Raw genomic sequence first — 67,917 nt, 5'->3', positions numbered from 1 at the left:
CCATTTAGCCAAGGAAGCCCAAAAATTTAATGGTCGTCAGGTATTGTGGAAAAACTTTGGCTTTCTACGTTACATTTAAGATCCCACAACACCGCTCCCGGGTGGGCTCGAACCACCAACCTATTGGCTAACAGCCGAACGCGCTAAGCATTGAGCCACGGAAGCTCAGAAATTAAATGGTTGTTACGTATTGTGGAAAGGTTTTGACATTTTACGCTACATCTGAGACCCCACAAAACCTCTCCCGGGTGGGCTCGAACCACCAACCTTTCGATTAACAGCTGAACGCGCTAAATATTGCGCCACGGAAGCCCAAAAAATTAAATGTTCGTCAGGTATTGTGGAAAAACTCTGACATTTTACGTTACATTCGAGACGTCACAACACCGCTCCCGGGAGGGCTCAAACCACCAGTCTTTTGAATAGCAGCTGAACGCGCTAACCATTTCGCCACGGAAGCCTAAATATTAAATGGTCGTCATGTATTGTCATGCTCCCGGATGGGCTCGAAAAACCAAAATTTCGGTTAAAAGCCGAAAGCGCTAGCCATTGAGCCACGGAAGCTCTGAAATTAAATGGTCGTCCGGTATTGTGGAAAAACTTTGACTTTTTACGTAACATACTTTTTGCTTTAATTCAAGCAATGTAACGATATTCATTCAAAAAACTGTTAAAATTCAATTTTCAGTAAGAAATCGTATTCACGGATTTTGTGTCTTGAAGAAGAAAAACCTGCGATTTTTTCGGTACTTTTTTGAAGGAATTTTTTTCTGGAGAAATTTTTGACCGAATTCAGCTTAATTCCCTATAAAACACTCATTGAAAGTGATTTCATCTCCATTGAACAATAAATAAAAATGTACCTCGATTTTTAATAACATTTTCAAAATCGACTTTTCACGGCCAAAGAAGCATATTTTGAGTATTTCTTCTCTATTTTCAAAAATAACCACTGAAACCATTATTTTTATACTTTTTGCTTTAATGCAAGCAAATGTAACGATATTCATTCAACAAACTGTTAAAATTCTATTTTAAATAAGAAATCGTTGTCACGGATTTTGTATCTTGAAGAAAAAAAACATGCGATTTTTTCGGTACACTTTTGAATGCATTTTTTTCTGGAGAAATGTTTGACCGAATTCAGCTTAATTCCCTATAAAACACTCATTGAAAGTGATTTCATCTCGATTGAACAATAATTAAAAATTTACCTCGATTTTTAATAACATTTTCAAAATCGACGTTTCACGGCCAAAGAAGCTTACTTTGAGTATTTCTTCACTATTTTCAAATATGTTCACTGAAACCATTATTTTTATACTTTTTGCTTTAATTCAAGCAAATGTAACGATATTCAATCAAAAAACTGTTAAAATTAAATTTTTCAATAAGAAATCGTTGTCACGGATTTTGTATCTTGAAGAAGAAAAACATGCGATTTTTTCGGTACTTTTTTGAATGCATTTTTTTCTGGAGAAATTTTTGACCGAATTCAGCTTAATTCCCTATAAAACACTCAATAAAAGTGATTTCATCTCGATTGAACAATAAATAAAAATGTACCTCGATTTTTAATAACATTTTCAAAATCGACTTTTCACGGCCAAAGAAGCATATTTTGAGTATTTCTTCTCTATTTTCAAAAATAACCACTGAAACCATTATTTTTATACTTTTTGCTTTAATGCAAGCAAATGTAACGATATTCATTCAACAAACTGTTAAAATTCTATTTTAAATAAGAAATCGTTGTCACGGATTTTGTATCTTGAAGAAAAAAAACATGCGATTTTTTCGGTACACTTTTGAATGCATTTTTTTCTGGAGAAATGTTTGACTGAATTCAGCTTAATTGCCTATAAAACACTCATTGAAAGTGATTTCATCTCGATTGAACAATAATTAAAAATTTACCTCGATTTTTAATAACATTTTCAAAATCGACGTTTCACGGCCAAAGAAGCATACTTTGAGTATTTCTTCACTATTTTCAAAAATAACCACTGAAACCATTATTTTTATACTTTTTGCTTTAATGCAAGCAAATGTAACGATATTCATTCAACAAACTGTTAAAATTCAATTTTAAATAAGAAATCGTTGTCACGGATTTTGTATCTTGAAGATAAAAAACATGCGATTTTTTCGGTACTTTTTTGAATGCATTTTTTCTGGAGAAATTTTTGACCGAATTCAGCTTAATTCCCTATAAAACACTTATTGAAAGTGATTTCATCTCGATTGAACAATAAATAAAAATGTACCTCGATTTTTAATAACATTTTCAAAATCGACGTAACTCGGCCTAAGAAAAACATTTTGAGTATTTGTTCACTGTTTTCAAATATAACCACTGAAACCATTATTTTTGTAATTTTTGCGTTAATTCAAGCAAATGTAACGATATTCATTCAACAAACTCTTAAAATTCAATTTTAAATAAGAAATCGTTGTCACGGATTTTGTATCTTGAAGAAAAAAAACATGCGATTTTTTCGGTACACTTTTGAATGCATTTTTTTCTGGAGAAATGTTTGACTGAATTCAGCTTAATTGCCTATAAAACACTCATTGAAAGTGATTTCATCTCGATTGAACAATAATTAAAAATTTACCTCGATTTTTAATAACATTTTCAAAATCGACGTTTCACGGCCAAAGAAGCATACTTTGAGTATTTCTTCACTATTTTCAAATATATTCATTGAAACCATTATTTTTATACTTTTTGCTTTAATTCAAGCAATGTAACGATATTCATTCAAAAAACTGTTAAAATTCAATTTTCAATAAGAAATCGTATTCACGGATTTTGTGTCTAGAAGAAGAAAAACCTGCGATTTTTTCGGTACTTTTTTGAATGAATTTTTTTCTGGAGAAATTTTTGACCGAATTCAGCTTAATTCCCTATAAAACACTCATTGAAAGTGATTTCATCTCGATTGAACAATAAAGAAAAATGTACCTCGATTTTTAATAACATTTTCAAAATCGACGTAACTCGGCCTAAGAAAAACATTTTGAGTATTTGTTCACTGTTTTCAAATATAACCACTGAAACCATAATTTTTGTAATTTTTGCGTTAATTCAAGCAAATGTAACGATATTCATTCAACAAACTCTTAAAATTCAATTTTAAATAAGAAATCGTTGTCACGGATTTTGTATCTTGAAGAAAAAAAACATGCGATTTTTTCGGTACACTTTTGAATGCATTTTTTTCTGGAGAAATGTTTGACCGAATTCAGCTTAATTCCCTATAAAACACTCATTGAAAGTGATTTCATCTCGATTGAACAATAATTAAAAATTTACCTCGATTTTTAATAACATTTTCAAAATCGACGTTTCACGGCCAAAGAAGCATACTTTGAGTATTTCTTCACTATTTTCAAATATATTCATTGAAACCATTATTTTTATACTTTTTGCTTTAATTCAAGCAATGTAACGATATTCATTCAAAAAACTGTTAAAATTCAATTTTCAATAAGAAATCGTATTCACGGATTTTGTGTCTAGAAGAAGAAAAACCTTCGATTTTTTCGGTACTTTTTTGAATGAATTTTTTTCTGGAGAAATTTTTGACCGAATTCAGCTTAATTCCCTATAAAACACTCAATAAAAGTGATTTCATCTCGATTGAACAATAAATAAAAATGTACCTCGATTTTTAATAACATTTTCAAAATCGACTTTTCACGGCCAAAGAAGCATATTTTGAGTATTTCTTCACTATTTTCAAAAATAACCACTGAAACCATTATTTTTATACTTTTTGCTTTAATGCAAGCAAATGTAACGATATTCATTCAACAAACTGTTAAAATTCAATTTTAAATAAGAAATCGTTGTCACGGATTTTGTATCTTGAAGAAAAAAAACATGCGATTTTTTCGGTACACTTTTGAATGCATTTTTTTCTGGAGAAATGTTTGACCGAATTCAGCTTAATTCCCTATAAAACACTCATTGAAAGTGATTTCATCTCGATTGAACAATAATTAAAAATTTACCTTGATTTTTAATAACATTTTCAAAATCGACGTTTCACGGCCAAAGAAGCTTACTTTGAGTATTTCTTCACTATTTTCAAATATGTTCACTGAAACAATTATTTTTATACTTTTTGCTTTATTTCAAGCAAATGTAACGATATTCAATCAAAAAACTGTTAAAATTAAATTTTTCAATAAGAAATCGTTGTCACGGATTTTGTATCTTGAAGAAGAAAAACATGCGATTTTTTCGGTACTTTTTTGAATGCATTTTTTTCTGGAGAAATTTTTGACCGAATTCAGCTTAATTCCCTATAAAACACTCATTAAAGGTGATTTCATCTCGATTGAACAATAAATAAAAATGTACCTCGATTTTTAATAACATTTTCAAAATCGACGTTTCACGGCCAAAGAAGCATATTTTGGGTATTTCTTCACTATTTTCAAAAATAACCACTGAAACCATTATTTTTACACTTTTTGCTTTAATTCAAGCAAATGTAACGATATTCATTCAAAAAACTGTTAAAATTCAATTTTTCAATAAGAAATCGTTGTCACGGATTTTGTATCTTGAAGAAGAAAAACATGCGATTTTTTTCGGTACTTTTTTGAATGCATTTTTTTCTGGAGAAATTTTTGACCGAATTCAGCTTAATTCCCTATAAAACACTCATTGAAAGTGATTTCATCTCGATTGACCAATAATTAAAAATTTACCTCGATTTTTAATAACATTTTCAAAATCGACGTTTCACGGCCAAAGAAGCATACTTTGAGTATTTCTTCACTATTTTCAAATATATTCATTGAAACCATTATTTTTATACTTTTTGCTTTAATTCAAGCAATGTAACGATATTCATTCAAAAAACTGTTAAAATTCAATTTTCAATAAGAAATCGTATTCACGGATTTTGTGTCTTGAAGAAGAAAAACCTGCGATTTTTTCGGTACTTTTTTGAATGCATTTTTTTCAGGAGAAATTTTTGACCGAATTCAGCTTAATTCCCTATAAAACACTCATTAAAAGTGATTTCATCTCGATTGAACAATAAATAAAAATGTAATTCGATTTTTAATAACATTTTCAAAATCGACGTTTCACGGCCAAAGAAGCATATTTTGAGTATTTCTTCACTATTTTCAAAAATAACCACTGAAACCATTATTTTTATACTTTTTGCTTTAATTCAAGCAAATGTAACGATATTCATTCAAAAAACTGTTAAAATTCAATTTTCAATAAGAAATCGTATTCACGGATTTTGTGTCTTGAAGAAGAAAAACCTGCGATTTTTTCGGTACTTTTTTGAATGAATTTTTTTCTGGAGAAATTTTTGACCGAATTCAGCTTAATTCCCTATAAAACACTCATTAAAAGTGATTTCATCTCGATTGAACAATAAATAAAAATGTACCTCGATTTTTAATAACATTTTCAAAATCGACGTAACTCGGCCTAAGAAAAACATTTTGAGTATTTGTTCACTGTTTTCAAATATAACCACTGAAACCATTATTTTTGTAATTTTTGCGTTAATTCAAGCAAATGTAACGATATTCATTCAACAAACTGTTAAAATTCAAATTTCAATAAGAAATCGTTGTCACGGATTTTGTATCTTGAAGAAAAAAAACATGCGATTTTTTCGGTACACTTTTGAATGCATTTTTTTCTGGAGAAATGTTTGACCGAATTCAGCTTAATTCCCTATAAAACACTCATTGAAAGTGATTTCATCTCGATTGAACAATAATTAAAAATTTACCTTGATTTTTAATAACATTTTCAAAATCGACGTTTCACGGCCAAAGAAGCTTACTTTGAGTATTTCTTCACTATTTTCAAATATGTTCACTGAAACAATTATTTTTATACTTTTTGCTTTATTTCAAGCAAATGTAACGATATTCAATCAAAAAACTGTTAAAATTAAATTTTTCAATAAGAAATCGTTGTCACGGATTTTGTATCTTGAAGAAGAAAAACATGCGATTTTTTCGGTACTTTTTTGAATGCATTTTTTTCTGGAGAAATTTTTGACCGAATTCAGCTTAATTCCCTATAAAACACTCATTAAAAGTGATTTCATCTCGATTGAACAATAAATAAAAATGTACTTCGATTTTTAATAACATTTTCAAAATCGACGTAACTCGGCCTAAGAAAAACATTTTGAGTATTTGTTCACTGTTTTCAAATATAACCACTGAAACCATTATTTTTGTAATTTTTGCGTTAATTCAAGCAAATGTAACGATATTCATTCAACAAACTGTTAAAATTCAAATTTCAATAAGAAATCGTTGTCACGGATTTTGTATCTTGAAGAAAAAAAACATGCGATTTTTTCGGTACACTTTTGAATGCATTTTTTTCTGGAGAAATGATTGACCGAATTCAGCTTAATTCCCTATAAAACACTCATTGAAAGTGATTTCATCTCGATTGAACAATAATTAAAAATTTACCTTGATTTTTAATAACATTTTCAAAATCGACGTTTCACGGCCAAAGAAGCATATTTTGAGTATTTCTTCACTATTTTCAAATATATTCATTGAAACCATTATTTTTATACTTTTTGCTTTAATTCAAGCAATGTAACGATATTCATTCAAAAAACTGTTAAAATTCAATTTTCAATAAGAAATCGTATTCACGGATTTTGTGTCTTGAAGAAGAAAAACCTGCGATTTTTTCGGTACTTTTTTGAATGCATTTTTTTCAGGAGAAATTTTTGACCGAATTCAGCTTAATTCCCTATAAAACACTCATTAAAAGTGATTTCATCTCGATTGAACAATAAATAAAAATGTAATTCGATTTTTAATAACATTTTCAAAATCGACGTTTCACGGCCAAAGAAGCATATTTTGAGTATTTCTTCACTATTTTCAAAAATAACCACTGAAACCATTATTTTTATACTTTTTGCTTTAATTCAAGCAAATGTAACGATATTCATTCAAAAAACTGTTAAAATTCAATTTTCAATAAGAAATCGTATTCACGGATTTTGTGTCTTGAAGAAGAAAAACCTGCGATTTTTTCGGTACTTTTTTGAATGAATTTTTTTCTGGAGAAATTTTTGACCGAATTCAGCTTAATTCCCTATAAAACACTCATTAAAAGTGATTTCATCTCGATTGAACAATAAATAAAAATGTACCTCGATTTTTAATAACATTTTCAAAATCGACGTAACTCGGCCTAAGAAAAACATTTTGAGTATTTGTTCACTGTTTTCAAATATAACCACTGAAACCATTATTTTTGTAATTTTTGCGTTAATTCAAGCAAATGTAACGATATTCATTCAACAAACTGTTAAAATTCAAATTTCAATAAGAAATCGTTGTCACGGATTTTGCATCTTGAAGAAAAAAAACATGCGATTTTTTCGGTACACTTTTGAATGCATTTTTTTCTGGAGAAATGTTTGACCGAATTCAGCTTAATTCCCTATAAAACACTCATTGAAAGTGATTTCATCTCGATTGAACAATAATTAAAAATTTACCTTGATTTTTAATAACATTTTCAAAATCGACGTTTCACGGCCAAAGAAGCTTACTTTGAGTATTTCTTCACTATTTTCAAATATGTTCACTGAAACAATTATTTTTATACTTTTTGCTTTATTTCAAGCAAATGTAACGATATTCAATCAAAAAACTGTTAAAATTAAATTTTTCAATAAGAAATCGTTGTCACGGATTTTGTATCTTGAAGATAAAAAACATGCGATTTTTTCGGTACTTTTTTGAATGCATTTTTTCTGGAGAAATTTTTGACCGAATTCAGCTTAATTCCCTATAAAACACTCAATAAAAGTGATTTCATCTCGATTGAACAATAAATAAAAATGTACCTCGATTTTTAATAACATTTTCAAAATCGACTTTTCACGGCCAAAGAAGCATATTTTGAGTATTTCTTCACTATTTTCAAAAATAACCACTGAAACCATTATTTTTATACTTTTTGCTTTAATGCAAGCAAATGTAACGATATTCATTCAACAAACTGTTAAAATTCAATTTTAAATAAGAAATCGTTGTCACGGATTTTGTATCTTGAAGAAAAAAAACATGCGATTTTTTCGGTACACTTTTGAATGCATTTTTTTCTGGAGAAATGTTTGACCGAATTCAGCTTAATTCCCTATAAAACACTCATTGAAAGTGATTTCATCTCGATTGAACAATAATTAAAAATTTACCTTGATTTTTAATAACATTTTCAAAATCGACGTTTCACGGCCAAAGAAGCTTACTTTGAGTATTTCTTCACTATTTTCAAATATGTTCACTGAAACAATTATTTTTATACTTTTTGCTTTATTTCAAGCAAATGTAACGATATTCAATCAAAAAACTGTTAAAATTAAATTTTTCAATAAGAAATCGTTGTCACGGATTTTGTATCTTGAAGAAGAAAAACATGCGACTTTTTCGGTACTTTTTTGAATGCATTTTTTTCTGGAGAAATTTTTGACCGAATTCAGCTTAATTCCCTATAAAACACTCATTAAAAGTGATTTCATCTCGATTGAACAATAAATAAAAATGTACTTCGATTTTTAATAACATTTTCAAAATCGACGTAACTCGGCCTAAGAAAAACATTTTGAGTATTTGTTCACTGTTTTCAAATATAACCACTGAAACCATTATTTTTGTAATTTTTGCGTTAATTCAAGCAAATGTAACGATATTCATTCAACAAACTGTTAAAATTCAAATTTCAATAAGAAATCGTTGTCACGGATTTTGTATCTTGAAGAAAAAAAACATGCGATTTTTTCGGTACACTTTTGAATGCATTTTTTTCTGGAGAAATGATTGACCGAATTCAGCTTAATTCCCTATAAAACACTCATTGAAAGTGATTTCATCTCGATTGAACAATAATTAAAAATTTACCTTGATTTTTAATAACATTTTCAAAATCGACGTTTCACGGCCAAAGAAGCATACTTTGAGTATTTCTTCACTATTTTCAAATATGTTCACTGAAACCATTATTTTTATACTTTTTGCTTTAATTCAAGCAAATGTAACGATATTCAATCAAAAAACTGTTAAAATTAAATTTTTCAATAAGAAATCGTTGTCACGGATTTTGTATCTTGAAGAAGAAAAACATGCGATTTTTTCGGTACTTTTTTGAATGCATTTTTTTCTGGAGAAATTTTTGACCGAATTCAGCTTAATTCCCTATAAAACACTCAATAAAAGTGATTGTGTAAAAACCTTGACCTTTTACGTCACATCTGAGACCTCACAACACCGCTCCCGGATGGGCTAGAACCACCAACCTATTGGTTAACAGCTGAACGCGCTAACCATTGCGCCACGGAAGCCCAAAAGTTAAATGTTCGTCTGGTGTTGTGGAAAAACTCTGATATTTTACGTTACATCTGAGACGTCACAACACCGCTCCCGGGAGGGCTCGAACCACCAACCTTTCGGTTAACAGCTGAACGCTCTGACCATTGCGCCACTGAAGCCCAAAAATTAAATTTTCGTCAGGTATTGAGGTAAAACCTTGACTTTTTACTTCTCATCTGAGACCTCACAACACCGCTCCCGGGTGGGCTCAAACCACCAACCTATTGGTTAACAGCCGAACGCGCTAACCATTGAGCCACGGAAGATCAGAAATTAAATGGTTGTCACGTATTGTGGAAAAGTTTTGACTTTTAACGCTACATCTGAGACCCCACAACACCTCTTCCGGGTGGGCTCAAACCACCAACCTTTCGATTAAGAGCTGGACGCGCTAATTACTGCGCCACGGAAGCCCAAAAATTAAATGTTCGTCAGGTATTGTGGAAAAACTCTGACATTTTACGTAACATCTGAGACGTCACAAAACCGCTCCCGGATGGGCTCGAACCACCAACCTTTCGGTTAACAGCCGAACGCGCTAGCCATTGCGCCACGGACGCCCAAAAATTAAATGGTTGTCAGGTATTGTTGAAAAGTTACGACTTTTCACGCTACATCTGAGACCCCACAAATCCTCTCTCGTTTGGGCTCGAACCACCAACCTTTCGGTTAACAGCTGAACGCACTAACCATTGCGCCACGGAAGCCCAAAAATTAAATGGTCGTCGGGTATTGTAGAAAAACTTTGGCTATTTACGTTACATTTGAGATCCAAAAACACCGCTCCCGGGTGGGCTCGAACCACCAAGCTATTGGTTAACAGCCGAACGCGCTAACCATTGAGCCACGAAAGATCAGAAAATAAATGGTTATCACGTATTATGGAAAAAGTTTGACTTTTCACGCTACATCTGAGACCTCACAACACCTCTCCCGGGTGGGCTCGAACCACCAACCTTTCGATTAACAGCTGAACGCGCTAACCATTGCGCCACGGAAGCCCAAAAATTAAATGCTCGTCAGGTATTGTGGAAAAACTCTGACATTTTACGTTACATCTGAGACGTCACAACACCGCTCCCGGGAGGGCTCGAACCACCAACCTTTCGGTTAACAGCTGAACGCGCTGACCATTGCGCCACTGAAGCCCAAAAATTAAATTTTCGTCAGGTATTGAGGTAAAACTTTGACTTTTTACTTCACATCCTAGACCTCACAACACCGCTCCCGGATGGGCTCCAACCACCAACCTTTCGATTGACAGCCGAACGGGCTAACCATTGAGCCACGGAAGCTCAGAAATTAAATGGTTGTCAGGTATTGTTGAAAAGTTACGACTTTTCAAGCTACATCTGAGACCCCACAAAACCTCTCTCGTTTGGGCTCGAACCACCAACCTTTCGGTTAACAGCTGAAAGCGCTGACCATTGCGCCACTGAAGCCCAAAAATTAAATGTTCGTCAGGTATTGTGGAAAAACTCCGACATTTTACGTTACATCTGAGACGTCACAACACTTCTCCCGGATGGGCTCGAACCACCAACCTATTGGTTAATAGCCGAACGCGCTAACCATTGCGCCACTGAAGCCCAAAAATTAAATTTTCGTCAGGTATTGAGGTAAAACTTTGACTTTTTACTTCACATCTGAGGCCTCACAACACCGCTCCCGGATGGGCTCGAACCACCAACCTTTCGGTTAACAGCCGAACGCGCTAACCATTGCGCCACGGACGCCCAAAAAAAATGGTCGTCAGGTATTGCGGAAAAACTTTGGCTATTTACGTTACATTTGAGATCCAAAAACACCGCTCCCGGGTGGGCTCGAACCACCAATCTATTGGTTAACAGCCGAACGCGCTAACCATTGAGCCACGAAAGATCAGAAAATAAATGGTTATCACGTATTATGGAAAAAGTTTGACTTTTCACGCTTCATCTGAGACCTCACAACACCTCTCCCGGGTGGGCTCGAATACCAACCTTTCGATTAACAGCTGAACGCGCTAACCATTGCGCCACGGAAGCCCAAAAATTAAATGCTCGTCAGGTATTGTGGAAAAACTCTGACATTTTACGTTACATCTGAGACGTCACAAAACCGCTCCCGGATGGGCTCGAACCACCAACCTTTCGGTTAACAGCCGAACGCGCTAGCCATTGCGCCACGGACGCCCAAAAATTAAATGGTTGTCAGGTATTGTTGAAAAGTTACGACTTTTCACGCTACATCTGAGACCCCACAAATCCTCTCTCGTTTGGGCTCGAACCACCAACCTTTCGGTTAACAGCTGAACGCACTAACCATTGCGCCACGGAAGCCCAAAAATTAAATGGTCGTCAGGTATTGTAGAAAAACTTTGGCTATTTACGTTACATTTGAGATCCAAAAACACCGCTCCCGGGTGGGCTCGAACCACCAAGCTATTGGTTAACAGCCGAACGCGCTAACCATTGAGCCACGAAAGATCAGAAAATAAATGGTTATCACGTATTATGGAAAAAGTTTGACTTTTCACGCTACATCTGAGACCTCACAACACCTCTCCCGGGTGGGCTCGAACCACCAACCTTTCGATTAACAGCTGAACGCGCTAACCATTGCGCCACGGAAGCCCAAAAATTAAATGCTCGTCAGGTATTGTGGAAAAACTCTGACATTTTACGTTACATCTGAGACGTCACAACACCGCTCCCGGGAGGGCTCGAACCACCAACCTTTCGGTTAACAGCTGAACGCGCTGACCATTGCGCCACTGAAGCCCAAAAATTAAATTTTCGTCAGGTATTGAGGTAAAACTTTGACTTTTTACTTCACATCCTAGACCTCACAACACCGCTCCCGGATGGGCTCCAACCACCAACCTTTCGATTGACAGCCGAACGGGCTAACCATTGAGCCACGGAAGCTCAGAAATTAAATGGTTGTCAGGTATTGTTGAAAAGTTACGACTTTTCAAGCTACATCTGAGACCCCACAAAACCTCTCTCGTTTGGGCTCGAACCACCAACCTTTCGGTTAACAGCTGAAAGCGCTGACCATTGCGCCACTGAAGCCCAAAAATTAAATGTTCGTCAGGTATTGTGGAAAAACTCCGACATTTTACGTTACATCTGAGACGTCACAACACTTCTCCCGGATGGGCTCGAACCACCAACCTATTGGTTAATAGCCGAACGCGCTAACCATTGCGCCACTGAAGCCCAAAAATTAAATTTTCGTCAGGTATTGAGGTAAAACTTTGACTTTTTACTTCACATCTGAGGCCTCACAACACCGCTCCCGGATGGGCTCGAACCACCAACCTTTCGGTTAACAGCCGAACGCGCTAACCATTGCGCCACGGACGCCCAAAAAAAATGGTCGTCAGGTATTGCGGAAAAACTTTTGCTATTTACGTTACATTTGAGATCCAAAAACACCGCTCCCGGGTGGGCTCGAACCACCAATCTATTGGTTAACAGCCGAACGCGCTAACCATTGAGCCACGAAAGATCAGAAAATAAATGGTTATCACGTATTATGGAAAAAGTTTGACTTTTCACGCTTCATCTGAGACCTCACAACACCTCTCCCGGGTGGGCTCGAATACCAACCTTTCGATTAACAGCTGAACGCGCTAACCATTGCGCCACGGAAGCCCAAAAATTAAATGCTCGTCAGGTATTGTGGAAAAACTCTGACATTTTACGTTACATCTGAGACGTCACAACACCGCTCCCGGGAGGGCTCGAACCACCAACCTTTCGGTTAACAGCCGAACGCGCTAACCATTGAGCCACGGAAGCTCAGAAATTAAATGGTTGTCAGGTATTGTTGAAAAGTTACGACTTTTCAAGCTACATCTGAGACCCCACAAAACCTCTCTCGTTTGGGCTCGTACCACCAACCTTTCGGTTAACAGCTGAACGCGCTGACCATTGCGCCACTGAAGCCCAAAAATTAAATGTTCGTCAGGTATTGTGGAAAAACTCCGACATTTTACGTTACATCTGAGACGTCACAACACTTCTCCCGGATGGGCTCGAACCACCAACCTATTGGTTAATAGCCGAACGCGCTAACCATTGCGCCACTGAAGCCCAAAAATTAAATTTTCGTCAGGTATTGAGGTAAAACTTTGACTTTTTACTTCACATCTGAGGCCTCACAACACCGCTCCCGGATGGGCTCGAGCCACCAACCTATTGGTTAACAGCCGAACGCGCTAACCATTGAGCCACGGAAGATCAGAAATTAAATGGTTGTCACGTATTGTGGAAAAGTTTTGACTTTTAACGCTACATCTGAGACCCCACAACACCTCTTCCGGTGGGCTCGAACCACCAACCTTTCGATTAAGTGCTCGACGCGCTAATTATTGCGCCACGGAAGGCCAAAAATTAAATGTTCGTCAGGTATTGTGGAAAAACTCCGACATTTTACGTTACATCTGAGACGTCACAACACTTCTCCCGGATGGGCTCGAACCACCAACCTATTGGTTAATAGCCGAACGCGCTAACCATTGCGCCACTGAAGCCCAAAGATTAAATTTTCGTCAGGTATTGAGGTAAAACTTTGACTTTTTACTTCACATCCTAGACCTCACAACACCGCTCCCGGATGGGCTCCAACCACCAACCTTTCGATTGACAGCCGAACGGGCTAACCATTGAGCCACGGAAGCTCAGAAATTAAATGGTTGTCAGGTATTGTTGAAAAGTTACGACTTTTCAAGCTACATCTGAGACCCCACAAAACCTCTCTCGTTTGGGCTCGAACCACCAACCTTTCGGTTAACAGCCGAAAGCGCTGACCATTGCGCCACTGAAGCCCAAAAATTAAATGTTCGTCAGGTATTGTGGAAAAACTCCGACATTTTACGTTACATCTGAGACGTCACAACACTTCTCACGGATGGGCTCGAACCACCAACCTATTGGTTAATAGCCGAACGCGCTAACCATTGCGCCACTGAAGCCCAAAAATTAAATTTTCGTCAGGTATTGAGGTAAAACTTTGACTTTTTACTTCACATCTGAGGCCTCACAACACCGCTCCCGGATGGGCTCGAACCACCAACCTTTCGGTTAACAGCCGAACGCGCTAACCATTGCGCCACGGACGCCCAAAAAAAATGGTCGTCAGGTATTGCGGAAAAACTTTGGCTATTTACGTTACATTTGAGATCCAAAAACACCGCTCCCGGGTGGGCTCGAACCACCAATCTATTGGTTAACAGCCGAACGCGCTAACCATTGAGCCACGAAAGATCAGAAAATAAATGGTTATCACGTATTATAGAAAAAGTTTGACTTTTCACGCTTCATCTGAGACCTCACAACACCTCTCCCGGGTGGGCTCGAACCACCAACCTTTCGGTTAACAGCTGAAAGCGCTGACCATTGCGCCACTGAAGCCCAAAAATTAAATGTTCGTCAGGTATTGTGGAAAAACTCCGACATTTTACGTTACATCTGAGACGTCACAACACTTCTCCCGGATGGGCTCGAACCACCAACCTATTGGTTAATAGCCGAACGCGCTAACCATTGCGCCACTGAAGCCCAAAAATTAAATTTTCGTCAGGTATTGAGGTAAAACTTTGACTTTTTACTTCACATCTGAGGCCTCACAACACCGCTCCCGGATGGGCTCGAACCACCAACCTATTGGTTAACAGCCGAACGCGCTAACCATTGAGCCACGGAAGATCAGAAATTAAATGGTTGTCACGTATTGTGGAAAAGTTTTGACTTTTAACGCTACATCTGAGACCCCACAACACCTCTTCCGGTGGGCTCGAACCACCAACCTTTCGATTAAGTGCTCGACGCGCTAATTATTGCGCCACGGAAGGCCAAAAATTAAATGTTCGTCAGGTATTGTGGAAAAACTCCGACATTTTACGTTACATCTGAGACGTCACAACACTTCTCCCGGATGGGCTCGAACCACCAACCTATTGGTTAATAGCCGAACGCGCTAACCATTGCGCCACTGAAGCCCAAAAATTAAATTTTCGTCAGGTATTGAGGTAAAACTTTGACTTTTTACTTCACATCTGAGGCCTCACTACACCGCTCCCGGATGGGCTCGAACCACCAACCTATTGGTTAACAGCCGAACGCGCTAGCCATTGCGCCACGGACGCCCAAAAATTAAATGGTTGTCAGGTATTGTTGAAAAGTTACGACTTTTCACGCTACATCTGAGACCCCACAAATCCTCTCTCGTTTGGGCTCGAACCACCAACCTTTCGGTTAACAGCTGAACGCACTAACCATTGCGCCACGGAAGCCCAAAAATTAAATGGTCGTCAGGTATTGTAGAAAAACTTTGGCTATTTACGTTACATTTGAGATCCAAAAACACCGCTCCCGGGTGGGCTCGAACCACCAAGCTATTGGTTAACAGCCGAACGCGCTAACCATTGAGCCACGAAAGATCAGAAAATAAATGGTTATCACGTATTATGGAAAAAGTTTGACTTTTCACGCTACATCTGAGACCTCACAACACCTCTCCCGGGTGGGCTCGAACCACCAACCTTTCGATTAACAGCTGAACGCGCTAACCATTGCGCCACGGAAGCCCAAAAATTAAATGCTCGTCAGGTATTGTGGAAAAACTCTGACATTTTACGTTACATCTGAGACGTCACAACACCGCTCCCGGGAGGGCTCGAACCACCAACCTTTCGGTTAACAGCTGAACGCGCTGACCATTGCGCCACTGAAGCCCAAAAATTAAATTTTCGTCAGGTATTGAGGTAAACCTTTGACTTTTTACTTCACATCCTAGACCTCACAACACCGCTCCCGGATGGGCTCCAACCACCAACCTTTCGATTGACAGCCGAACGGGCTAACCATTGAGCCACGGAAGCTCAGAAATTAAATGGTTGTCAGGTATTGTTGAAAAGTTACGACTTTTCAAGCTACATCTGAGACCCCACAAAACCTCTCTCGTTTGGGCTCGAACCACCAACCTTTCGGTTAACAGCTGAAAGCGCTGACCATTGCGCCACTGAAGCCCAAAAATTAAATGTTCGTCAGGTATTGTGGAAAAACTCCGACATTTTACGTTACATCTGAGACGTCACAACACTTCTCCCGGATGGGCTCGAACCACCAACCTATTGGTTAATAGCCGAACGCGCTAACAATTGCGCCACTGAAGCCCAAAAATTAAGATTCGTCAGGTATTGAGGTAAAACTTTGACTTTTTACTTCACATCTGAGGCCTCACAACACCGCTCCCGGATGGGCTCGAACCACCAACCTTTCGGTTAACAGCCGAACGCGCTAACCATTGCGCCACGGACGCCCAAAAAAAATGGTCGTCAGGTATTGCGGAAAAACTTTGGCTATTTACGTTACATTTGAGATCCAAAAACACCGCTCCCGGGTGGGCTCGAACCACCAATCTATTGGTTAACAGCATAACGCGCTAACCATTGAGCCAAGAAAGATCAGAAAATAAATGGTTATCACGTATTATGGAAAAAGTTTGACTTTTCACGCTTCATCTGAGACCTCACAACACCTCTCCCGGGTGGGCTCGAATACCAACCTTTCGATTAACAGCTGAACGCGCTAACCATTGCGCCAAGGAAGCCCAAAAATTAAATGCTCGTCAGGTATTGTGGAAAAACTCTGACATTTTACGTTACATCTGAGACGTCACAACACCGCTCCCGGGAGGGCTCGAACCACCAACCTTTCGGTTAACAGCCGAACGCGCTAACCATTGAGCCACGGAAGCTCAGAAATTAAATGGTTGTCAGGTATTGTTGAAAAGTTACGACTTTTCAAGCTACATCTGAGACCCCACAAAACCTCTCTCGTTTGGGCTCGTACCACCAACCTTTCGGTTAACAGCTGAACGCGCTGACCATTGCGCCACTGAAGCCCAAAAATTAAATGTTCGTCAGGTATTGTGGAAAAACTCCGACATTTTACGTTACATCTGAGACGTCACAACACTTCTCCCGGATGGGCTCGAACCACCAACCTATTGGTTAATAGCCGAACGCGCTAACCATTGCGCCACTGAAGCCCAAAAATTAAATTTTCGTCAGGTATTGAGGTAAAACTTTGACTTTTTACTTCACATCTGAGGCCTCACAACACCGCTCCTGGATGGGCTCGAACCACCAACCTATTGGTTAACAGCCGAACGCGCTAACCATTGAGCCACGGAAGATCAGAAATTAAATGGTTGTCACGTATTGTGGAAAAGTGTTGACTTTTAACGCTACATCTGAGACCCCACAACACCTCTTCCGGTGGGCTCGAACCACCAACCTTTCGATTAAGTGCTCGACGCGCTAATTATTGCGCCACGGAAGGCCAAAAATTAAATGTTCGTCAGGTATTGTGGAAAAACTCCGACATTTTACGTTACATCTGAGACGTCACAACACTTCTCCCGGATGGGCTCGAACCACCAACCTATTGGTTAATAGCCGAACGCGCTAACCATTGCGCCACTGAAGCCCAAAAATTAAATTTTCGTCAGGTATTGAGGTAAAACTTTGACTTTTTACTTCACATCTGAGGCCTCACAACACCGCTCCCGGATGGGCTCGAACCACCAACCTTTCGGTTAACAGCCGAACGCGCTAACCATTGCGCCACGGACGCCCAAAAAAAATGGTCGTCAGGTATTGCGGAAAAACTTTGGCTATTTACGTTACATTTGAGATCCAAAAACACCGCTCCCGGGTGGGCTCGAACCACCAATCTATTGGTTAACAGCCGAACGCGCTAACCATTGAGCCACGAAAGATCAGAAAATAAATGGTTATCACGTATTATGGAAAAAGTTTGACTTTTCACGCTTCATCTGAGACCTCACAACACCTCTCCCGGGTGGGCTCGAATACCAACCTTTCGATTAACAGCTGAACGCGCTAACCATTGCGCCACGGAAGCCCAAAAATTAAATGCTCGTCAGGTATTGTGGAAAAACTCTGACATTTTACGTTACATCTGAGACGTCACAACACCGCTCCCGGGAGGGCTCGAACCACCAACCTTTCGGTTAACAGCCGAACGCGCTAACCATTGAGCCACGGAAGCTCAGAAATTAAATGGTTGTCAGGTATTGTTGAAAAGTTACGACTTTTCAAGCTACATCTGAGACCCCACAAAACCTCTCTCGTTTGGGCTCGTACCACCAACCTTTCGGTTAACAGCTGAACGCGCTGACCATTGCGCCACTGAAGCCCAAAAATTAAATGTTCGTCAGGTATTGTGGAAAAACTCCGACATTTTACGTTACATCTGAGACGTCACAACACTTCTCCCGGATGGGCTCGAACCACCAACCTATTGGTTAATAGCCGAACGCGCTAACCATTGCGCCACTGAAGCCCAAAAATTAAATTTTCGTCAGGTATTGAGGTAAAACTTTGACTTTTTACTTCACATCTGAGGCCTCACAACACCGCTCCCGGATGGGCTCGAACCACCAACCTATTGGTTAACAGCCGAACGCGCTAACCATTGAGCCACGGAAGATCAGAAATTAAATGGTTGTCACGTATTGTGGAAAAGTTTTGACTTTTAACGCTACATCTGAGACCCCACAACACCTCTTCCGGTGGGCTCGAACCACCAACCTTTCGATTAAGTGCTCGACGCGCTAATTATTGCGCCACGGAAGGCCAAAAATTAAATGTTCGTCAGGTATTGTGGAAAAACTCCGACATTTTACGTTACATCTGAGACGTCACAACACTTCTCCCGGATGGGCTCGAACCACCAACCTATTGGTTAATAGCCGAACGCGCTAACCATTGCGCCACTGAAGCCCAAAAATTAAATTTTCGTCAGGTATTGAGGTAAAACTTTGACTTTTTACTTCACATCTGAGGCCTCACTACACCGCTCCCGGATGGGCTCGAACCACCAACCTATTGGTTAACAGCCGAACGCGCTAGCCATTGCGCCACGGACGCCCAAAAATTAAATGGTTGTCAGGTATTGTTGAAAAGTTACGACTTTTCACGCTATATCTGAGACCCCACAAATCCTCTCTCGTTTGGGCTCGAACCACCAACCTTTCGGTTAACAGCTGAACGCACTAACCATTGCGCCACGGAAGCCCAAAAATTAAATGGTCGTCAGGTATTGTAGAAAAACTTTGGCTATTTACGTTACATTTGAGATCCAAAAACACCGCTCCCGGGTGGGCTCGAACCACCAAGCTATTGGTTAACAGCCGAACGCGCTAACCATTGAGCCACGAAAGATCAGAAAATAAATGGTTATCACGTATTATGGAAAAAGTTTGACTTTTCACGCTACATCTGAGACCTCACAACACCTCTCCCGGGTGGGCTCGAACCACCAACCTTTCGATTAACAGCTGAACGCGCTAACCATTGCGCCACGGAAGCCCAAAAATTAAATGCTCGTCAGGTATTGTGGAAAAACTCTGACATTTTACGTTACATCTGAGACGTCACAACACCGCTCCCGGGAGGGCTCGAACCACCAACCTTTCGGTTAACAGCTGAACGCGCTGACCATTGCGCCACTGAAGCCCAAAAATTAAATTTTCGTCAGGTATTGAGGTAAACCTTTGACTTTTTACTTCACATCCTAGACCTCACAACACCGCTCCCGGATGGGCTCCAACCACCAACCTTTCGATTGACAGCCGAACGGGCTAACCATTGAGCCACGGAAGCTCAGAAATTAAATGGTTGTCAGGTATTGTTGAAAAGTTACGACTTTTCAAGCTACATCTGAGACCCCACAAAACCTCTCTCGTTTGGGCTCGAACCACCAACCTTTCGGTTAACAGCTGAAAGCGCTGACCATTGCGCCACTGAAGCCCAAAAATTAAATGTTCGTCAGGTATTGTGGAAAAACTCCGACATTTTACGTTACATCTGAGACGTCACAACACTTCTCCCGGATGGGCTCGAACCACCAACCTATTGGTTAATAGCCGAACGCGCTAACCATTGCGCCACTGAAGCCCAAAAATTAAGATTCGTCAGGTATTGAGGTAAAACTTTGACTTTTTACTTCACATCTGAGGCCTCACAACACCGCTCCCGGATGGGCTCGAACCACCAACCTTTCGGTTAACAGCCGAACGCGCTAACCATTGCGCCACGGACGCCCAAAAAAAATGGTCGTCAGGTATTGCGGAAAAACTTTGGCTATTTACGTTACATTTGAGATCCAAAAACACCGCTCCCGGGTGGGCTCGAACCACCAATCTATTGGTTAACAGCATAACGCGCTAACCATTGAGCCAAGAAAGATCAGAAAATAAATGGTTATCACGTATTATGGAAAAAGTTTGACTTTTCACGCTTCATCTGAGACCTCACAACACCTCTCCCGGGTGGGCTCGAATACCAACCTTTCGATTAACAGCTGAACGCGCTAACCATTGCGCCAAGGAAGCCCAAAAATTAAATGCTCGTCAGGTATTGTGGAAAAACTCTGACATTTTACGTTACATCTGAGACGTCACAACACCGCTCCCGGGAGGGCTCGAACCACCAACCTTTCGGTTAACAGCCGAACGCGCTAACCATTGAGCCACGGAAGCTCAGAAATTAAATGGTTGTCAGGTATTGTTGAAAAGTTACGACTTTTCAAGCTACATCTGAGACCCCACAAAACCTCTCTCGTTTGGGCTCGTACCACCAACCTTTCGGTTAACAGCTGAACGCGCTGACCATTGCGCCACTGAAGCCCAAAAATTAAATGTTCGTCAGGTATTGTGGAAAAACTCCGACATTTTACGTTACATCTGAGACGTCACAACACTTCTCCCGGATGGGCTCGAACCACCAACCTATTGGTTAATAGCCGAACGCGCTAACCATTGCGCCACTGAAGCCCAAAAGTTAAATTTTCGTCAGGTATTGAGGTAAAACTTTGACTTTTTACTTCACATCTGAGGCCTCACAACACCGCTCCTGGATGGGCTCGAACCACCAACCTATTGGTTAACAGCCGAACGCGCTAACCATTGAGCCACGGAAGATCAGAAATTAAATGGTTGTCACGTATTGTGGAAAAGTGTTGACTTTTAACGCTACATCTGAGACCCCACAACACCTCTTCCGGTGGGCTCGAACCACCAACCTTTCGATTAAGTGCTCGACGCGCTAATTATTGCGCCACGGAAGGCCAAAAATTAAATGTTCGTCAGGTATTGTGGAAAAACTCCGACATTTTACGTTACATCTGAGACGTCACAACACTTCTCCCGGATGGGCTCGAACCACCAACCTATTGGTTAATAGCCGAACGCGCTAACCATTGCGCCACTGAAGCCCAAAAATTAAATTTTCGTCAGGTATTGAGGTAAAACTTTGACTTTTTACTTCACATCTGAGGCCTCACAACACCGCTCCCGGATGGGCTCGAACCACCAACCTTTCGGTTAACAGCCGAACGCGCTAACCATTGCGCCACGGACGCCCAAAAAAATGGTCGTCAGGTATTGCGGAAAAACTTTGGCTATTTACGTTACATTTGAGATCCAAAAACACCGCTCCCGGGTGGGCTCGAACCACCAATCTATTGGTTAACAGCCGAACGCGCTAACCATTGAGCCACGAAAGATCAGAAAATAAATGGTTATCACGTATTATGGAAAAAGTTTGACTTTTCACGCTTCATCTGAGACCTCACAACACCTCTCCCGGGTGGGCTCGAATACCAACCTTTCGATTAACAGCTGAACGCGCTAACCATTGCGCCACGGAAGCCCAAAAATTAAATGCTCGTCAGGTATTGTGGAAAAACTCTGACATTTTACGTTACATCTGAGACGTCACAACACCGCTCCCGGGAGGGCTCGAACCACCAACCGTTCGGTTAACAGCCGAACGCGCTGACCATTGAGCCACGGAAGCTCAGAAATTAAATTTTCGTCAGGTATTGAGGTAAAACCTTGTCTTTTTACTTCACATCTGAGACCTCACAACACCGCTCCCGGATGGGCTCGAACCACCAACCTTTCGGTTAACAGCCGAACGCGCTAACCATTCGCCACGGACGCCCAAAAATTAAATGGTCGTCAGGTATTGTGGAAAAACTTTGGCTATTTACGTTACATTTGAGATCCAAAAACACCGCTCCCGGGTGGGCTCGAACCACCAACCTATTGGTTAACAGCCGAACGCGCTAACCATTGAGCCACGGAAGATCAGAAATTAAATGGTTGTCACGTATTGTGGAAAAGTTTTGACTTTTAACGCTACATCTGAGACCCCACAACACCTCTTCCGGTGGTCTCGAACCACCAACCTTTCGATTAAGTGCTCGACGCGCTAATTATTGCGCCACGGAAGGCCAAAAATTAAATGTTCGTCAGGTATTGTGGAAAAACTTTGGCTATTTACGTTACATTTGAGATCCAAAAACACCGTTCCCGGGTGGGCTCGAACCACCAAGCTAATGGTTAACAGCCGAACGCGCTAACCATTGAGCCACGAAAGATCAGAAAATAAATGGTTATCACGTATTATGGAAAAAGTTTGACTTTTCACGCTACATCTGAGACCTCACAACACCTCTCCCGGGTGGGCTCGAACCACCAACCTTTCGATTAACAGCTGAACGCGCTAACCATTGCGCCACGGAAGCCCAAAAAATAAATGCTCGTCAGGTATTGAGGTAAAACTTTGACTTTTTACTTCACATCCGAGACCTCACAACACCGCTCCCGGATGGGCTCGAACCACCAACCTTTCGATTAACAGCCGAACGCGCTAACCATTGAGCCACGGAAGCTCAGAAATTAAATGGTTGTCACGTATTGTGGAAAAGTTTTGACTTTTTACGCTACATCTGAGACCCCACATCACCTCTTCCGGGTGGGCTCGAACCACCAACCTTTCGATTAACAGCTGAACGCGCTAACCATTGCGCCACGGAAGCCCAAAAATTAAATGTTCGTCAGGTATTGTGGGAAAACTCTGACATTTTACGTTACATCTGAGACCCCACAACACCTCTTCCGGTGGGCTCGAACCACCAACCTTTCGATTAAGTGCTCGACGCGCTAATTATTGCGCCACGGAAGGCCAAAAATTAAATGTTCGTCAGGTATTGTGGAAAAACTCTGACATTTTACGTAACATCTGAGACGTCACAACACCGCTCCCGGATGGGCTCGAACCACCAACCTTTTGGTTAACAGCCGAACGCGCTAGCCATTGCGCCACGGAAGCCCAAAAATTAAATGCTCGTCAGGTATTGTGGAAAAACTCTGACATTTTACGTTACATCTGAGACGTCACAACACCGCTCCCGGGAGGGCTCGAACCACCAACCTTTCGGTTAACAGCTGAACGCGCTGACCATTGCGCCACTGAAGCCCAAAAATTAAATTTTCCATAATACGTGATAACCATTTATTTTCTGATCTTTCGTGGCTCAATGGTTAGCGCGTTCGGCTGTTAACCAATAGCTTGGTGGTTCGAGCCCACCCGGGAGCGGTGTTTTTGGATCTCAAATGTAACGTAAATAGCCAAAGTTTTTCTACAATACCTGACGACCATTTAATTTTTGGGCTTCCGTGGCGCAATGGTTAGTGCGTTCAGCTGTTAACCGAAAGGTTGGTGGTTCGAGCCCTCCCGGGAGCGGTGTTGTGACGTCTCAGATGTAACGTAAAATGTCAGAGTTTTTCCACAATACCTGACGAGCATTTAATTATTGGGCTTCCGTGGCGCAATGGCTAGCGCGTTCGGCTGTTAACCGAAAGGTTGGTGGTTCGAGCCCATCCGGGAGCGGTGTTGTGACGTCTCAGATGTTACGTAAAATGTCAGAGTTTTTCCACAATACCTGACGAACATTTAATTTTTGGCCTTCCGTGGCGCAATAATTAGCGCGTCGAGCACTTAATCGAAAGGTTGGTGGTTCGAGCCCACCGGAAGAGGTGTTGTGGGGTCTCAGATGTAACGTAAAATGTCAGAGTTTTTCCACAATACCTGACGAACATTTAACTTTTGGACTTCCGTGGCGCAATGGTTAGCGCGTTCAGCTGTTAATCGAAGGGTTGGTGGTTCGAGCCCGCCCGGAAGAGGTGTTGTGGGGTCTCAGATGTAACGTAAAAAGTCAAAACTTTTCCACAATAAGTGACAACCATTTAATTTCTGAGCTTCCGTGGCTCAATGGTTAGCGCGTTCGGCTGTCAATCGAAAGGTTGGTGGTTCGAGCCCATTCGGGAGCGGTGTTGTGAGGTCTCGGATGTGAAGTAAAAAGTCAAAGTTTTACCTCAATACCTGACGAAAATTTAATTTTTGGGCTTCCGTGGCGCAATGGTTAGCGCGTTCAGCTGTTAATCGAAAGGTTGGTATTCGAGCCCACCCGGGAGAGGTGTTGTGAGGTCTCAGATGAAGCGTGAAAAGTCAAACTTTTTCCATAATACGTGATAACCATTTATTTTCTGATCTTTCGTGGCTCAATGGTTAGCGCGTTCGGCTGTTAACCAATAGCTTGGTGGTTCGAGATCACCCGGGAGCGGTGTTTTTGGATCTCAAATGTAACGTAAATAGCCAAAGTTTTTCCGCAATACCTGACGACCATTTTTTTTGGGCGTCCGTGGCGCAATGGTTAGCGCGTTCGGCTGTTAACCGAAAGGTTGGTGGTTCGAGCCCATCCGGGAGCGGTGTTGTGAGGCCTCAGATGTGAAGTAAAAAGTCAAAGTTTTACCTCAATACCTGACGAAAATTTAATTTTTGGGCTTCAGTGGCGCAATGGTTAGCGCGTTCGGCTATTAACCAATAGGTTAGTGGTTCGAGCCCATCAGGGAGAAGTGTTGTGACGTCTCAGATGTAACGTAAAATGTCGGAGTTTTTCCACAATACCTGACGAACATTTAATTTTTGGGCTTCAGTGGCGCAATGGTCAGCGCGTTCAGCTGTTAACCGAAAGGTTGGTGGTTCGAGCCCAAACGAGAGAGGTTTTGTGGGGTCTCAGATGTAGCTTGAAAAGTCGTAACTTTTCATCAATACCTGACAACCATTTAATTTCTGAGCTTCCGTGGCTCAATGGTTAGCGCGTTCGGCTGTTAACCTATAGGTTGGAGGTTCTAGCCCATCCGGGAGCGGTGTTGTGATGTCTCAGATGTAACGTAAAATGTCAGAGTTTTTCCACAATACCTGACGAACATTTAATTTTTGGGCTTCCGTGGCGCAATGGTTAGCGCGTTCAGCTGTTAATCGAAAGGTTGGTGGTTCGAGCCCACCCGGAAGAGGTGTTGTGGGGTCTCAGATGTAGCGTAAAAAGTCAAAACTTTTCCCCAATACGTGACAACCATTTAATTTCTGAGCTTCCGTGGCTCAATGGTTAGCGCTTTCGGCTGTCAATCGAAAGGTTGGTGGTTCGATCCCATCCGGGAGCGGTGTTGTGAGGTCTCGGATGTGAAGTAAAAAGTCATAGTTTTACCTCAATACCTGACGAAAATTTAATTTTTGGGCTTCCGTGGCGCAATGGTTAGCGCGTTCAGCTGTTAATCGAAAGGTTGCTGGTTCGAGCCCACCCGGGAGAGGTGTTGTGAGGTCTCAGATGTAGCGTGAAAAGTCAAACTTTTTCCATAATACGTGATAACCATTTATTTTCTGATCTTTCGTGGCTCAATGGTTAGCGCGTTCGGCTGTTAACCAATAGCTTGGTGGTTCGAGCCCACCCGGGAGCGGTGTTTTTGGATCTCAAATGTAACGTAAATAGCCAAAGTTTTACTACAATACCTGACGACCATTTAATTTTTGGGCTTCCGTGGCGCAATGGTTAGTGCGTTCAGCTGTTAACCGAAAGGTTGGTGGTTCGAGCCCAAACGAGAGAGGATTTGTGGGGTCTCAGATGTAGCGTGAAAAGTCGTAACTTTTCAACAATACCTGACAACCATTTAATTTTTGGGCGTCCGTGGCGCAATGGCTAGCGCGTTCGGCTGTAAACCGACAGGTTGGTGGTTCGAGCCCATCCGGGAGCGGTGTTGTGACGTCTCAGATGTTACGTAAAATGTCAGAGTTTTTCCACAATACCTGACGAACATTTAATTTTTGGGCTTCCGTGGCGCAGTAATTAGCGCGTCCAGCTCTTAATCGAAAGGTTGGTGGTTTGAGCCCACCCGGAAGAGGTGTTGTGGGGTCTCAGATGTAGCGTTAAAAGTCAAAACTTTTCCACGATACGTGACAACCATTTAATTTCTGATCTTCCGTGGCTCAATGGTTAGCGCGTTCGGCTGTTAACCAATAGGTTGGTGGTTCGAGCCCACCCGGGAGCGGTGTTTTTGGATCTCAAATGTAACGTAAATAGCCAAAGTTTTTCCACAATACCTGACGACCATTTAATTTTTGGGCGTCCGTGGCGAATGGTTAGCGCGTTCGGCTGTTAACCGAAAGGTTGGTGGTTCGAGCCCATCCGGGAGCGGTGTTGTGAGGTCTCAGATGAGAAGTAAAAAGTCAAGGTTTTACCTCAATACCTGACGAAAATTTAATTTTTGGGCTTCAGTGGCGCAATGGTCAGCGCGTTCAGCTGTTAACCGAAAGGTTGGTGGTTCGAGCCCTCCCGGGAGCGGTGTTGTGACGTCTCAGATGTAACGTAAAATGTCGGAGTTTTACCTCAATACCTGACGAAAATTTAATTTTTGGGCTTCAGTGGCGCAATGGTTAGCGCTTTCGGCTGTTAACCGAAAGGTTGGTGGTTCGAGCCCATCCGGGAGCGGTGTTGTGAGGCCTCAGATGTGAAGTAAAAAGTCAAAGTTTTACCTCAATACCTGACGAAAATTTAATTTTTGGGCTTCAGTGGCGCAATGGTTAGCGCGTTCGGCTATTAACCAATAGGTTGGTGGTTCGAGCCCATCAGGGAGAAGTGTTGTGACGTCTCAGATGTAACGTAAAATGTCGGAGTTTTTCCACAATACCTGACGAACATTTAATTTTTGGGCTTCAGTGGCGCAATGGTCAGCGCGTTCAGCTGTTAACCGAAAGGTTGGTGGTTCGAGCCCAAACGAGAGAGGTTTTGTGGGAACTCAGATGTAGCTTGAAAAGTCGTAACTTTTCATCAATACCTGACAACCATTTAATTTCTGAGCTTCCGTGGCTCAATGGTTAGCGCGTTCGGCTGTTAACCTATAGGTTGGAGGTTCTAGCCCATCCGGGAGCGGTGTTGTGATGTCTCAGATGTAACGTAAAATGTCAGAGTTTTTCCACAATACCTGACGAACATTTAATTTTTGGGCTTCCGTGGCGCAATGGTTAGCGCGTTCAGCTGTTAATCGAAAGGTTGGTGGTTCGAGCCCACCCGGAAGAGGTGTTGTGGGGTCTCAGATGTAGCGTAAAAAGTCAAAACTTTTCCACAATACGTGACAACCATTTAATTTCTGAGCTTCCGTGGCTCAATGGTTAGCGCTTTCGGCTGTCAATCGAAAGGTTGGTGGTTCGATCCCATCCGGGAGCGGTGTTGTGAGGTCTCGGATGTGAAGTAAAAAGTCATAGTTTTACCTCAATACCTGACGAAAATTTAATTTTTGGGCTTCCGTGGCGCAATGGTTAGCGCGTTCAGCTGTTAATCGAAAGGTTGCTGGTTCGAGCCCATCCGGGAGCGGTGGTGTGACGTCTCAGATGTTACGTAAAATGTCAGAGTTTTTCCACAATACCTGACGAACATTTAATTTTTGGGCTTCCGTGGCGCAGTAATTAGCGCGTCCAGCTCTTAATCGAAAGGTTGGTGGTTTGAGCCCACCCGGAAGAGGTGTTGTGGGGTCTCAGATGTAGCGTTAAAAGTCAAAACTTTTCCACGATACGTGACAACCATTTAATTTCTGATCTTCCGTGGCTCAATGGTTAGCGCGTTCGGCTGTTAACCAATAGGTTGGTGGTTCGAGCCCACCCGGGAGCGGTGTTTTTGGATCTCAAATGTAACGTAAATAGCCAAAGTTTTTCCACAATACCTGACGACCATTTAATTTTTGGGCGTCCGTGGCGAATGGTTAGCGCGTTCGGCTGTTAACCGAAAGGTTGGTGGTTCGAGCCCATCCGGGAGCGGTGTTGTGAGGTCTCAGATGAGAAGTAAAAAGTCAAGGTTTTACCTCAATACCTGACGAAAATTTAATTTTTGGGCTTCAGTGGCGCAATGGTCAGCGCGTTCAGCTGTTAACCGAAAGGTTGGTGGTTCGAGCCCTCCCGGGAGCGGTGTTGTGACGTCTCAGGTGTAACGTAAAATGTCAGAGTTTTTCCACAACACCTGACGAACATTTAACTTTTGGGCTTCCGTGGCGCAATGGTTAGCGCAATCAGCTGTTAATCGAAGGGTTGGTGGTTCGAGCCCGCCCGGAAGAGGTGTTGTGGGGTCTCAGGTGTAACGTAAAATGTCAAAACTTTTCCACAATACGTGACAAACATTTAATTTCTGAGCTTCCGTGGCTCAATGGTTAGCGCGTTCGGCTGTCAATCGAAAGGTTGGTGGTTCGAGCCCATCCGGGAGCGGTGTTGTGAGGTCTCGGATGTGAAGTAAAAAGTCAAAGTTTTACCTCAATACCTGACGAAAATTTAATTTTTGGGCTTCAGTGGCGCAATGGTCAGCGCGTTCAGCTGTTAACCGAAAGGTTGGTGGTTCGAGCCCTCCCGGGAGCGGTGTTGTGACGTCTCAGATGTAACGTAAAATGTCAGAGTTTTTCCACAATACCTGACGAACATTTAATTTTTGGCCTTCCGTGGCGCAATAATTAGCGCGTCGAGCACTTAATCGAAAGGTTGGTGGTTCGAGCCCACCGGAAGAGGTGTTGTGGGGTCTCAGATGTAACGTAAAATGTCAGAGTTTTTCCACAATACCTGACGAACATTTAACTTTTGGACTTCCGTGGCGCAATGGTTAGCGCGTTCAGCTGTTAATAGAAGGGTTGGTGGTTCGAGCCCGCCCGGAAGAGGTGTTGTGGGGTCTCAGATGTAACGTAAAAAGTCAAAACTTTTCCACAATAAGTGACAACCATTTAATTTCTGAGCTTCCGTGGCTCAATGGTTAGCGCGTTCGGCTGTCAATCGAAAGGTTGGTGGTTCGAGCCCATCCGGGAGCGGTGTTGTGAGGTCTCGGATGTGAAGTAAAAAGTCAAAGTTTTACCTCAATACCTGACGAAAATTTAATTTTTGGGCTTCCGTGGCGCAATGGTTAGCGCGTTCAGCTTTTAATCGAAAGGTTGGTGGTTCGAGCCCACCCAAGAGAGGTGTTGTGAGGTCTCAGATGTAGCGTGAAAAGTCAAACTTTTTCCATAATACGTGATAACCATTTATGTTCTGATCTTTCGTGGCTCAATGGTTAGCGCGTTCGGCTGTTAACCAATAGCTTGGTGGTTCGAGCCCACCCGGGAGCGGTGTTTTTGGATCTCAAATGTAACGTAAATAGCCAAAGTTTTTCTACAATACCTGACGACCATTTAATTTTTGGGCTTCCGTGGTGCAATGGTTAGTGCGTTCAGCTAATAACCGAAAGGTTGGTGGTTCGAGCCCAAACGAGAGAGGATTTGTGGGGTCTCAGATGTAGCGTGAAAAGTCGTAACTTTTCAACAATACCTGACAACCATTTAATTTTTGGGCGTCCGTGGCGCAATGGCTAGCGCGTTCGGCTGTAAACCGAAAGGTTGGTGGTTCGAGCCCATCCGGGAGCGGTGTTGTGACGTCTCAGATGTTACGTAAAATGTCAGAGTTTTTCCACAATACCTGACGAACATTTAATTTTTGGGCTTCCGTGGCGCAGTAATTAGCGCGTCCAGCTCTTAATCGAAAGGTTGGTGGTTTGAGCCCACCCGGAAGAGGTGTTGTGGGGTCTCAGATGTAGCGTTAAAAGTCAAAACTTTTCCACGATACGTGACAACCATTTAATTTCTGATCTTCTGTGGCTCAATGGTTAGCGCGTTCGGCTGTTAACCAATAGGTTGGTGGTTCGAGCCCACCCGGGAGCGGTGTTTTTGGATCTCAAATGTAACGTAAATAGCCAAAGTTTTTCCACAATACCTGACGACCATTTAATTTTTGGGCGTCCGTGGCGAATGGTTAGCGCGTTCGGCTGTTAACCGAAAGGTTGGTGGTTCGAGCCCATCCGGGAGCGGTGTTGTGAGGTCTCAGATGAGAAGTAAAAAGTCAAGGTTTTACCTCAATACCTGACGAAAATTTAATTTTTGGGCTTCAGTGGCGCAATGGTCAGCGCGTTCAGCTGTTAACCGAAAGGTTGGTGGTTCGAGCCCTCCCGGGAGCGGTGTTGTGACGTCTCAGATGTAACGTAAAATGTCAGAGTTTTTCCACAACACCTGACGAACATTTAACTTTTGGGCTTCCGTGGCGCAATGGTTAGCGCAATCAGCTGTTAATCGAAGGGTTGGTGGTTCGAGCCCGCCCGGAAGAGGTGTTGTGGGGTCTCAGATGTAACGTAAAATGTCAAAACTTTTCCACAATACGTGACAACCATTTAATTTCTGAGCTTCCGTGGCTCAATGGTTAGCGCGTTCGGCTGTCAATCGAAAGGTTGGTGGTTCGAGCCCATCCGGGAGCGGTGTTGTGAGGTCTCGGATGTGAAGTAAAAAGTCAAAGTTTTACCTCAATACCTGACGAAAATTTAATTTTTGGGCTTCAGTGGCGCAATGGTCAGCGCGTTCAGCTGTTAACCGAAAGGTTGGTGGTTCGAGCCCTCCCGGGAGCGGTGTTGTGACGTCTCAGATGTAACGTAAAATGTCAGAGTTTTTCCACAACACCTGACGAACATTTAACTTTTGGGCTTCCGTGGCGCAATGGTTAGCGCAATCAGCTGTTAATCGAAGGGTTGGTGGTTCGAGCCCGCCCGGAAGAGGTGTTGTGGGGTCTCAGATGTAACGTAAAATGTCAAAACGTTTCCACAATACGTGACAACCATTTAATTTCTGAGCTTCCGTGGCTCAATGGTTAGCGCGTTCGGCTGTCAATCGAAAGGTTGGTGGTTCGAGCCCATCCGGGAGCGGTGTTGTGAGGTCTCGGATGTGAAGTAAAAAGTCAAAGTTTTACCTCAATACCTGACGAAAATTTAATTTTTGGGCTTCCGTGGCGCAATGGCTAGCGCGTTCGGCTGTTAACCGAAAGGTTGGTGGTTCGAGCCCATCCGGGAGCGGTGTTGTGACGTCTCAGATGTTACGTAAAATGTCAGAGTTTTTCCACAATACCTGACGAACATTTAATTTTTGGCCTTCCGTGGCGCAATAATTAGCGCGTCGAGCACTTAATCGAAATGTTGGTGGTTCGAGCCCACCGGAAGAGGTGTTGTGGGGTCTCAGATGTAACGTAAAATGTCAGAGTTTTTCCACAATACCTGACGAACATTTAACTTTTGGACTTCCGTGGCGCAATGGTTAGCGCGTTCAGCTGTTAATCGAAGGGTTGGTGGTTCGAGCCCGCCCGGAAGAGGTGTTGTGGGGTCTCAGATGTAACGTAAAAAGTCAAAACTTTTCCACAATACGTGACAACCATTTAATTTCTGAGCTTCCGTGGCTCAATGGTTAGCGCGTTCGGCTGTCAATCGAAAGGTTGGTGGTTCGAGCCCATCCGGGAGCGGTGTTGTGAGGTCTCGGATGTGAAGTAAAAAGTCAAAGTTTTACCTCAATACCTGACGAAAATTTAATTTTTGGGCTTCCGTGGCGCAATGGTTAGCGCGTTCAGCTGTTAATCGAAAGGTTGGTGGTTCGAGCCCACCCAAGAGAGGTGTTGTGAGGTCTCAGATGTAGCGTGAAAAGTCAAACTTTTTCCATAATACGTGATAACCATTTATTTTCTGATCTTTCGTGGCTCAATGGTTAGCGCGTTCGGCTGTTAACCATTAGCTTGGTGGTTCGAGCCCACCCGGGAGCGGTGTTTTTGGATCTCAAATGTAACGTAAATAGCCAAAGTTTTTCCACAATACCTGACGACCATTTAATTTTTGGGCTTCCGTGGCGCAATGGTTAGCGCGTTCAGCTGTTAACCGAAAGGTTGGTGGTTCGAGCCCTAAAGAGAGGTTTTGTGGGGTCTCAGATGTAGCGTGAAAAGTCGTAACTTTTCAACAAAACCTGACAACCATTTAATTTCTGAGCTTCCGTGGCTCAATGGTTAGCGCGTTCGGCTGTCAATCGAAAGGTTGGTGGTTCGAGCCCACCCGGGAGAGGTGTTGTGAGGTCTCAGATGTAGCGTGAAAAGTCAAAGTTTTACCTCAATACCTGACGAAAATTTAATTTTTGGGCTTCAGTGGCGCAATGGTCAGCGCGTTCAGCTGTTAACCGAAAGGTTGGTGGTTCGAGCCCTCCCGGGAGCGGTGTTGTGACGTCTCAGATGTAACGTAAAATGTCAGAGTTTTTCCACAATACCTGACGAGCATTTAATTATTGGGCTTCCGTGGCGCAATGGCTAGCGCGTTCGGCTGTTAACCGAAAGGTTGGTGGTTCGAGCCCATCCGGGAGCGGTGTTGTGACGTCTCAGATGTTACGTAAAATGTCAGAGTTTTTCCACAATACCTGACGAACATTTAATTTTTGGCCTTCCGTGGCGCAATAATTAGCGCGTCGAGCACTTAATCGAAAGGTTGGTGGTTCGAGCCCACCGGAAGAGGTGTTGTGGGGTCTCAGATGTAACGTAAAATGTCAGAGTTTTTCCACAATACCTGACGAACATTTAACTTTTGGACTTCCGTGGCGCAATGGTTAGCGCGTTCAGCTGTTAATCGAAGGGTTGGTGGTTCGAGCCCGCCCGGAAGAGGTGTTGTGGGGTCTCAGATGTAACGTAAAAAGTCAAAACTTTTCCACAATACGTGACAACCATTTAATTTCTGAGCTTCCGTGGCTCAATGGTTAGCGCGTTCGGCTGTCAATCGAAAGGTTGGTGGTTCGAGCCCATCCGGGAGCGGTGTTGTGAGGTCTCGGATGTGAAGTAAAAAGTCAAAGTTTTACCTCAATACCTGACGAAAATTTAATTTTTGGGCTTCAGTGGCGCAATGGTCAGCGCGTTCAGCTGTTAACCGAAAGGTTGGTGGTTCGAGCCCTCCCGGGAGCGGTGTTGTGACGTCTCAGATGTAACGTAAAATGTCAGAGTTTTTCCACAATACCTGACGAGCATTTAATTATTGGGCTTCCGTGGCGCAATGGCTAGCGCGTTCGGCTGTTAACCGAAAGGTTGGTGGTTCGAGCCCATCCGGGAGCGGTGTTGTGACGTCTCAGATGTTACGTAAAATGTCAGAGTTTTTCCACAATACCGGACGAACATTTAATTTTTGGCCTTCCGTGGCGCAATAATTAGCGCGTCGAGCACTTAATCGAAAGGTTGGTGGTTCGAGCCCACCGGAAGAGGTGTTGTGGGGTCTCAGATGTAACGTAAAATGTCAGAGTTTTTCCACAATACCTGACGAACATTTAACTTTTGGACTTCCGTGGCGCAATGGTTAGCGCGTTCAGCTGTTAATCGAAGGGTTGGTGGTTCGAGCCCGCCCGGAAGAGGTGTTGTGGGGTCTCAGATGTAACGTAAAAAGTCAAAACTTTTCCACAATACGTGACAACCATTTAATTTCTGAGCTTCCGTGGCTCAATGGTTAGCGCGTTCGGCTGTCAATCGAAAGGTTGGTGGTTCGAGCCCATCCGGGAGCGGTGTTGTGAGGTCTCGGATGTGAAGTAAAAAGTCAAAGTTTTACCTCAATACCTGACGAAAATTTAATTTTTGGGCTTCAGTGGCGCAATGGTCAGCGCGTTCAGCTGTTAACCGAAAGGTTGGTGGTTCGAGCCCTCCCGGGAGCGGTGTTGTGACGTCTCAGATGTAACGTAAAATGTCAGAGTTTTTCCACAATACCTGACGAACATTTAACTTTTGGACTTCCGTGGCGCAATGGTTAGCGCGTTCAGCTGTTAATCGAAGGGTTGGTGGTTCGAGCCCGCCCGGAAGAGGTGTTGTGGGGTCTCAGATGTAACGTAAAAAGTCAAAACTTTTCCACAATACGTGACAACCATTTAATTTCTGAGCTTCCGTGGCTCAATGGTTAGCGCGTTCGGCTGTCAATCGAAAGGTTGGTGGTTCGAGCCCATCCGGGAGCGGTGTTGTGAGGTCTCGGATGTGAAGTAAAAAGTCAAAATTTTACCTCAATACCTGACGAAAATTTAATTTTTGGGCTTCCGTGGCGCAATGGTTAGCGCGTTCAGCTGTTAATCGAAAGGTTGGTGGTTCGAGCCCACCCAAGAGAGGTGTTGTGAGGTCTCAGATGTAGCGTGAAAAGTCAAACTTTTTCCATAATACGTGATAACCATTTATTTTCTGATCTTTCGTGGCTCAATGGTTAGCGCGTTCGGCTGTTAACCATTAGCTTGGTGGTTCGAGCCCACCCGGGAGCGGTGTTTTTGGATCTCAAATGTAACGTAAATAGCCAAAGTTTTTCCACAATACCTGACGACCATTTAATTTTTGGGCTTCCGTGGCGCAATGGTTAGCGCGTTCAGCTGTTAACCGAAAGGTTGGTGGTTCGAGCCCTAAAGAGAGGTTTTGTGGGGTCTCAGATGTAGCGTGAAAAGTCGTAACTTTTCAACAAAACCTGACAACCATTTAATTTCTGAGCTTCCGTGGCTCAATGGTTAGCGCGTTCGGCTGTCAATCGAAAGGTTGGTGGTTCGAGCCCATCCGGGAGCGGTGTTGTGAGGTCTCGGATGTGAAGTAAAAAGTCAAAGTTTTACCTCAATACCTGACGAAAATTTAATTTTTGGGCTTCAGTGGCGCAATGGTCAGCGCGTTCAGCTGTTAACCGAAAGGTTGGTGGTTCGAGCCCTCCCGGGAGCGGTGTTGTGACGTCTCAGATGTAACGTAAAATGTCAGAGTTTTTCCACAATACCTGACGAGCATTTAATTATTGGGCTTCCGTGGCGCAATGGCTAGCGCGTTCGGCTGTTAACCGAAAGGTTGGTGGTTCGAGCCCATCCGGGAGCGGTGTTGTGACGTCTCAGATGTTACGTAAAATGTCAGAGTTTTTCCACAATACCTGACGAACATTTAACTTTTGGACTTCCGTGGCGCAATGGTTAGCGCGTTCAGCTGTTAATCGAAGGGTTGGTGGTTCGAGCCCGCCCGGAAGAGGTGTTGTGGGGTCTCAGATGTAACGTAAAAAGTCAAAACTTTTCCACAATACGTGACAACCATTTAATTTCTGAGCTTCCGTGGCTCAATGGTTAGCGCGTTCGGCTGTCAATCGAAAGGTTGGTGGTTCGAGCCCATCCGGGAGCGGTGTTGTGACGTCTCAGATGTTACGTAAAATGTCAGAGTTTTTCCACAATACCTGACGAACATTTAATTTTTGGCCTTCCGTGGCGCAATAATTAGCGCGTCGAGCACTTAATCGAAAGGTTGGTGGTTCGAGCCCATCCGGGAGCGGTGTTGTGAGGTCTCGGATGTGAAGTAAAAAGTCAAAGTTTTACCTCAATACCTGACGAGCATATATTTTTTGGGCTTCCGTGGCGCAATGGTTAGCGCGTTCAGCTGTTAATCGAAAGGTTGGTGGTTCGAGCCCACCCCGGAGAGGTGTTGTGAGGTCTCAGATGTAGCGTGAAAAGTCAAACTTTTTCCATAATACGTGATAACCATTTATTTTCTGATCTTTCGTGGCTCAATGGTTAGCGCGTTCGGCTGTTAACCATTAGCTTGGTGGTTCGAGACCACCCGGGAGCGGTGTTTTTGGATCTCAAATGTAACGTAAATAGCCAAAGTTTTTCCACAATACCTGACGACCATTTAATTTTTGGGCTTCCGTGGCGCAATGGTTAGCGCGTTCAGCTGTTAACCGAAAGGTTGGTGGTTCGAGCCCAAAAGAGAGGTTTTGTGGGGTCTCAGATGTAGCGTGAAAAGTCGTAACTTTTCCACAATACGTGACAACCATTTAATTTATGAGCTTCCGTGGCGCAATAATTAGCGCGTCGAGCACTTAATCGAAAGGTTGGTGGTTCGAGCCCGCCCGGAAGAGGTGTTGTGGGGTCTCAGATGTAACGTAAAAAGTCAAAACTTTTCCACAATACGTGACAACCATTTAATTTCTGAGCTTCCGTGGCTCAATGGTTAGCGCGTTCGGCTGTCAATCGAAAGGTTGGTGGTTCGAGCCCATCCGGGAGCGGTGTTGTGAGGTCTCGGATGTGAAGTAAAAAGTCAAAGTTTTACCTCAATACCTGACGAAAATTTAATTTTTGGGCTTCCGTGGCGCAATGGTTAGCGCGTTCAGCTGTTAATCGAAAGGTTGGTGGTTCGAGCCCACCCAAGAGAGGTGTTGTGAGGTCTCAGATGTAGCGTGAAAAGTCAAACTTTTTCCATAATACGTGATAACCATTTATTTTCTGATCTTTCGTGGCTCAATGGTTAGCGCGTTCGGCTGTTAACCATTAGCTTGGTGGTTCGAGCCCACCCGGGAGCGGTGTTTTTGGGTCTCAAATGTAACGTAAATAGCCAAAGTTTTTCCACAATACCTGACGACCATTTAATTTTTGGGCTTCCGTGGCGCAATGGTTAGCGCGTTCAGCTGTTAACCGAAAGGTTGGTGGTTCGAGCCCTAAAGAGAGGTTTTGTGGGGTATCAGATGTAGCGTGAAAAGTCGTAACTTTTCAACAAAACCTGACAACCATTTAATTTCTGAGCTTCCGTGGCTCAATGGTTAGCGCGTTCGGCTGTCAATCGAAAGGTTGGTGGTTCGAGCCCATCCGGGAGCGGTGTTGTGAGGTCTCGGATGTGAAGTAAAAAGTCAAAACTTTTCCACAATACGTGACAACCATTTATTTTCTGATCTTTCGTGGCTCAATGGTTAGCGCGTTCGGCTGTTGACCATTAGCTTGGTGGTTCGAGCCCACCCGGGAGCGGTGTTTTTGGATCTCAAATGTAACGTAAATAGCCAAAGTTTTTCCACAATACCTGACGACCATTTAATTTTTGGGCTTCCGTGGCGCAATGGTTAGCGCGTTCAGCTGTTAACCGAAAGGTTGGTGGTTCGAGCCCAAAAGAGAGGTTTTGTGGGGTCTCAGATGTAGCGTGAAAAGTCGTAACTTTTCCACAATACGTGACAACCATTTAATTTATGAGCTTCCGTGGCGCAATAATTAGCGCGTCGAGCACTTAATCGAAAGGTTGGTGGTTCGAGCCCACCGGAAGAGGTGTTGTGGGGTCTCAGATGTAACGTAAAATGTCAGAGTTTTTCCACAATACCTGACGAACATTTAATTTTTGGGCTTCCGTGGCGCAATGGTTAGCGCGTTCAGCTGTTAATCGAAAGGTTGGTGGTTCGAGCCCACCCGGAAGAGGTGTTGTGGGGTCTCAGATGTAACGTAAAATGTCAGAGTTTTTCCAGAATACCTGACGAACATTTAACTTTTGGACTTCCGTGGCGCAATAATAAGCGCGTTCAGCTGTTAATCGAAGGGTTGGTGGTTCGAGCCCGCCCGGAAGAGGTGTTGTGGGGTCTCAGATGTAACGTAAAAAGTCAAAACTTTTCCACAATACGTGACAACCATTTAATTTCTGAGCTTCCGTGGCTCAATGGTTAGCGCGTTCGGCTGTCAATCGAAAGGTTGGTGGTTCGAGCCCATCCGGGAGCGGTGTTGTGAGGTCTCGGATGTGAAGTAAAAAGTCAAAGTTTTACCTCAATACCTGACGAAAATTTAATTTTTGGGCTTCCGTGGCGCAATGGTTAGCGCGTTCAGCTGTTAATCGAAAGGTTGGTGGTTCGAGCCCAACCAAGAGAGGTGTTGTGAGGTCTCAGATGTAGCGTGAAAAGTCAAACTTTTTCCATAATACGTGATAACCATTTATTTTCTAATCTTTCGTGGCTCAATGGTTAGCGCGTTCGGCTGTTAACCATTAGCTTGGTGGTTCGAGCCCACCCGGGAGCGGTGTTTTTGGGTCTCAAATGTAACGTAAATAGCCAAAGTTTTTCCACAATACCTGACGACCATTTAATTTTTGGGCTTCCGTGGCGCAATGGTTAGCGCGTTCAGCTGTTAACCGAAAGGTTGGTGGTTCGAGCCCTAAAGAGAGGTTTTGTGGGGTATCAGATGTAGCGTGAAAAGTCGTAACTTTTCAACAAAACCTGACAACCATTTAATTTCTGAGCTTCCGTGGCTCAATGGTTAGCGCGTTCGGCTGTCAATCGAAAGGTTGGTGGTTCGAGCCCATCCGGGAGCGGTGTTGTGAGGTCTCGGATGTGAAGTAAAAAGTCAAAGTTTTACCTCAATACCTGACGAAAATTTAATTTTTGGGCTTCAGTGGCGCAATGGTCAGCGCGTTCAGCTGTTAACAGAAAGGTTGGTGGTTCGAGCCCACCCGGGAGAGGTGTTGTGAGGTCTCAGATGTAGCGTGAAAAGTCAAACTTTTTCCATAATACGTGATAACCATTTATTTTCTAATCTTTCGTGGCTCAATGGTTAGCGCGTTCGGCTGTTAACCATTAGCTTGGTGGTTCGAGCCCACCCGGGAGCGGTGTTTTTGGATCTCAAATGTAACGTAAATAGCCAAAGTTTTTCCACAATACCTGACGACCATTTAATTTTTGGGCTTCCGTGGCGCAATGGTTAGCGCGTTCAGCTGTTAACCGAAAGGTTGGTGGTTCGAGCCCTAAAGAGAGGTTTTGTGGGGTCTCAGATGTAGCGTGAAAAGTCGAAACTTTTCAAAAAAACCTGACAACCATTTAATTTCTGAGCTTCCGTGGCTCAATGGTTAGCGCGTTCGGCTGTCAATCGAAAGGTTGGTGGTTCGAGCCCACCCGGGAGAGGTGTTGTGAGGTCTCAGATGTAGCGTGAAAAGTCAAACTTTTTCCATAATACGTGATAACCATCTATTTTCTGATCTTTCGTGGCTCAATGGTTAGCGCGTTCGGCTGTTAACCATTAGCTTGGTGGTTCGAGCCCACCCGGGAGCGGTGTTTTTGGATCTCAAATGTAACGTAAATAGCCAAAGTTTTTCCACAATACCTGACGACCATTTAATTTTTGGGCTTCCGTGGCGCAATGGTTAGCGCGTTCAGCTGTTAACCGAAAGGTTGGTGGTTCGAGCCTAAAAGAGAGGTTTTGTGGGGTCTCAGATGTAGCGTGAAAAGTCGTAACTTTTCCACAATACGTGACAACCATTTAATTTCTGAGCTTCCGTGGCGCAATAATTAGCGCGTCGAGCACTTAATCGAAAGGTTGGTGGTTCGAGCCCACCGGAAGAGGTGTTGTGGGGTCTCAGATGTAACGTAAAATGTCAGAGTTTTTCCACAATACCTGACGAACATTTAACTTTTGGACTTCCGTGGCGCAATGGTTAGCGCGTTCAGCTGTTAATCGAAGGGTTGGTGGTTCGAGCCCGCCCGGAAGAGGTGTTGTGGGGTCTCAGATGTAACGTAAAAAGTCAAAACTTTTCCACAATACGTGACAACCATTTAATTTCTGAGCTTCCGTGGCTCAATGGTTAGCGCGTTCGGCTGTCAATCGAAAGGTTGGTGGTTCGAGCCCATCCGGGAGCGGTGTTGTGAGGTCTCGGATGTGAAGTAAAAAGTCAAAGTTTTACCTCAATACCTGACGAAAATTTAATTTTTGGGTTTCCGTGGCGCAATGGTTAGCGCGTTCAGCTGTTAATCGAAAGGTTGGTGGTTCGAGCCCACCCAAGAGAGGTGTTGTGAGGTCTCAGATGTAGCGTGAAAAGTCAAACTTTTTCCATAATACGTGATAACCATTTATTTTCTGATCTTTCGTGGCTCAATGGTTAGCGCGTTCGGCTGTTAACCATTAGCTTGGTGGTTCGAGCCCACCCGGGAGCGGTGTTTTTGGATCTCAAATGTAACGTAAATAGCCAAAGTTTTTCCACAATACCTGACGACCATTTAATTTTTGGGCTTCCGTGGCGCAATGGTTAGCGCGTTCAGCTGTTAACCGAAAGGTTGGTGGTTCGAGCCCTAAAGAGAGGTTTTGTGGGGTCTCAGATGTAGCGTGAAAAGTCGAAACTTTTCAAAAAAACCTGACAACCATTTAATTTCTGAGCTTCCGTGGCTCAATGGTTAGCGCGTTCGGCTGTCAATCGAAAGGTTGGTGGTTCGAGCCCACCCGGGAGAGGTGTTGTGAGGTCTCAGATGTAGCGTGAAAAGTCAAACTTTTTCCATAATACGTGATAACCATCTATTTTCTGATCTTTCGTGGCTCAATGGTTAGCGCGTTCGGCTGTTAACCATTAGCTTGGTGGTTCGAGCCCACCCGGGAGCGGTGTTTTTGGATCTCAAATGTAACGTAAATAGCCAAAGTTTTTCCACAATACCTGACGACCATTTAATTTTTGGGCTTCCGTGGCGCAATGGTTAGCGCGTTCAGCTGTTAACCGAAAGGTTGGTGGTTCGAGCCTAAAAGAGAGGTTTTGTGGGGTCTCAGATGTAGCGTGAAAAGTCGTAACTTTTCCACAATACGTGACAACCATTTAATTTCTGAGCTTCCGTGGCGCAATAATTAGCGCGTCGAGCACTTAATCGAAAGGTTGGTGGTTCGAGCCCACCGGAAGAGGTGTTGTGGGGTCTCAGATGTAACGTAAAATGTCAGAGTTTTTCCACAATACCTGACGAACATTTAACTTTTGGACTTCCGTGGCGCAATGGTTAGCGCGTTCAGCTGTTAATCGAAGGGTTGGTGGTTCGAGCCCGCCCGGAAGAGGTGTTGTGGGGTCTCAGATGTAACGTAAAAAGTCAAAACTTTTCCACAATACGTGACAACCATTTAATTTCTGAGCTTCCGTGGCTCAATGGTTAGCGCGTTCGGCTGTCAATCGAAAGGTTGGTGGTTCGAGCCCATCCGGGAGCGGTGTTGTGAGGTCTCGGATGTGAAGTAAAAAGTCAAAGTTTTACCTCAATACCTGACGAAAATTTAATTTTTGGGTTTCCGTGGCGCAATGGTTAGCGCGTTCAGCTGTTAATCGAAAGGTTGGTGGTTCGAGCCCACCCAAGAGAGGTGTTGTGAGGTCTCAGATGTAGCGTGAAAAGTCAAACTTTTTCCATAATACGTGATAACCATTTATTTTCTGATCTTTCGTGGCTCAATGGTTAGCGCGTTCGGCTGTTAACCATTAGATTGGTGGTTCGAGCCCACCCGGGAACGGTGTTTTTGGATCTTAAATGTAACGTAAATAGCCAAAGTTTTTCCACAATACCTGACGACCATTTAATTTTTGGGCTTCCGTGGCGCAATGGTTAGCGCGTTCAGCTGTTAACCGAAAGGTTGGTGGTTCGAGCCCAAAAGAGAGGTTTTGTGGGGTCTCAGATGTAGCGTGAAAAGTCGTAACTTTTCAACAAAACCTGACAAACATTTAATTTTTGGGCGTCCGTGGCGCAATGGCTAGCGCGTTCGGCTGTTAACCGAAAGGTTGGTGGTTCGAGCCCATCCGGGAGCGGTGTTGTGACGTCTCAGATGTTACGTAAAATGTCAGAATTTTTCCACAATACCTGACGAACATTTAATTTTTGGCCTTCCGTGGCGCAATAATTAGCGCGTCGAGCACTTAATCGAAAGGTTGGTGGTTCGAGCCCACCGGAAGAGGTGTTGTGGGGTCTCAGATGTAACGTAAAATGTCAGAGTTTTTCCACAATACCTGACGAACATTTAATTTTTGGGCTTCCGTGGCGCAATGGTTAGCGCGTTCAGCTGTTAATCGAAAGGTTGGTGGTTCGAGCCCACCCGGAAGAGGTGTTGTGGGGTCTCAGATGTAACGTAAAATGTCAGAGTTTTTCCACAATACCTGACGAACATTTAACTTTTGGACTTCCGTGGCGCAATGGTTAGCGCGTTCAGCTGTTAATCGAAGGGTTGGTGGTTCGAGCCCGCCCGGAAGAGGTGTTGTGGGGTCTCAGATGTAACGTAAAAAGTCAAAACTTTTCCACAATACGTGACAACCATTTAATTTCTGAGCTTCCGTGGCTCAATGGTTAGCGCGTTCGGCTGTCAATCGAAAGGTTGTGGTTCGAGCCCATCCGGGAGCGGTGTTGTGAGGTCTCGGATGTGAAGTAAAAAGTCAAAGTTTTACCTCAATACCTGACGAAAATTTAATTTTTGGGCTTCCGTGGCGCAATGGTTAGCGCGTTCAGCTGTTAATCGAAAGGTTGGTGGTTCGAGCCCACCCAAGAGAGGTGTTGTGAGGTCTCAGATGTAGCGTGAAAAGTCAAACTTTTTCCATAATACGTGATAACCATTTATTTTCTGATCTTTCGTGGCTCAATGGTTAGCGCGTTCGGCTGTTAACCATTAGATTGGTGGTTCGAGCCCACCCGGGAGCGGTGTTTTTGGATCTCAAATGTAACGTAAATAGCCAAAGTTTTTCCACAATACCTGACGACCATTTAATTTTTGGGCTTCCGTGGCGCAATGGTTAGCGCGTTCAGCTGTTAACCGAAAGGTTGGTGGTTCGAGCCCAAAAGAGAGGTTTTGTGGGGTCTCAGATGTAGCGTGAAAAGTCGTAACTTTTCCACAATACGTGACTACCATTTAATTTCTGAGCTTCCGTGGCTCAATGGTTAGCGCGTTCGGCTGTCAATCGAAAGGTTGGTGGTTCGAGCCCATCCGGGAGCGGTGTTGTGAGGTCTCGGATGTGAAGTAAAAAGTCAAAGTTTTACCTCAATACCTGACGAAAATTTAATTTTTGGGCTTCAGTGGCGCAATGGTCAGCGCGTTCAGCTGTTAACCGAAAGGTTGGTGGTTCGAGCCCTCCCGGGAGCGGTGTTGTGACGTCTCAGATGTAACGTAAAATGTCAGAGTTTTTCCACAATACCTGACGAGCATTTAATTTTTGGGCTTCCGTGGCGCAATGGCTAGCGCGTTCGGCTGTTAACCAAAAGGTTGGTGGTTCGAGCCCATCCGGGAGCGGTGTTGTGACGTCTCAGATGTTACGTAAAATGTCAGAGTTTTTCCACAATACCTGACGAACATTTAATTTTTGGCCTTCCGTGGCGCAATAATTAGCGCGTCGAGCACTTAATCGAAAGGTTGGTGGTTCGAGCCCACCGGAAGAGGTGTTGTGGGGTGTCAGATGTAACGTAAAATGTCAGAGTTTTTCCACAATACCTGACGAACATTTAATTTTTGGGCTTCCGTGGCGCAATGGTTAGCGCGTTCAGCTGTTAATCGAAAGGTTGGTGGTTCGAGCCCACCCGGCAGAGGTGTTGTGAGGTCTCAGATGTAGCGTGAAAAGTCAAACTTTTTCCATAATACGTGATAACCATTTATTTTCTGATCTTTCGTGGCTCAATGGTTAGCGCGTTCGGCTGTTAACCATTAGCTTGGTGGTTCGAGCCCACCCGGGAACGGTGTTTTTGGATCTCAAATGTAACGTAAATAGCCAAAGTTTTTCCACAATACCTGACGACCATTTAATTTTTGGGCTTCCGTGGCGCAATGGTTAGCGCGTTCAGCTGTTAACCGAAAGGTTGGTGGTTCGAGCCCAAAAGAGAGGTTTTGTGGGGTCTCAGATGTAGCGTGAAAAGTCGTAACTTTTCAACAAAACCTGACAAACATTTAATTTTTGGGCGTCCGTGGCGCAATGGCTAGCGCGTTCGGCTGTTAACCGAAAGGTTGGTGGTTCGAGCCCATCCGGGAGCGGTGTTGTGACGTCTCAGATGTTACGTAAAATGTCAGAGTTTTTCCACAATACCTGACGAACATTTAATTTTTGGCCTTCCGTGGCGCAATAATTAGCGCGTCGAGCACTTAATCGAAAGGTTGGTGGTTCGAGCCCACCGGAAGAGGTGTTGTGGGGTCTCAGATGTAACGTAAAATGTCAGAGTTTTTCCACAATACCTGACGAACATTTAATTTTTGGGCTTCCGTGGCGCAATGGTTAGCGCGTTCAGCTGTTAATCGAAAGGTTGGTGGTTCGAGCCCACCCGGAAGAGGTGTTGTGGGGTCTCAGATGTAACGTAAAATGTCAGAGTTTTTCCACAATACCTGACGAACATTTAACTTTTGGACTTCCGTGGCGCAATGGTTAGCGCGTTCAGCTGTTAATCGAAGGGTTGGTGGTTCGAGCCCGCCCGGAAGAGGTGTTGTGGGGTCTCAGATGTAACGTAAAAAGTCAAAACTTTTCCACAATACGTGACAACCATTTAATTTCTGAGCTTCCGTGGCTCAATGGTTAGCGCGTTCGGCTGTCAATCGAAAGGTTGGTGGTTCGAGCCCATCCGGGAGCGGTGTTGTGAGGTCTCGGATGTGAAGTAAAAAGTCAAAGTTTTACCTCAATACCTGACGAAAATTTAATTTTTGGGCTTCCGTGGCGCAATGGTTAGCGCGTTCAGCTGTTAATCGAAAGGTTGGTGGTTCGAGCCCACCCAAGAGAGGTGTTGTGAGGTCTCAGATGTAGCGTGAAAAGTCAAACTTTTTCCATAATACGTGATAACCATTTATTTTCTGATCTTTCGTGGCTCAATGGTTAGCGCGTTCGGCTGTTAACCATTAGATTGGTGGTTCGAGCCCACCCGGGAGCGGTGTTTTTGGATCTCAAATGTAACGTAAATAGCCAAAGTTTTTCCACAATACCTGACGACCATTTAATTTTTGGGCTTCCGTGGCGCAATGGTTAGCGCGTTCAGCTGTTAACCGAAAGGTTGGTGGTTCGAGCCCAAAAGAGAGGTTTTGTGGGGTCTCAGATGTAGCGTGAAAAGTCGTAACTTTTCCACAATACGTGACAACCATTTAATTTCTGAGCTTCCGTGGCTCAATGGTTAGCGCGTTCGGCTGTCAATCGAAAGGTTGGTGGTTCGAGCCCATCCGGGAGCGGTGTTGTGAGGTCTCGGATGTGAAGTAAAAAGTCAAAGTTTTACCTCAATACCTGACGAAAATTTAATTTTTGGGCTTCAGTGGCGCAATGGTCAGCGCGTTCAGCTGTTAACCGAAAGGTTGGTGGTTCGAGCCCTCCCGGGAGCGGTGTTGTGACGTCTCAGATGTAACGTAAAATGTCAGAGTTTTTCCACAATACCTGAGGAGCATTTAATTTTTGGGCTTCCGTGGCGCAATGGCTAGCGCGTTCGGCTGTTAACCAAAAGGTTGGTGGTTCGAGCCCATCCGGGAGCGGTGTTGTGACGTCTCAGATGTTACGTAAAATGTCAGAGTTTTTCCACAATACCTGACGAACATTTAATTTTTGGCCTTCCGTGGCGCAATAATTAGCGCGTCGAGCACTTAATCGAAAGGTTGGTGGTTCGAGCCCACCGGAAGAGGTGTTGTGGGGTCTCAGATGTAACGTAAAATGTCAGAGTTTTTCCACAATACCTGACGAACATTTAATTTTTGGGCTTCCGTGGCGCAATGGTTAGCGCGTTCAGCTGTTAATCGAAAGGTTGGTGGTTCGAGCCCACCCGGGAGAGGTGTTGTGAGGTCTCAGATGTAGCGTGAAAAGTCAAACTTTTTCCATAATACGTGATAACCATTTATTTTCTGATCTTTCGTGGCTCAATGGTTAGCGCGTTCGGCTGTTAACCATTAGCTTGGTGGTTCTAGCCCACCCGGGAACGGTGTTTTTGGATCTCAAATGTAACGTAAATAGCCAAAGTTTTTCCACAATACCTGACGACCATTTAATTTTTGGGCTTCCGTGGCGCAATGGTTAGCGCGTTCAGCTGTTAACCGAAAGGTTGGTGGTTCGAGCCCAAAAGAGAGGTTTTGTGGGGTCTCAGATGTAGCGTGAAAAGTCGTAACTTTTCAACAAAACCTGACAAACATTTAATTTTTGGGCGTCCGTGGCGCAATGGCTAGCGCGTTCGGCTGTTAACCGAAAGGTTGGTGGTTCGAGCCCATCCGGGAGCGGTGTTGTGACGTCTCAGATGTTACGTAAAATGTCAGAGTTTTTCCACAATACCTGACGAACATTTAATTTTTGGCCTTCCGTGGCGCAATAATTAGCGCGTCGAGCACTTAATCGAAAGGTTGGTGGTTCGAGCCCACCGGAAGAGGTGTTGTGGGGTCTCAGATGTAACGTAAAATGTCAGAGTTTTTCCACAATACCTGACGAACATTTAATTTTTGGGCTTCCGTGGCGCAATGGTTAGCGCGTTCAGCTGTTAATCGAAAGGTTGGTGGTTCGAGCCCACCCGGAAGAGGTGATGTGGGGTCTCAGATGTAGCGTAAAAAGTCAAAACCTTTCCACAATACGTGACAACCATTTAATTTCTGAGCTTCCGTGGCTCAATGGTTAGCGCGTTCGGCTGTTAATCGAAAGGTTGGTGGTTCGAGCCCATCCGGGAGCGGTGTTGTGAGGTCTCGGATGTGAAGTAAAAAGTCAAAGTTTTACCTCAATACCTGACGAGCATTTATTTTTTGGGCTTCCGTGGCGCAATGGTTAGCGCGTTCAGCTGTTAATCGAAAGGTTGGTGGTTCGAGCCCACCCGGGAGAGGTGTTGTGAGGTCTCAGATGTAGCGTGAAAAGTCAAACTTTTTCCATAATACGTGATAACCATTTATTTTCTGATCTTTCGTGGCTCAATGGTTAGCGCGTTCGGCTGTAAACCATTAGCTTGGTGGTTCGAGCCCACCCGGGAACGGTGTTTTTGGATCTCAAATGTAACGTAAATAGCCAAAGTTTTTCCACAATACCTGACGACCATTTTTTTTGGGCGTCCGTGGCGCAATGGTTAGCGCGTTCGGCTGTTAACCGAAAGGTTGGTGGTTCGAGCCCATCCGGGAGCGGTGTTGTGAGGCCTCAGATGTGAAGTAAAAAGTCAAAGTTTTACCTCAATACCTGACGAAAATTTAATTTTTGGGCTTCAGTGGCGCAATGGTTAGCGCGTTCGGCTATTAACCAATAGGTTGGTGGTTCGAGCCCATCAGGGAGAAGTGTTGTGACGTCTCAGATGTAACGTAAAATGTCGGAGTTTTTCCACAATACCTGACGAACATTTAATTTTTGGGCTTCAGTGGCGCAATGGTCAGCGCGTTCGGCTGTTAACCAATAGCTTGGTGGTTCGAGCCCACCCGGGAGCGGTGTTTTTGGATCTCAAATGTAACGTAAATAGCCAAAGTTTTTCTACAATACCTGACGACCATTTAATTTTCGGGCTTCCGTGGCGCAATGGTTAGCGCGTTCAGCTGTTAACCGAAAGGTTGGTGGTTCGAGCCCAAAAGAGAGGTTTTGTGGGGTCTCAGATGTAGCGTGAAAAGTCGTAACTTTTCAACAAAACCTGACAAACATTTAATTTTTGGGCGTCCGTGGCGCAATAGCTAGCGCGTTCGGCTGTTAACCGAAAGGTTGGTGGTTCGAGCCCATCCGGGAGCGGTGTTGTGACGTCTCAGATGTTACGTAAAATGTCAGAGTTTTTCCACAATACCTGACGAACATTTAATTTTTGGCCTTCCGTGGCGCAATAATTAGCGCGTCGAGCACTTAATCGAAAGGTTGGTGGTTCGAGCCCACCGGAAGAGGTGTTGTGGGGTCTCAGATGTAGCGTTAAAAGTCAAAACTTTTCCACAATACGTGACAACCATTTAATTTCTGATCTTCCGTGGCTCAATGGTTAGCGCGTTCGGCTGTTAACCAATAGGTTGGTGGTTCGAGCCCACCCGGGAGCGGTGTTTTTGGATCTCAAATGTAACGTAAATAGCCAAAGTTTTTCCACAATACCTGACGACCATTTAATTTTTGGGCGTCCGTGGCGAATGGTTAGCGCGTTCGGCTGTTAACCGAAAGGTTGGTGGTTCGAGCCCATCCGGGAGCGGTGTTGTGAGGTCTCAGATGTGAAGTAATAAGACAAGGTTTTACCTCAATACCTGACGAAAATTTAATTTTTGGGCTTCAGTGGCGCAATGGTCAGCGCGTTCAGCTGTTAACCGAAAGGTTGGTGGTTCGAGCCCTCCCGGGAGTGGTGTTGTGACGTCTATGATGTAACGTAAAATGTCAGAGTTTTTCCACAATACCTGACGAGCATTTAATTTTTGGGCTTCAGTGGCGCAATGGTCAGCGCGTTCAGCTGTTAACCGAAAGGTTGGTGGTTCGAGCCCAAACGAGAGAGGTTTTGTGGGGTCTCAGATGTAGCTTGAAAAGTCGTAACTTTTCAACAATGCCTGACTACCATTTAATTTCTGAGCTTCCGTGGCTCAATGGTTAGCGCGTTCGGCTGTTAATCGAAAGGTTGGTATTCGAGCCCACCCGGGAGAGGTGTTGTGAGGTCTCAGAGGAAGCGTGAAAAGTCAAACTTTTTCCATAATACGTGATAACCATTTATTTTCTGATCTTTCGTGGCTCAATGGTTAGCGCGTTCGGCTGTTAACCAATAGCTTGGTGGTTCGAGCCCACCCGGGAGCGGTGTTTTTGGATCTCAAATGTAACGTAAATAGCCAAAGTTTTTCCGCAATACCTGACGACCATTTTTTTTGGGCGTCCGTGGCGCAATGGTTAGCGCGTTCGGCTGTTAACCGAAAGGTTGGTGGTTCGAGCCCATCCGGGAGCGGTGTTGTGAGGCCTCAGATGTGAAGTAAAAAGTCAAAGTTTTACCTCAATACCTGACGAAAATTTAATTTTTGGGCTTCAGTGGCGCAATGGTTAGCGCGTTTGGCTATTAACCAATAGGTTGGTGGTTCGAGCCCATCCGGGAGAAGTGTTGTGACGTCTCAGATGTAACGTAAAATGTCGGAGTTTTTCCACAATACCTGACGAACATTTAATTTTTGGGCTTCAGCGGCGCAATGGTCAGCGCGTTCAGCTGTTAACCGAAAGGTTGGTGGTTCGAGCCCAAACGAGAGAGGTTTTGTGGGGTCTCAGATGTAGCTTGAAAAGTCGTAACTTTTCAACAATGCCTGACTACCATTTAATTTTTGGGCTTCAGTGGCGCAATGGTTAGCGCGTTCGGCTATTAACCAATAGGTTGGTGGTTCAAGCCCATCCGGGAGAAGTGTTGTGACGTCTCAGATGTAACGTAAAATGTCGGAGTTTTTCCACAATACCTGACGAATATTTAATTTTTGGCCTTCCGTGGCGCAATAATTAGCGCGTCGAGCACTTAATCGAAAGGTTGGTGGCTCGAGCCCACCGGAAGAGGTGTTGTGGGGTCTCAGATGTAGCGTTAAAAGTCAAAACTTTTCCACAATACGTGACAACCATTTAATTTCTGATCTTCCGTGGCTCAATGGTTAGCGCGTTCGGCTGTTAACCAATAGGATGGTGGTTCGAGCCCATCCGGGAGCGGTGTTGTGAGGCCTCAGATGTGAAGTAAAAAGTCAAAGTTTTACCTCAATACCTGACGAAAATTTAATTTTTGGGCGTCCGTGGCGCAATGGTTAGCGCGTTCGGCTGTTAACCGAAAGGTTGGTGGTTCGAGCCCATCCGGGAGCGGTTTTGTGAGGCCTCAGATGTGAAGTAAAAAGTCAAAGTTTTACCTCAATACCTGACGAAAATTTAATTTTTGGGCTTCAGTGGCGCAATGGTTAGCGCGTTTGGCTATTAACCAATAGGTTGGTGGTTCGAGCCCATCCGGGAGAAGTGTTGTGACGTCTCAGATGTAACGTAAAATGTCGGAGTTTTTCCACAATACCTGACGAACATTTAATTTTTGGGCTTCAGTGGCGCAATGGTCAGCGCGTTCAGCTGTTAACCGAAAGGTTGGTGGTTCGAGCCCAAACGAGAGAGGTTTTGTGGGGTCTCAGATGTAGCTTGAAAAGTCGTAACTTTTCAACAATGCCTGACTACCATTTAATTTTTGGGCTTCAGTGGCGCAATGGTTAGCGCGTTCGGCTATTAACCAATAGGTTGGTGGTTCAAGCCCATCCGGGAGAAGTGTTGTGACGTCTCAGATGTAACGTAAAATGTCGGAGTTTTTCCACAATACCTGACGAATATTTAATTTTTGGCCTTCCGTGGCGCAATAATTAGCGCGTCGAGCACTTAATCGAAAGGTTGGTGGCTCGAGCCCACCGGAAGAGGTGTTGTGGGGTCTCAGATGTAGCGTTAAAAGTCAAAACTTTTCCACAATACGTGACAACCATTTAATTTCTGATCTTCCGTGGCTCAATGGTTAGCGCGTTCGGCTGTTAACCAATAGGATGGTGGTTCGAGCCCATCCGGGAGCGGTGTTGTGAGGCCTCAGATGTAACGTAAAATGTCGGAGTTTTTCTACAATACCTGACGAACATTTAATTTTTGGGCTTCAGTGGCGCAATGGTCAGCGCGTTCAGCTGTTAACCGAAAGGTTGGTGGTACGAGCCCAAACGAGAGAGGTTTTGTGGGGTCTCAGATGTAGCTTGAAAAGTCGTAACTTTTCAACAATACCTGACAACCATTTAATTTCTGAGCTTCCGTGGCTCAATGGTTAGCGCGTTCGGCTGTTAACCGAAAGGTTGGTGGTTCGAGCCCTCCCGGGAGCGGTGTTGTGACGTCTCAGATGTAACGTAAAATGTCAGAGTTTTTCCACAATACCTGACGAGCATTTAATTTTTGGGCTTCCGTGGCGCAATGGTTAGCGCGATCAGCTGTTAATCGAAAGGTTGGTATTCGAGCCCACCCGGGAGAGGTGTTGTGAGGTCTCAGATGAAGCGTGAAAAGTCAAACTTTTTCCATAATACGTGATAACCATTAATTTTCTGATCTTTCGTGGCTCAATGGTTAGCGCGTTCGGCTGTTAACCAATAGATTGGTGGTTCGAGCCCACCCGGGAGCGGTGTTTTTGGATCTCAAATGTAACGTAAATAACCAAAGTTTTTCCGCAATACCTGACGCCCATTTTTTTTTGGGCGTCCGTGGCGCAATGGTTAGCGCGTTCGGCTGTTAACCAATAGGTTGGTGGTTCAAGCCCATTCGGGAGAAGTGTTGTGACGTCTCAGATGTAACGTAAAATGTCGGAGTTTTTCCACAATACCTGACGAACATTTAATTTTTGGCCTTCCGTGGCGCAATAATTAGCGCGTCGAGCACTTAATCGAAAGGTTGGTGGTTCGAGCCCACCTTAAGAGGTGTTGTGGGGTCTCAGATGTAGCGTTAAAAGTCAAAACTTTTCCACAATACGTGACAACCATTTAATTTCTGATCTTCCGTGGCTCAATGGTTAGCGCGTTCGGCTGTTAACCAATAGGTTGGTGGTTCGAGCCCACCCGGGAGCGGTGTTTTTGGATCTCAAATGTAACGTAAATAGCCAAAGTTTTTCCACAATACCTGACGACCATTTAATTTTTGGGCGTCCGTGGCGAATGGTTAGCGCGTTCGGCTGTTAACCGAAAGGTTGGTGGTTCGAGCCCATCCGGAAGCGGTGTTGTGAGGTCTCAGATGTGAAGTAAAAAGACAAGGTTTTACCTCAATACCTGACGAAAATTTAATTTTTGGGCTTCAGTGGCGCAATGGTCAGCGCGTTCAGCTGTTAACCGAAAGGTTGGTGGTTCGAGCCCTCCCGGGAGCGGTGTTGTGACGTCTCAGATGTAACGTAAAATGTCAGAGTTTTTCCACAATACCTGACGAGCATTTAATTTTTGGGCTTCCGTGGCGCAATGGTTAGCGCGTTCAGCTGTTAATCGAAAGGTTGGTATTCGAGCCCACCCGGGAGAGGTGTTGTGAGGTCTCAGATGAAGCGTGAAAAGTCAAACTTTTTCCATAATACGTGATAACCATTTATTTTCTGATCTTTCGTGGCTCAATGGTTAGCGCGTTCGGCTGTTAACCAATAGCTTGGTGGTTCGAGCCCACCCGCGAGCGGTGTTTTTGGATCTCAAATGTAACGTAAATAGCCAAAGTTTTTCCGCAATACCTGACGCCCATTTTTTTTGGGCGTCCGTGGCGCAATGGTTAGCGCGTTCGGCTGTTAACCGAAAGGTTGGTGGTTCGAGCCCATCCGGGAGCGGTGTTGTGAGGCCTCAGATGTGAAGTAAAAAGTCAAAGTTTTACCTCAATACCTGACGAAAATTTAATTTTTGGGCTTCAGTGGCGCAATGGTTAGCGCGTTCGGCTATTAACCAATAGGTTGGTGGTTCGAGCCCATCCGGGAGAAGTGTTGTGACGTCTCAGATGTAACGTAAAATGTCGGAGTTTTTCCACAATACCTGACGAACATTTAATTTTTGGGCTTCAGTGGCGCAATGGTCAGCGCTTTCAGCTGTTAACCGAAAGGTTGGTGGTTCGAGCCCAAACGAGAGGTTTTGTGGGGTCTCAGATGTAGCTTGAAAAGCCGTAACTTTTCAACAATACCTGACAACCATTTAATTTCTGAGCTTCCGTGGCTCAATGGTTAGCCCGTTCGGCTGTCAATCGAAAGGTTGGTGGTTGGAGCCCATCCGGGAGCGGTGTTGTGAGGTCTAGGATGTGAAGTAAAAAGTCAAAGTTTTACCTCAATACCTGACGAAAATTTAATTTTTGGGCTTCAGTGGCGCAATGGTCAGCGCGTTCAGCTGTTAACCGAAAGGTTGGTGGTTCGAGCCCTCCCGGGAGCGGTGTTGTGACGTCTCAGATGTAACGTAAAATGTCAGAGTTTTTCCACAATACCTGACGAGCATTTAATTTTTGGGCTTCCGTGGCGCAATGGTTAGCGCGTTCAGCTGTTAATCGAAAGGTTGGTGGTTCGAGCCCACCCGGGAGAGGTGTTGTGAGGTCTCAGATGTAGCGTGAAAAGTCAAACTTTTTCCATAATACGTGATAACCATTTATTTTCTGATCTTTCGTGGCTCAATGGTTAGCGCGTTCGGCTGTTAACCAATAGCTTGGTGGTTCGAGCCCACCCGGGAGCGGTGTTTTTGGATCTCAAATGTAACGTAAATAGCCAAAGTTTTTCTACAATACCTGACGACCATTTAATTTTTGGGCTTCCGTGGCGCAATGGTTAGTGCGTTCAGCTGTTAACCGAAAGGTTGGTGGTTCGAGCCCAAACGAGAGAGGATTTGTGGGGTCTCAGATGTAGCGTGAAAAGTCGTAACTTTTCAACAATACCTGACAACCATTTAATTTTTGGGCGTCCGTGGCGCAATGGCTAGCGCGTTCGGCTGTTAACCGAAAGGTTAGTGGTTCGAGCCCATCCGGGAGCGGTTTTGTGACGTCTCAGATGTTACGTAAAATGTCAGAGTTTTTCCACAATACCTGACGAACATTTAATTTTTGGGCTTCCGTGGCGCAGTAATTAGCGCGTCCAGCTCTTAATCGAAAGGTTGGTGGTTCGAGCCCACCCGGGAGCGGTGTTTTTGGATCTCAAATGTAACGTAAATAGCCAAAGTTTTTCCACAATACCTGACGACCATTTAATTTTTGGGCGTCCGTGGCGAATGGTTAGCGCGTTCGGCTGTTAACCGAAAGGTTGGTGGTTCGAGCCCATCCGGGAGCGGTGTTGTGAGGTCTCAGATGTGAAGTAAAAAGACAAGGTTTTACCTCAATACCTGACGAAAATTTAATTTTTGGGCTTCAGTGGCGCAATGGTCAGCGCGTTCAGCTGTTAACCGAAAGGTTGGTGGTTCGAGCCCTCCCGGGAGCGGTGTTGTGACGTCTCAGGTGTAACGTAAAATGTCAGAGTTTTTCCACAATACCTGACGAGCATTTAATTTTTGGGCTTCCGTGGCGCAATGGTTAGCGCGTTCAGCTGTTAATCGAAAGGTTGGTATTCGAGCCCACCCGGGAGAGGTGTTGTGAGGTCTCAGATGAAGCGTGAAAAGTCAAACTTTTTCCATAATACGTGATAACCATTTATTTTCTGATCTTTCGTGGCTCAATGGTTAGCGCGTTCGGCTGTTAACCAATAGCTTGGTGGTTCGAGCCCACCCGCGAGCGGTGTTTTTGGATCTCAAATGTAACGTAAATAGCCAAAGTTTTTCCGCAATACCTGACGCCCATTTTTTTTGGGCGTCTGTGGCGCAATGGTTAGCGCGTTCGGCTGTTAACCGAAAGGTTGGTGGTTCGAGCCCATCCGGGAGCGGTGTTGTGAGGCCTCAGATGTGAAGTAAAAAGTCAAAGTTTTACCTCAATACCTGACGAAAATTTAATTTTTGGGCTTCAGTGGCGCAATGGTTAGCGCGTTCGGCTATTAACCAATAGGTTGGTGGTTCGAGCCCATCCGGGAGAAGTGTTGTGACGTCTCAGATGTAACGTAAAATGTCGGAGTTTTTCCACAATACCTGACGAACATTTAATTTTTGGGCTTCAGTGGCGCAATGGTCAGCGCTTTCAGCTGTTAACCGAAAGGTTGGTGGTTCGAGCCCAAACGAGAGGTTTTGTGGGGTCTCAGATGTAGCTTGAAAAGCCGTAACTTTTCAACAATACCTGACAACCATTTAATTTCTGAGCTTCCGTGGCTCAATGGTTAGCCCGTTCGGCTGTCAATCGAAAGGTTGGTGGTTGGAGCCCATCCGGGAGCGGTGTTGTGAGGTCTAGGATGTGAAGTAAAAAGTCAAAGTTTTACCTCAATACCTGACGAAAATTTAATTTTTGGGCTTCAGTGGCGCAATGGTCAGCGCGTTCAGCTGTTAACCGAAAGGTTGGTGGTTCGAGCCCTCCCGGGAGCGGTGTTGTGACGTCTCAGATGTAACGTAAAATGTCAGAGTTTTTCCACAATACCTGACGAGCATTTAATTTTTGGGCTTCCGTGGCGCAATGGTTAGCGCGTTCAGCTGTTAATCGAAAGGTTGGTGGTTCGAGCCCACCCGGGAGAGGTGTTGTGAGGTCTCAGATGTAGCGTGAAAAGTCAAACTTTTTCCATAATACGTGATAACCATTTATTTTCTGATCTTTCGTGGCTCAATGGTTAGCGCGTTCGGCTGTTAACCAATAGCTTGGTGGTTCGAGCCCACCCGGGAGCGGTGTTTTTGGATCTCAAATGTAACGTAAATAGCCAAAGTTTTTCTACAATACCTGACGACCATTTAATTTTTGGGCTTCCGTGGCGCAATGGTTAGTGCGTTCAGCTGTTAACCGAAAGGTTGGTGGTTCGAGCCCAAACGAGAGAGGATTTGTGGGGTCTCAGATGTAGCGTGAAAAGTCGTAACTTTTCAACAATACCTGACAACCATTTAATTTTTGGGCGTCCGTGGCGCAATGGCTAGCGCGTTCGGCTGTTAACCGAAAGGTTGGTGGTTCGAGCCCATCCGGGAGCGGTTTTGTGACGTCTCAGATGTTACGTAAAATGTCAGAGTTTTTCCACAATACCTGACGAACATTTAATTTTTGGGCTTCCGTGGCGCAGTAATTAGCGCGTCCAGCTCTTAATCGAAAGGTTGGTGGTTTGAGCCCACCCGGAAGAGGTGTTGTGGGGTCTCAGATGTAGCGTTAAAAGTCAAAACTTTTCCACAATACGTGACAACCATTTAATTTCTGATCTTCCGTGGCTCAATGGTTAGCGCGTTCGGCTGTTAACCAATAGGTTGGTGGTTCGAGCCCACCCGGGAGCGGTGTTGTGAGGTCTCAGATGAGAAGTAAAAAGTCAAGGTTTTACCTCAATACCTGACGAAAATTTAATTTTTGGGCTTCAGTGGCGCAACGGTCAGCGCGTTCAGCTGTTAACCGAAAGGTTGGTGGTTCGAGCCCTCCCGGGAGCGGTGTTGTGACGTCTCAGATGTAACGTAAAATGTCAGAGTTTTTCCACAACACCAGACGAACATTTAACTTTTGGGCTTCCGTGGCGCAATGGTTAGCGCGTTCGGCTGTTAACCAATAGGTTGGTGGTTCGAGCCCATCCGGGAGCGGTGTTGTGAGGTCTCAGATGTGACGTAAAAAGTCAAGGTTTTTACATAATACCTGACGAGCATTTAACTTTTGGGCTTCCGTGGCGCAATGGTTAGCGCGCTCGGCTGTTAACCAATAGGATGGTGGTTCGAGCCCACCCGGGAGCGGTGTTGTGTGATCTTAAATGTAACGTAGAAAGCCAAAGTTTTTCCACAATACCTGACGACCATTTAATTTTTGGGCTTCCGTGGCGCAATGGTTAGCGCGTTCGGCTGTTAAGCAATAGGTTGGTGGTTCGAGCCCATCCGGGAGCGGTGTTGTGAGGTCCCAGATGTGACGTAAAAAGTCAAGGTTTTTACACAATACCTGACGAGCATTTAAATTTTGGGCTTCCTTGGCGCAATGGTTAGCGCGTTCGGCTGTTAACCAATAGGTTGGTGGTTCGAGCCCACCCGGGAGCGGTGTTGTGTGATCTCAAATGTAACGTAGAAAGCCAAAATTTTTCCACAATACCTGACGACCATTTAATTTTTGGGCTTCCGTGGCGCAATGGTTAGCACGTTCGGCTGTTAACCAATAGGTTGGTGGTTCGAGCCCATCCGGGAGCGGTGTTGTGAGGTCTCAGATGTGACGTTAAAAGTCAAGGTTTTCCACAATACCTGACAACCATTTAATTTCTGAGCTTCCGTGGCTCAATGGTTAGCGCGTTCGGCTGTTAACCAATAGGTTGGTGGTTCGAGCCCACCCGGGAGCGGTGTTGTGGGATCTGAAATGTAACGTAGAAAGCCAAAGTTTTTGCACAATAAATGACGACTATTTAATTTTTGGGCTTCCGTGGCGCAATGGTTAGCGCGTTCGGCTGTTAACCAATAGGTTGGTGGTTCGACCCCATCCGGGAGCGGTGTTGTGAGGTCTCAGATGTGACGTAAAAAGTCAAGGTTTTTACATAATAGCTGACGAGCATTTAACTTTTGGGCTTCCGTGGCGCAATGGTTAGCGCGCTCGGCTGTTAACCAATAGGTTGGTGGTTCGAGCCCACCCGGGAACGGTGTTGTGTGATCTCAAATGTAACGTAGAAAGCCAAAGTTTTTCCACAATACCTGACGACCATTTAATTTTTGGGCTTCCGTGGCGCAATGGTTAGCGCGTTCAGCTGCTATTCAAAAGACTGGTGGTTTGAGCTCTCCCGGGAGCGGTGTTGTGACGTCTCAAATGTAACATAAAATGTCTGAGTTTTTCCACAATACCTGTCGAACATTGAATTTTTGGGCTTCCGTGGCGCAATGGTTAGCGCGTTCAGCTGTTTTTCGAGAGGTTGGTGGTACGAGCCCACCCGGGAGAGGTGTTGTGGGGTCTCAGATGTAGCGTAAAAAGTCAAAACTTTTCCACAATACGTGACAAACATTTAATTTCTGGGCTTCCGTGGCTCAATGATTAGCGCGTTCGGCTGTTAACCAATAGGTTTGTGGTTCGAGCCCATCCGGGATGCGGTGTTGTGAGGTTTCAGATGTAACGTAAAATGTCTGAGTTTTTCACGATACCTGACGAACATTTAATTTTTGGGCTTCCGTGGCGCAATGATTAGCGCGTTCAGCTGTTAATCGAAAGGTTGAAGGTTCGAGCCCACCCGGGAGAGGTGTTGTGGGGTCTCATATGTAGCGTAAAAAGTCAAAACTTATCCACAATACGTGACAATCATTTAATTTCTGAGCTTCCGTGGCTCAATGGTTAGCGCGTTCGGCTGTTAACCAATAGGTTGGTGGTTCGAGCTCATCCGGGAGCGGTGTTGTGAGGTCTCAGATGTGACGTAGAAAGCCAAAGTTTTTCCACAATACCTGACGACCATTTAATTTTTGGGCTTCCGTGGCTCAATAGTTAGCGCGTTCGGCTGTTAACCAATAGGTTGGTGGTTCGAGCCCATCCGGGAGCTGTGTTGTGTGATCTCAAATGTAACGTAGAAAGCCAAAGTTTTTGCACAATAAATGACGACCATTTAATTTTTGGGCTTCCGTGGCGCAATGGTTAGCGCGTTCGGCTGCTAACCAATAGGTTGGTGGTTCGACCCCATCCGGGAGCGGTGTTGTGAGGTCTCAGATGTGACGTAAAAAGTCAAGGTTTTTACACAATACCTGACGAGCATTTAACTTTTGGGCTTCCGTGGCGCAATGGTTAGCGCGTTCGGCTGTTAACCAATAGGTTGGTGGTTCGAGCCCATCCGGGAGCGGTGTTGTGAGGTCTCAGATGTGACGTATAAAGTCAAGGTTTTTACACAATACCTGACGACCATTTAATTTTTGGGCTTCCGTGGCTCAATGGTTAGCGCGTTCGGCTGTTAACCAATAGGTTGGTGGTTCGAGCCCATCCGGGAGCGGTGTTGTGTGATCTCAATTGTAACGTAGAAAGCCAAAGTTTTTGCACAATAAATGACGACCATTTAATTTTTGGGCTTCCGTGGCGCAATGGTTAGCGCGTTCGGCTGCTAACCAATAGGTAGGTGGTTCGACCCCATCCGGGAGCGGTGTTGTGAGGTCTCAGATTTGACGTAAAAAATCAAGGTTTTTACACAATACCTGACGAGCATTTAACTTTTGGGCTTCCGTGGCGCAATGGTTAGCGCGTTCGGCTGTTAACCAATAGGTTGGTGGTTCGAGCCCATCCGGGAGCGGTGTTATGAGGTCTCAGATGTGACGTAAAAAGTCAAGGTTTTTACACAATACCTGACGAGCATTTAACATTTGGGCTTCCGTGGCGTAATGTTTAGCGCGTTCGGCTGTTAACCAATAGGTTGGTGGTTCGAGCCCATCCGGGAGCGGTGTTGTGAGGTCTCAGATGTGACGTAAAAAGTCAAGGTTTTTACACAATACCTGACGAGCATTTAACTTTTGGGCTTCCGTGGCGCAATGTTTAGCGCGTTCGGCTGTTAACCAATAGGTTGGTGGTTCGAGCCCATCCGGGAGCGGTGTTGTGAGGTCTCAGATGTGACGTAAAAAGTCAAGGTTTTTACACAATACCTGACGAGCATTAAACTTTTGGGCTTCCTTGGCGCAATGGTTAGCGCGTTCGGCTGTTACCCAATAGGTTGGTGGTTCGAGCCCATCCGGGAGCGGTGTTGTGAGGTCTCAGATGTGACGTAAAAAGTCAAGGTTTTTACACAATACCTGACGAGCATTTAATTTTTGGGATTCCGTGGCGCAATGGTTAGCGCGTTCGGCTGTTAAGCAATAGGTTGGTGGTTCGAGCCCATCCGGGAGCGGTGTTGTGAGGTCTCAGATGTGACGTTAAAAGTCAAGGTTTTCCACAATACCTGACAACCATTTAATTTCTGAGCTTCCGTGGCTCAATGGTTAGCGCGTTCGGCTGTTAACCAATAGGTTGGTGGTTCGAGCCCACCCGGGAGCGGTGTTGTGGGATCTGAAATGTAACGTAGAAAGCCAAAGTTTTTGCACAATAAATGACGACCATTTAATTTCTGGGCTTCCGTGGCTCAATGATTAGCGCGTTCGGCTGTTAACCAATAGGTTTGTGGTTCGAGCCCATCCGGGATGCGGTGTTGTGAGGTCTCAGATGTAACGTAAAATGTCAGAGTTTTTCACAATACCTGACGAACATTTAATTTTTGGGCTTCCGTGGCGCAATGATTAGCGCGTTCAGCTGTTAATCGAAAGGTTGAAGGTTCGAGCCCACCCGGGAGAGGTGTTGTGGGGTCTCATATGTAGCGTAAAAAGTCAAAACTTATCCACAATACGTGACAATCATTTAATTTCTGAGCTTCCGTGGCTCAATGGCTAGCGCGTTCGGCTGTTAACCAATAGGTTGGTGGTTCGAGCTCATCCGGGAGCGGTGTTGTGAGGTCTCAGATGTGACGTAGAAAGCCAAAGTTTTTCCACAATACCTGACGACCATTTAATTTTTGGGCTTCCGTGGCTCAATGGTTAGCGCGTTCGGCTGTTAACCAATAGGTTGGTGGTTCGAGCCCATCCGGGAGCGGTGTTGTGTGATCTCAAATGTAACGTAGAAAGCCAAAGTTTTTCCACAATAAATGACGACCATTTAATTTTTGGGCTTCCGTGGCGCAATGATTAGCGCGTTCAGCTGTTAATCGAAAGGTTGAAGGTTCGAGCCCACCCGGAAGAGGTGTTGTGGGGTCTCAGATGTAGCGTAAAAAGTCAAAACTTTTCCACAATACGTGACAACCATTTAATTTCTGAGCTTCCGTGGCTCAATGGTTAGCGCTTTCGGCTGTTAAAAAATAGGTTGGTGGTTCGAGCCCATTCGGGAGCGGTGATGTGAGGTCTCAGATGTGACGTAAAAAGTCAAGGTTTTTCCACAATACCTGACGAGCATTTAATTTTTGGGCTTCCGTAGTGCAATGGTTAGCGCGTTCAGCAGTTAACAAATAGGTTAGTGGTTCGAGCCCACCCGGGAGCGGCGTTGTGGGATCTCAAACGTAACGTAGAAAGCCAAAGTTTTTCCACAATACCTGACGACCATTAAATTTTTGGGCTTCCGTGGCGCAATGGTTAACGCGTTCGGCTGTTAACCAATAGGTTGGTGCTTCGAGCCCACCCGGGAGCGGTGTTGTGGGATCTCAAATGTAACGTAGAAAGCCAAAGTTTTTCCACAATACGTGACGACCATTTAATTTCTGAGCTTCCGTGGCTCAATGGTTAGCGCGTTCGGCTGTTAACCAATAGGTTGGTGGTTCGAGCCCATCCGGGAGCGGTGTTGTGAGGTCTCAGATGTGACGTAAAAAGTCAAGGTTTTTCCACAATACCTGACGAACATTTAATTTTTGGGCTTCCATGGCGCAATGGTTAGCGCGTTCGGCTGTTAACCGAAAGGTTAGTGGTTCGAGCACACCCGGGAGCGGTGTTGTGAGGTCTCAGATGTGACGTAAAAAGTCAAGGTTTTTACACAATACCTGACGAGCATTTAACTTTTGGGCTTCCGTGGCGCAATGGTTAGCGCGTTCGGCTGTTAACCAATAGGTTGGTGGTTCGAGCCCATCCGGGAGCGGTGTTGTGAGGTCTCAGATGTGACGTATAAAGTCAAGGTTTTTACACAATACCTGACGACCATTTAATTTTTGGGCTTCCGTGGCTCAATGGTTAGCGCGTTCGGCTGTTAACCAATAGGTTGGTGGTTCGAGCCCATCCGGGAGCGGTGTTGTGTGATCTCAATTGTAACGTAGAAAGCCAAAGTTTTTGCACAATAAATGACGACCATTTAATTTTTGGGCTTCCGTGGCGCAATGGTTAGCGCGTTCGGCTGCTAACCAATAGGTTGGTGGTTCGACCCCATCCGGGAGCGGTGTTGTGAGGTCTCAGATTTGACGTAAAAAATCAAGGTTTTTACACAATACCTGACGAGCATTTAACTTTTGGGCTTCCGTGGCGCAATGGTTAGCGCGTTCGGCTGTTAACCAATAGGTTGGTGGTTCGAGCCCATCCGGGAGCGGTGTTATGAGGTCTCAGATGTGACGTAAAAAGTCAAGGTTTTTACACAATACCTGACGAGCATTTAACATTTGGGCTTCCGTGGCGTAATGTTTAGCGCGTTCGGCTGTTAACCAATAGGTTGGTGGTTCGAGCCCATCCGGGAGCGGTGTTGTGAGGTCTCAGATGTGACGTAAAAAGTCAAGGTTTTTACACAATACCTGACGAGCATTTAACTTTTGGGCTTCCGTGGCGCAATGTTTAGCGCGTTCGGCTGTTAACCAATAGGTTGGTGGTTCGAGCCCATCCGGGAGCGGTGTTGTGAGGTCTCAGATGTGACGTAAAAAGTCAAGGTTTTTACACAATACCTGACGAGCATTAAACTTTTGGGCTTCCTTGGCGCAATGATTAGCGCGTTCGGCTGTTACCCAATAGGTTGGTGGTTCGAGCCCATCCGGGAGCGGTGTTGTGAGGTCTCAGATGTGACGTAAAAAGTCAAGGTTTTTACACAATACCTGACGAGCATTTAATTTTTGGGATTCCGTGGCGCAATGGTTAGCGCGTTCGGCTGTTAAGCAATAGGTTGGTGGTTCGAGCCCATCCGGGAGCGGTGTTGTGAGGTCTCAGATGTGACGTTAAAAGTCAAGGTTTTCCACAATACCTGACAACCATTTAATTTCTGAGCTTCCGTGGCTCAATGGTTAGCGCGTTCGGCTGTTAACCAATAGGTTGGTGGTTCGAGCCCACCCGGGAGCGGTGTTGTGGGATCTGAAATGTAACGTAGAAAGCCAAAGTTTTTGCACAATAAATGACGACCATTTAATTTCTGGGCTTCCGTGGCTCAATGATTAGCGCGTTCGGCTGTTAACCAATAGGTTTGTGGTTCGAGCCCATCCGGGATGCGGTGTTGTGAGGTCTCAGATGTAACGTAAAATGTCAGAGTTTTTCACAATACCTGACGAACATTTAATTTTTGGGCTTCCGTGGCGCAATGATTAGCGCGTTCAGCTGTTAATCGAAAGGTTGAAGGTTCGAGCCCACCCGGGAGAGGTGTTGTGGGGTCTCATATGTAGCGTAAAAAGTCAAAACTTATCCACAATACGTGACAATCATTTAATTTCTGAGCTTCCGTGGCTCAATGGCTAGCGCGTTCGGCTGTTAACCAATAGGTTGGTGGTTCGAGCTCATCCGGGAGCGGTGTTGTGAGGTCTCAGATGTGACGTAGAAAGCCAAAGTTTTTCCACAATACCTGACGACCATTTAATTTTTGGGCTTCCGTGGCTCAATGGTTAGCGCGTTCGGCTGTTAACCAATAGGTTGGTGGTTCGAGCCCATCCGGGAGCGGTGTTGTGTGATCTCAAATGTAACGTAGAAAGCCAAAGTTTTTCCACAATAAATGACGACCATTTAATTTTTGGGCTTCCGTGGCGCAATGATTAGCGCGTTCAGCTGTTAATCGAAAGGTTGAAGGTTCGAGCCCACCCGGAAGAGGTGTTGTGGGGTCTCAGATGTAGCGTAAAAAGTCAAAACTTTTCCACAATACGTGACAACCATTTAATTTCTGAGCTTCCGTGGCTCAATGGTTAGCGCTTTCGGCTGTTAAAAAATAGGTTGGTGGTTCGAGCCCATTCGGGAGCGGTGATGTGAGGTCTCAGATGTGACGTAAAAAGTCAAGGTTTTTCCACAATACCTGACGAGCATTTAATTTTTGGGCTTCCGTAGTGCAATGGTTAGCGCGTTCAGCAGTTAACAAATAGGTTAGTGGTTCGAGCCCACCCGGGAGCGGCGTTGTGGGATCTCAAACGTAACGTAGAAAGCCAAAGTTTTTCCACAATACCTGACGACCATTTAATTTTTGGGCTTCCGTGGCGCAATGGTTAACGCGTTCGGCTGTTAACCAATAGGTTGGTGCTTCGAGCCCACCCGGGAGCGGTGTTGTGGGATCTCAAATGTAACGTAGAAAGCCAAAGTTTTTCCACAATACGTGACGACCATTTAATTTCTGAGCTTCCGTGGCTCAATGGTTAGCGCGTTCGGCTGTTAACCAATAGGTTGGTGGTTCGAGCCCATCCGGGAGCGGTGTTGTGAGGTCTCAGATGTGACGTAAAAAGTCAAGGTTTTTCCACAATACCTGACGAACATTTAATTTTTGGGCTTCCATGGCGCAATGGTTAGCGCGTTCGGCTGTTAACCGAAAGGTTAGTGGTTCGAGCACACCCGGGAGCGGTGCTATGAGGTCTCAGATGTTACGTAAAAAGTCCAGGTTTTTCCACAATACCGGACGACCATTTAATTTTTGGGCTTCCGTGGCGCAATGGTTAGCGCGTTCAGCTGCTATTCAAAAGACTGGTGGTTTGAGCCCTTCCGGGAGCGGTGTTGTGACGTCTCAGATGTAACATAAAATGTCAGAGTTTTTCCACAATACCTGACGAATATTGAACTTTTGGGCTTCCGTGGCGCAATGGTTAGCGCGTTCGGCTGTTAACCAATAGGTTGGTGGTTCGAGCCCATCCGGGAGCGGTGTTGTGAGGTCTCAGAAGTGACGTAAAAAGTCAAGGTTTTTACACAATACCTGACGAGCATTTAATTTTTGGGCTTCCGTGGCGCAATGGTTAGCGCGTTCAGCAGTTAACAAATAGGTTAGTGGTTCGAGCCCACCCGGGAGCGGCGTTGTGGGATCTCAAACGTAACGTAGAAAGCCAAAGTTTTTCCACAATACCTGACGACCATTTAATTTTTGGGCTTCCGTGGCGCAATGGTTAACGCGTTCGGCTGTTAACAAATAGGTTGATGGTTCGAGCCCACCCGGGAGCGGTGTTGTGGGATCTCAAATGTAACGTAGAAAGCCAAAGTTTTTCCACAATACGTGACAACCATTTAATTTCTGAGCTTCCGTGGCTGAATGGTTAGCGCGTTCAGCTTTTAACCAATAGGGTGGTGGTTCGAGCCCATCCGGGAGCGGCGTTGTGGGATCTCAAACGTAACGTAGAAAGCCAAAGTTTTTCCACAATACCTGACGACCATTTAATTTTTGGGCTTCCGTGGCGCAATGGTTAACGCGTTCGGCTGTTAACCAATAGGTTGGTGGTTCGAGCCCACCCGGGAGCGGTGTTGTGGGATCTCAAATGTAACGTAGAAATCCAAAGTTTTTCCACAATACGTGACGACCATTTAATTTCTGAGCTTCCGTGGCTCAATGGTTAGCGCGTTCGGCTGTTAACCAATAGGTTGGTGGTTCGAGCCCATCCGGGAACGGTGTTGTGAGGTCTCAGAAGTGACGTAAAAAGTCAAGGTTTTTCCAAAATACCTGACGACCATTTATTTTTTGGGCTTCCTTGGCGCAATGGTTAGCGCGTTCGGCTGTTAACCGAAAGGTTGGTGGTTCGAGCCCAACCGTGAGAGGTGTTGTAGGGTCTCAGATGTAACGTAATAAGTCATAACTTATCCACAATACGTGACAACCATTTAATTTCTGAGATTCCGTGGCTCAATGGTTAGCGCGTTCGGCTGTTAACCAATACGTTGGTGGTTCGAGCCCACCCGGGAGCGGTGGTGTGGGATCTCAAATGTAACGTAGAAAGCCAAAGTTTTTCCACAATACGTGGCGCAATGGTTAGCGCGTTCGGCTGTAAACCAATAGGTTGGTTGTTCGAGCCCATCCGGGAGCGGTGTTGTGAGGTCTCAGATGTGACGTAAAAAGTCAAGGTTTTTACACAATACCTGACGAGCATTTAACTTTTGGGCTTCCGTGGCTCAATGGTTAGCGCGTTCGGCTCTTAACCTAAAGGTTGGTGGTTCGTGCCCATCCGGGAGCGGTGTTGTGGCGTCTCAGATGTAACGTAAAATGTCAGAGTTTTTCCACAATACCTGACGAACATTTAATTTTTGGGCTTCCTTGGCGCAATTATTAGCGCGTTCAACTGTTAATCGAAAGGCTGGTGGTTCAAGCCCACCCGGAAGAGGTGTTGTGGGGTCTCAGATGTAGCGTAAAAAGTCAAAACTTATCCACAATACGTGACAACCATTTAATTTCTGAGATTCCGTGGCTCAAAGGTTAGCGCGTTCGGCTGTTAACCAATACGTTGGTGGTTCGAGCCCATCCGGGAGCGGTGGTGTGGGATCTCAAATGTAACGTAGAAAGCCAAAGTTTTGCCACAATACCTGACGACCATTAAATTTTTGGGCTTCCTTGGCGCAATTGTTAGTGCGTTCGGCTGTTAACCCAAAGGTTGGTGGTTCGTGCCCAACCGGAAGAGGTGTTGTAGGGTCTCAGATGTAACGTAAAAAGTCATAACTTATCTACAATACCTGACAACCATTTAATTTGTGAGCTTCCGTGGCTCAAAGGTTAGCGCGTTCGGCTGTTAACTAATAGGTGTGTGGTTCCAGCCCATCCGGGAGCGGTGTTGTGACGTCTCAGATGTGATGTAAAAAGTCAAGGTTTTTTCCACAACACCTGACGACCATTTAAATTTTGGGCTTCCGTGGCGCAATGGTTAGCGCGTTCGGATGTTAACCAATAGGTTGGTGGTTCGAGCCCATCCGGTAGCGGTGTTGTGAGGTCTCAGATGTGACGTAAAATGTCAGAGTTTTTCCACAATACCTGACGAACATTTAATTTTTGGGCTTCCGTGGCGCAATGATTAGCGCGTTCAGCTGTTAATCGAAAGGTTGAAGGTTCGAGCCCACCCGGGAGAGGTGTTGTAGGGTCTCAGATGTAACGTAAAAAGTCTTAACTTATCTACAATACCTGACAACCATTTAATTTCTGAGCTTCCGTGGCTCAAAGGTTAGCGCGTTCGGCTGTTAACCAATAGGTGTGTGGTTCGAGCCCATCCGGGAGCGGTGTTGTGACGTATCAGATGTGAAGTAAAAAGTCAAGGTTTTTTCCACAACACCTGACGACCATTTAAATTCTGAGCTTCCGTGGCTCAATGGTTAGCGAATTCGGCTGTTAACAAATAGGTTGGTGGTTCGAGCCCACCCGGGAGCGGTGTTGTGGGATCTCAAATGTAACGTAGAAAGCCAAAGTTTTTCCACAATACGTGACGACCATTTAATTTCTGAGCTTCCGTGGCTCAATGGTTAGCGCGTTCGGCTGTTAGCCAATAGGTTGGTGGTTCGAGCCCATCCGGGAACGATGTTGTGAGGTCTCAGAAGTGACGTAAAAAGTCAAGGTTTTTCCACAATACCTGACGAACATTTAATTTTTGGGCTTCCATGGCGCAATGGTTAGCGCGTTCGGCTGTTAACCGAAAGGTTGGTGGTTCGAGCCCAACCGGGAGAGGTGTTGTGGGGTCTCAGATGTAGCGTAAAAAGTCAAAACTTTTCCACAATACGTGACAACCATTTAATTTCTGAGCTTCCGTGGCTGAATGGTTAGCGCGCTCAGCTTTTAACCAATAGGGTGGTGGTTCGAGCCCACCCGGGAGCGGTGTTGTGGGATCTCAAATGTAACGTAAAAAGACAAAGTTTTTCCACAATACCTGACGACAATTTATTTTTTGGGCTTCCTTGGCGCAATGGTTAGCGCGTTCGGCTGTTAACCGAAAGGTTGGTGGTTCGAGCCCAACCGTGAGAGGTGTTGTAGGGTCTCAGATGTAACGTAATAAGTCATAACTTATCCACAATACCTGACAACCATTTAATCTCTGAGCTTCCGTGGCTCAATGGTTAGCGCGTTCGGCTGTTAACCAATAGGTTGGTGGTTCGAGCCCATCCGGGAGCGGTGTTGTGAGGTCTTACATGTAACGTAAAATGTCAGAGTTTTTCCACAATACCTGACGAACATTTAATTTTTGGGCTTCCGTGGCGCAATGGTTAGCGCGTTCGGCTGTTAACCAATAGGTTGGTTGTTCGAGCCCATCCGGGAGTGGTGTTGTGAGGTCTCAGATGTGACGTAAAAAGTCAAGGTTTTTACACAATACCTGACGAGCATTTAACTTTTGGGCTTCCGTGGCGCAATGGTTAGCGCGTTCGGCTGTTAACCAATAGGTTGGTTGTTCGAGCCCATCCGGGAGCGGTGTTGTGAGGTCTCAGATGTGACGCAAAAAGTCAAGGTTTTTACACAATACCTGACGAACATTTAATTTTTGGGCTTCCTTGGCGCAATTATTAGCGCGTTCAACTGTTAATCGAAAGGCTGGTGGTTCAAGCCCACCCGGAAGAGGTGTTGTGGGGTCTCAGATGTAGCGTAAAAAGTCAAAACTTATCCACAATACGTGACAACCATTTAATTTCTGAGATTCCGTGGCTCAATGGTTAGCGCGTTCGGCTGTTAACCAATACGTTGGTGGTTCGAGCCCACCCGGGAGCGGTGGTGTGGGATCTCAAATGTAACGTAGAAAGCCAAAGTTTTGCCACAATACCTGACGACCATTAAATTTTTGGGCTTCCTTGGCGCAATTGTTAGTGCGTTCGGCTGTTAACCCAAAGGTTGGTGGTTCGTGCCCAACCGGAAGAGGTGTTGTAGGACAAACAGGGTCCGAGATATTAAGCAAAATGTTCGTCAAC

At 44.7% G+C, this 67,917-nt stretch overlaps 32 non-coding genes across 32 annotated transcripts; all 32 read left to right on the top strand.

Annotated features, from left to right (window-relative positions):
* The first annotated feature begins 24,533 nt into the window (after positions 1-24,533).
* Positions 24,534-24,606, top strand: TRNAD-GUC (transfer RNA aspartic acid (anticodon GUC)). Its single transcript has one exon. It is a non-coding gene; the product is annotated as a tRNA-Asp (tRNA).
* Positions 24,607-25,706: 1,100 nt separating this feature from the next.
* TRNAD-GUC (transfer RNA aspartic acid (anticodon GUC)) lies at positions 25,707-25,779 on the top strand. The gene has a single exon. It is a non-coding gene; the product is annotated as a tRNA-Asp (tRNA).
* Positions 25,780-26,294: 515 nt separating this feature from the next.
* On the top strand, positions 26,295-26,367 carry TRNAY-GUA (transfer RNA tyrosine (anticodon GUA)). Its single transcript has one exon. It is a non-coding gene; the product is annotated as a tRNA-Tyr (tRNA).
* Positions 26,368-27,763: 1,396 nt separating this feature from the next.
* On the top strand, positions 27,764-27,836 carry TRNAD-GUC (transfer RNA aspartic acid (anticodon GUC)). The gene has a single exon. It is a non-coding gene; the product is annotated as a tRNA-Asp (tRNA).
* A 955-nt stretch (positions 27,837-28,791) lies between these two features.
* TRNAD-GUC (transfer RNA aspartic acid (anticodon GUC)) lies at positions 28,792-28,864 on the top strand. Its single transcript has one exon. It is a non-coding gene; the product is annotated as a tRNA-Asp (tRNA).
* Positions 28,865-29,378: 514 nt separating this feature from the next.
* Positions 29,379-29,451, top strand: TRNAD-GUC (transfer RNA aspartic acid (anticodon GUC)). Its single transcript has one exon. It is a non-coding gene; the product is annotated as a tRNA-Asp (tRNA).
* A 515-nt stretch (positions 29,452-29,966) lies between these two features.
* Positions 29,967-30,039, top strand: TRNAY-GUA (transfer RNA tyrosine (anticodon GUA)). Its single transcript has one exon. It is a non-coding gene; the product is annotated as a tRNA-Tyr (tRNA).
* Positions 30,040-30,847: 808 nt separating this feature from the next.
* Positions 30,848-30,920, top strand: TRNAD-GUC (transfer RNA aspartic acid (anticodon GUC)). The gene has a single exon. It is a non-coding gene; the product is annotated as a tRNA-Asp (tRNA).
* A 368-nt stretch (positions 30,921-31,288) lies between these two features.
* Positions 31,289-31,361, top strand: TRNAD-GUC (transfer RNA aspartic acid (anticodon GUC)). The gene has a single exon. It is a non-coding gene; the product is annotated as a tRNA-Asp (tRNA).
* A 514-nt stretch (positions 31,362-31,875) lies between these two features.
* TRNAD-GUC (transfer RNA aspartic acid (anticodon GUC)) lies at positions 31,876-31,948 on the top strand. The gene has a single exon. It is a non-coding gene; the product is annotated as a tRNA-Asp (tRNA).
* Positions 31,949-32,461: 513 nt separating this feature from the next.
* On the top strand, positions 32,462-32,534 carry TRNAD-GUC (transfer RNA aspartic acid (anticodon GUC)). Its single transcript has one exon. It is a non-coding gene; the product is annotated as a tRNA-Asp (tRNA).
* A 661-nt stretch (positions 32,535-33,195) lies between these two features.
* Positions 33,196-33,268, top strand: TRNAD-GUC (transfer RNA aspartic acid (anticodon GUC)). Its single transcript has one exon. It is a non-coding gene; the product is annotated as a tRNA-Asp (tRNA).
* A 661-nt stretch (positions 33,269-33,929) lies between these two features.
* TRNAD-GUC (transfer RNA aspartic acid (anticodon GUC)) lies at positions 33,930-34,002 on the top strand. Its single transcript has one exon. It is a non-coding gene; the product is annotated as a tRNA-Asp (tRNA).
* A 368-nt stretch (positions 34,003-34,370) lies between these two features.
* Positions 34,371-34,443, top strand: TRNAD-GUC (transfer RNA aspartic acid (anticodon GUC)). The gene has a single exon. It is a non-coding gene; the product is annotated as a tRNA-Asp (tRNA).
* A 513-nt stretch (positions 34,444-34,956) lies between these two features.
* Positions 34,957-35,029, top strand: TRNAD-GUC (transfer RNA aspartic acid (anticodon GUC)). The gene has a single exon. It is a non-coding gene; the product is annotated as a tRNA-Asp (tRNA).
* A 515-nt stretch (positions 35,030-35,544) lies between these two features.
* TRNAD-GUC (transfer RNA aspartic acid (anticodon GUC)) lies at positions 35,545-35,617 on the top strand. Its single transcript has one exon. It is a non-coding gene; the product is annotated as a tRNA-Asp (tRNA).
* Positions 35,618-36,424: 807 nt separating this feature from the next.
* Positions 36,425-36,497, top strand: TRNAD-GUC (transfer RNA aspartic acid (anticodon GUC)). The gene has a single exon. It is a non-coding gene; the product is annotated as a tRNA-Asp (tRNA).
* Positions 36,498-37,010: 513 nt separating this feature from the next.
* Positions 37,011-37,083, top strand: TRNAD-GUC (transfer RNA aspartic acid (anticodon GUC)). The gene has a single exon. It is a non-coding gene; the product is annotated as a tRNA-Asp (tRNA).
* An 806-nt stretch (positions 37,084-37,889) lies between these two features.
* TRNAD-GUC (transfer RNA aspartic acid (anticodon GUC)) lies at positions 37,890-37,962 on the top strand. The gene has a single exon. It is a non-coding gene; the product is annotated as a tRNA-Asp (tRNA).
* Positions 37,963-38,475: 513 nt separating this feature from the next.
* Positions 38,476-38,548, top strand: TRNAD-GUC (transfer RNA aspartic acid (anticodon GUC)). The gene has a single exon. It is a non-coding gene; the product is annotated as a tRNA-Asp (tRNA).
* A 513-nt stretch (positions 38,549-39,061) lies between these two features.
* TRNAD-GUC (transfer RNA aspartic acid (anticodon GUC)) lies at positions 39,062-39,134 on the top strand. Its single transcript has one exon. It is a non-coding gene; the product is annotated as a tRNA-Asp (tRNA).
* A 659-nt stretch (positions 39,135-39,793) lies between these two features.
* TRNAD-GUC (transfer RNA aspartic acid (anticodon GUC)) lies at positions 39,794-39,866 on the top strand. Its single transcript has one exon. It is a non-coding gene; the product is annotated as a tRNA-Asp (tRNA).
* A 513-nt stretch (positions 39,867-40,379) lies between these two features.
* On the top strand, positions 40,380-40,452 carry TRNAD-GUC (transfer RNA aspartic acid (anticodon GUC)). Its single transcript has one exon. It is a non-coding gene; the product is annotated as a tRNA-Asp (tRNA).
* Positions 40,453-41,111: 659 nt separating this feature from the next.
* TRNAD-GUC (transfer RNA aspartic acid (anticodon GUC)) lies at positions 41,112-41,184 on the top strand. Its single transcript has one exon. It is a non-coding gene; the product is annotated as a tRNA-Asp (tRNA).
* A 1,685-nt stretch (positions 41,185-42,869) lies between these two features.
* Positions 42,870-42,942, top strand: TRNAD-GUC (transfer RNA aspartic acid (anticodon GUC)). Its single transcript has one exon. It is a non-coding gene; the product is annotated as a tRNA-Asp (tRNA).
* Positions 42,943-44,482: 1,540 nt separating this feature from the next.
* On the top strand, positions 44,483-44,555 carry TRNAD-GUC (transfer RNA aspartic acid (anticodon GUC)). The gene has a single exon. It is a non-coding gene; the product is annotated as a tRNA-Asp (tRNA).
* A 513-nt stretch (positions 44,556-45,068) lies between these two features.
* Positions 45,069-45,141, top strand: TRNAD-GUC (transfer RNA aspartic acid (anticodon GUC)). The gene has a single exon. It is a non-coding gene; the product is annotated as a tRNA-Asp (tRNA).
* Positions 45,142-48,877: 3,736 nt separating this feature from the next.
* Positions 48,878-48,950, top strand: TRNAN-AUU (transfer RNA asparagine (anticodon AUU)). The gene has a single exon. It is a non-coding gene; the product is annotated as a tRNA-Asn (tRNA).
* Positions 48,951-49,758: 808 nt separating this feature from the next.
* TRNAN-AUU (transfer RNA asparagine (anticodon AUU)) lies at positions 49,759-49,831 on the top strand. The gene has a single exon. It is a non-coding gene; the product is annotated as a tRNA-Asn (tRNA).
* An 8,142-nt stretch (positions 49,832-57,973) lies between these two features.
* Positions 57,974-58,046, top strand: TRNAS-GCU (transfer RNA serine (anticodon GCU)). The gene has a single exon. It is a non-coding gene; the product is annotated as a tRNA-Ser (tRNA).
* A 368-nt stretch (positions 58,047-58,414) lies between these two features.
* On the top strand, positions 58,415-58,487 carry TRNAS-GCU (transfer RNA serine (anticodon GCU)). The gene has a single exon. It is a non-coding gene; the product is annotated as a tRNA-Ser (tRNA).
* Positions 58,488-61,206: 2,719 nt separating this feature from the next.
* TRNAS-GCU (transfer RNA serine (anticodon GCU)) lies at positions 61,207-61,279 on the top strand. Its single transcript has one exon. It is a non-coding gene; the product is annotated as a tRNA-Ser (tRNA).
* Positions 61,280-67,917: the final 6,638 nt, after the last annotated feature.

This window comes from Phalangium opilio, unplaced genomic scaffold (genome assembly GCF_054372755.1).
Source record: "Phalangium opilio isolate 3A_F unplaced genomic scaffold, DU_Popi_V2 ptg000056l_1, whole genome shotgun sequence".
Lineage (NCBI taxonomy): Eukaryota > Metazoa > Arthropoda > Arachnida > Opiliones > Phalangiidae > Phalangium > Phalangium opilio.
This window is presented reverse-complemented; position numbering and strand designations above follow the sequence as displayed.